The following is a 72,089-nucleotide window of genomic DNA, read 5'->3' on the forward strand; positions in this document are numbered from 1 at the left end:
GTGTTTTGTTTCCATAAATGGACACAGTGTATGTTAGGCTTTCAGACTGTGTTTGCCATTATTTATTTCGAAACTTGTGTTTAGAAGTTACTATTCATATTTGCAAAAAATAATACAATGAAAAATGGTGAGGTTGGTGGTGTTGTTATTTGCTGCATGCTGATAGATATCTTTAGGTTTTTAATATGTGAAGCCTCCAAAAAGATGGAGGAGTCAGGAAGGAATTGGAAATACTTAATACTGTTGTAGTACAAAAGCGTCAGTAAAATCTGATGTCTTTGCAGGCAATCTTTAATTTGAAGATGTGGCTTCAAAGATCAAGTTTATTGTATGTGATGTGTTTTCTGAAGATTTTTATTTGGGTGGATTTACAGTTAGTTGTCCCAATCACTATAGCCTTAGATATCAGAAAGGAGATTAGCCTAACACTGGTGCCAGATTCTGCCTCCAGAACTCTTATAAATCACTTGAAAGAGAACAATAACAACAGTTGTAAATTTTGTACTCAATCTATTATTTTGGTAGCAAACTCTGGAAGTCTAAAATAAAAAATGGGTTTGTTCCACACTATGCATAAGGATGTTTTCAGTACTCCGTGATCCAAGAGGTGAGCCAGCAGTTTCTAGCATCTCAAAAGCTTCTGTTGCATTAGTAGGGGCAAAGGAGCTGGAATCAGCTTCCAACCCAGCTGTTTATTTCTGAAAAAGTAGTTGACATCTGGTATAAATAGTTCAGCCTCTCAAGTGAATCTAATACTTGTTGCTCAAAGTAGAGAATCAAATCCAGAAGTCTTTAATAATTTTAGTGGGTTTTTTGCAGAACAATTAATCTGTTACCCAATTATTAACATAATCATTTTTAATGGTTTACTATTATTCAAGAACACTTTATTCACTTTCATTCTGTGTTTCTAAGTACTAAAACTCCAAATGAATTTTACTTTCATGCGCTGTCCTGGTATGCAATCAAAGAAAACATACTGATATAAATATTATTTGGCAACATCTAAGCTGAGACTGATTGCTTGGAGAAAAATGAATGGTTTTTTTTTTCTCCCATCTCTGCCTTCTGAATTCTTTGAGCTTCTCTTTTGATTTTGCCTTCCTGTTTTTTCATATCTTTTGTTAATTTTACATGTTGCTTGACATTCCGCATTTATTATTTTAGCAATAACTCAACGTTTATGCCATTATAATACCCCAAATTCTGAATATCCCATAATTTATCCTCATTATATATTCATTGTACTAGACCTCCTGGCCTAGGAAACTCTTACAGAGCTACCACAAATCACCCTATGTTAGCAGGCTACATTTTTCACTGAAGACGATAATGATCATATTGGCTGAGAAAGGAGTTCTAGGATTGAGTCACATACCATGCTTCAGCTGCTTTTCGGTGAACAATTTCCCTTTTTCCTTCCTCTGTCCCACTTAATGTTTCAACCAGCAATCTGAGTGTTTGAGCATCTAGCGTGGATTGGTGGCTTTTTTTATGTGATTTTTGAGCACTCAAGATACTTTCAAACCAGTACTATAGTCTTGCTACAGCTTTTATAACTCTTGAGGGAAAATGAGAACAATAATTTTGGTGGTCCTTAGTTATGTAGGTTCATCTTGCAGACTGCAGCTGAATCTGTGTTAAAGGACCCTTGGATACAACCCTGAGCAGCATTTGTTGGGAAGACAAAGACTCTGCCGTTGCGGCCTTGGTCTCTGCTTCAACAGCAGTGAGGCAAAGCGTGCCAGCTGAACGGTTGTCTGCAAAGAGCTTGAAAATCCCTCCTAGCATAAACATCTCATTTGTGTATCCAGCTGGACAGAGCCTGGGTTAACCAGGTTGTGCACCACCTGGAAGGGTTCTGCAGACTGGGGGGGTGGCTGATGGCTTTGCAGGAGAAAAGAGAGCTTCCTCTCTTTGCCTTCAGCACAGCCCTGGCTCTATGATTTCCAAGTCATTTGGAGTAGTTAGGAAACCCAGAACAGCTGTGCTTTGCTGAGCTCTCCTCCTGCTTCATCATCTTCAGATTATTGGATAGCAAGGTACGCTGTGAGGATGGAGCAGATTAAAAAAAAGCACTAAAGGGAAGATGCGATGTTTGCAGTACAGAAAATCGTTATACGTTGCTGCTGTTGTAAACTGTCTGGTGAGTCTATAGTGGTACCCAGACAGTGGTTTTCTTTGGTGTTTTCACTATACTTTTTCTTTCCATTCTTGAGTTCTCTAGGATTTATTTATAACTTTCAATTTTTCTTTTTTTAAAACCTGTATTCCTTTATAGACTATTTTATGTCCTTTTGGCTTCCTCCTCTGCTCCCCACCCCAGGAATCTTCTTTCAAGTTCTGACTCTTAACTTCTTACAGTTTTACCTTCTGCTATAAGAATTCTACTTGGTTCTTCTCAGTCTTCCTTATCTTTCTCTTTTTCCTATCTTCCTCACTTGTGTATCAAATTGGAAATATCACAAAGCATGCTGATTCCTGGAAGCGTTGTGTCTCTTTGAAAATAACATCATAATTGAAATCAATTTCATGCAAAACCACACAATGACAGAATAAGTGCTATTTAGCTCCTTTTACTGTGATGTTCCTGGGATTTGGAGTGATTGGTTAATGGTGAGCAGTTGATACCTTGTACTCAATGATAAAGAGCCAAGACTAAACAAGAAAGAGTTCAACTATAGTGTGCAAAGTGATTCTGAAATTGTTGTACTTTGTATTAACACAAGACGTCAAAATCACTCTGTCTTATTTTTCCCCTGCTCCCTCAATGGATTAGTCAATTGGTAGTTTAAACAAAATAACTGCAAAAAAACCCCCAACATAATTAAGCCTTTTTTTCTTTAATTAGATCATGCCTTTTCTATCTTGGAGAGAACCCAGTGTCCATGACAGTACTATAAAGTCATTTAATGTCAGTGTGATGGGTATTCCTTGATTATTATTTTTTAGAGCAGTTGAAGCTGTGGAAGAATGAGAGCATGGCCAAATGCTGTTAACCAGGCAATATTTCCCGTAAAAACTATCATGACTGTAATTCCAGTCTATGCTTTCAGACCCTTCCACAACATGACACCAGCACAGATGGCAATGCAACAACACAATAAATCCCATAGAAAGCTTGTTGCCATTGGAATAGGTGAGGATCGTGGATCAGTACAGAAGGGTTGTCCTTATGTGCAAATGCCTCAGTCCGCAACAGAAGCTCAAATCTGTGAAACTTATTTATCCGTTCATCTTGAGTCGTTCCTAATGCCAGCTGACCACAACTCTTGCTCAACCTTGAGGGAAACAAACCATGCATACTAAATCTCTCCTGATTATTCTGATGTACAAGCACCATAGGCCCCGATCTACAAATAATATTTTTAGATGCTTAATTCATATTGATTTAAGTAGGGCTGTGTATCTAAGCAACCTTGACATCAAAAACATTCCCTTCTGCTGTTTGTTTATTGCAAATAAAATGACTAGTGTCTTATACTTCCAAGTGAGGCTGTACAAAGTAAAACGAGTCTCTGCTATTTTCATTCCTACATCTTATAGAAGAAGCATATACAATTCTATAATTTTTTTCTTCAATCTTTTTTGAGGAATAACTTTGGGTTCAATCACATTATATACCATAATGCTACTTTTATTTCCAAAGGATATGTGATGGGGCCTTGCTTTCCTGGAAATGGCTGAATGTCTGCTTGCTGATGGGAAGTAGTGAATTAATTTCTTGCTTTGCTTCTGCATGCAGCTTTTGCTTTCCGTATTAAACTGTCTTTATCTTTGCCCAAGAGTTTTCTTGCTTATACTATTCTAATTCTTTCCCCCCTCCCACTGCAGGGCAGTGAACGAGCGGCTGGGTGGTGCTGAGCTGCCTATAGGGGTTAAACCATAATGCCTGTGTAGAAAATTTGTCTAATGTGAAGACTTTCAGAATCTCATAAATGTAAGTTGGTAGTTAGTGATTTTGAAACTGTACTGAAACCTGGCTTATTTTTTCCCTTCTATTTTTAAAACCTTACTGTAGAGTGCCCAGCACGTTCAACCATGAAGATACCTGCATTTTTTTATATTGTCGTCCAATGCACTTCAAACTTTTTTGTTTAGCAAAAACCATTTATCGGTATGTTCCAAAACATGCTGAGTGACTCAATATGGCATAATGCATTTCTCCTTAAAGTGTCAGCTCAATTTCAGAAAGAAAATAAACTTTAGAATGTGGAGGCATAAAATCAGGAAAGGTCCATGGGATGTTTAGATGGAGCATCACTAATGGTCAGGAGAACAGGAAGCGAAGATAACTGCAGATGGAAAAAACACACAACAGTAGAAGGGAAAATGAGGAATGTCTAGTTTTAACCTTTAGAAAAAGCTGAACTGAATTCCAAGGTTGAAATAGAATCTGAAACCATGTAATGGGGTTTTATACTGAATGTTTGTCAGAACTCTAATGACTTTTGCTTTTCAGCAATCTGCTTCGTGACAATAAGAAGTATCCTTCTGTTCTCCTGTGCCCTGACAACATCACAGGTAATGCTGTGGCGTATGAAGTCTCAGGCATATAGTTGATTCCACTTCATTTATATATGTGGTCAGACCTTTTATAATAATAAAAGTATTTTGTTTCAATTTTGATTCTCTTTCTTGAGTTTAAAAAAATAACAAAAGAAAAAAAATAATTTGTTTTCTGTTAGAAGTATGGGAATGAACAAGCAAAGTACAAATGTTAAACAAGATCAGAAAAGCTGTAGTGAGATTGAAGTTACTGCAAAAAGCTTTGTTGTTTTACTGTTTCCTTTTCTGTGCACAGACATTTATATATATGGTGGCAGTAGTAATCTAGGGAAGGAACAGAGGTAAGAAAGGGAGAAAACAATGGTGTGGAGATGGAGGTTAGAAGAACTGCCAGTGAATGATAGAAACACTCCTAACATATTAAATAAAAGATCAGCTTAACGTTGCTGTTGCCCCGGGAGCCCCATAATCATGGAGTGGATTTGACGTGGAAGAGGATTGCATTTGTTCTTGGAGCTGTCGTTCCTGCTGGGATCAGTGCTGAAAGGATTTTTCTCAACTTAAAATGCTTATTCTGTCTCAGAGAATTCCTGTGTTTACCTTCCAGATGGGTTGGAAGGTGCTTTCAGGTTGGCTGGAATGGGATGGAGAAACACAATCCATGTTCCATGGAAATGCAGTTATGGATGTCACTAGGAGATATTTGCCTGTTTCAGGTGGCTTCTGTGGTTACATAGGAGGAAAAAGCAAACATTTTAGTTTGTAGTTCAAAAAGGAAAAGGTGCTTTCTTACAGTGTTGGCAATAACTTTCAAACAGCTGTCTACCTGTGCTGTGTAAAGCATTTGTATTTCAAACACAGCAGTGGTTGAAAGAAGATAAACGTTCATGAGCTCAAAAAATTGTGATAAGTTTTGATGCACGAAGTTACTACATGTTTCATGCAAGGAAAGAAAATTGGACACACTTGGCTGTGACGAGGCTCAGCAAGACTTTCAAACACAAAATATCAACTGCCAGATGTGCTTTATCTGTATTACATGGGAGAAGAATATAAATGAGGTCAAACACCTGTGTGCGTAAACTGGCATTTCAGATAACATTTTTTTGCACTTGGTATGTTTGTAGCATTTAGGTTTGTCACTTAGGAAACTGCATGACACTTCTAACGTGTTGTTAAAAAATGACTTAGAGCTAGAGATTTTTGATTAATTATGCTACTTGTAAAAATATTCCAAATTGTGTGTCCTGGAAAAAAAGTATAGGAGTTGTAGGACTTGACAGGTGAAACATGAGTTCTATTTCATGAATGTTGATGACAGCAGTAACTGAATCTTTGATACAATACACACATGCCTGCTCATCCTCAGGAGAAGCTATATAATTTCTAACCCCCAAGCAAATGAACCATTATTTCTGGTTCATAGGAAGGTGTACTGTGGATTGTTTTGTGATTGATTAAAGAAAATAAAAGTAGAAAGCATCACAGTAACTACTCTTTCAAAAACCCAACTCCTATCATAGTGAGAATATTTCCATATTTTTCTTTAGGTAACAATTTAATTTATGAAGTATTAAAATTTTAAGCATACTGTTGACATAAAAAATTAAGAATTCACATAAGTTATAATGAAATGAGAAGAGTAGAGGCAGAGGAGAAAAAACTAAAACCTGCCACAGGGAAGTAGCTTTTACTATTTTTACTGATATCGGTAACACTTGGCGAATCTCCAGCACTATTCTAAGACTTCAACTTGTGCCAATCTGTTTGCTGGCATAAGTAAAACAATTTTTATTCCAGAAACTCCATTCTCAATATTTTCAGCAAACTCAATGTTGGAAAGCTCCTTCTGAAACGGTTGAAATTTTAGCTCTGTATTTCTACTAGGAAAAGTGACAAACCTTAGTGAATAAGAAATTAAAATTTAGAAATTGAATATTTTGAAACTATTTTAATAATAGAAGGTAGAAAGGAAAATGGATGTTCGAGTTAAAAAAAAAATGCAACAGGTAACATAAAAGGGATCATTGTAAAGGGATTGTTACCAAAGAGATCTTGCAGGATTTGTGTTTCTGATTTCTAAGATTTTTGTTGTTGTTCTCTGAAATAATCTCATATTTCAAACCACCTTTAACCCTCAGCAGTACAGTAAGACTACTATCAGCTCCTGTTGCAAGGATGGGCTGGAAAAAAAGCCAGTGCTTGTTTCAGTGTTACTTCTGTGCTACCTTTTGTTAGAGACGCAATAGGCAAATTCAGTCTATTTGGGATGGTGAGAAAGGAGGGATGTTCTCATTAAGGGAAGAGTGAATTGAGGACTGGGCTGTTCGCTCATCTGAAAGCTTTGGCTGGAATGCAGCTTCTTCCTGTCTTGAAGCTTCTGGTAAAAATATTTTGTTCTTTATTGATGGGAGACAAATGTGTGCAGATTTTTTGGCAATATTTTACATGTATATGGGTAGACAAATATAATACTGGGAAATGTATATATAATAAAAATAATATACTCCTTGGTTGCAAAGCATAAGATGAAATGGCATGTCAATACCTCAACTGATAGAGCTTTTCCCTCATTTAAACACTTGCTATATAGCAATAATTCACTTTTTTGAAAGGCACATTGGTTGTGTTTTGAATTTTTGAGCTAAGGGCATGAATGAGAAAAAAGATTTCAAAATGGTGGCAAGGTCCTACCATTAAACTGTAGGCCAGGCAGAACTGAACTGGTAACTTCAACAAGGAGGAATGTTAATCTACAGATGTGAGGCCTCATGAAACCCAGTAATACTATGGTTCTACTAATAAAAGCAATTGCTCTCGGTTTAACTGTGATAACATCTTAAAAGAAAATCTCTTCTTGCAGAAAATACTTTAAAATTGCACCTGGGGACATAGACAGTGTTTACGAGTACAAAATACCAGAAACCAGTAGAGAGCTCTTGGAGGCTGCTCTAGGTCAGGATCCGGATGATATTGCCCCTTAAAGTCACCCGGGCTGTGCAAGGGGATGCAGCGCACCTCTAGGCTGAACTTTGACAAAGTAGTTCCCTATTCAGTCTGCAATAACATAAATCAGTTCCACTACTGAAAAAGTAAGCACCTATGTCCTCCTAAATGCAGCTGTTAATTCTCAAGATGAGAATGTTTTTGTTAATGTACAACACTATGGATTTTTACCCCCTGTCTCATTTGTGCAGGTCTGGCGTTTTCCATTTGTCCCTGTTATTTCTTCTTTTGATGAAACTTGTTTTACTGAGATAAAGTAAAATAAAAAATTGATACTGGTTTACATGGGTACGTGGATTTTTTTCTTCCTCCTTATTAAAAAAAAAAATCCCATAGGATATGTGTTTACTGGTTTTATTTCTTATATCCTCTTTCAAAGTGGGCTGTTAAATTTCAGAGATTAGAAATAATTCACATTTTGTTTTCTTGCAAATATAAAGGATTCCTCAGAACAGATTGTTGCATCCAGTTTATACGGCTTATTACAGGTCTCCTCTAACAGCATAGCAGAGGTAGGTCTGGACTCACTATATTGAAACAGTTCAGGGCTGGATTTTCACTTGGAGATCAGTCGCATTTACAGACATTTGATCAAGTAGCAGACAGGTCCTATGAATGAACTGGGACTGGTCCCTGGGTTGGCAGTATTTGCTCTGATGTCACTGAAAATATGGTATTCCCAACATAGATCTATTTGTACATCGCGTTAAAGCTGCAAAAGATCAATTTTCTACTCCTTGGGTCTAGATAATGCCTTTTAAAGTAGGTTCTGGAAAATTACTTTTTTTCCTTGAAAACCTTTGAATTATGTAGGCACGTTGGTGGGTATTAAATTAATTGTGATCACTTAAGAGAAAGACATTGCCATCGTTGATGATAATTTAATGAGGGTATTTGCTCAATACGACGTGGTGAATGTGAGAGTGAAAAAGTACATCTTATTCTGTAAATTCACCTTGTGGCATCATTCAGGCTACTTTGCTAACTTGGAAAAAAAAAAGGGAATTAAAGGGGATGGCAGAAAAAGACCAAAAAAAGATGATTTACTGTAATAATAAAATTGATAATAACACTAGGCAGAGATGATTTAGTTTTACAAAGCAAAAAGGACATGAAGATATGATTTCATATTGACCAATGTTGTGAAATGTATTCACAAAGGTTGAAGACATTTCCTGATCTAACACAGTGGTGCTTTTCCACGGGTATGTTCTTGGCTCTTCATTGCTACCAGTCTTTCTTGGTCAGCACTGGTTCCAGAGTACTTTGGCAAATCACGTACAAGAATTTCTTAATTGGATGTTGTGCTCAAAACAGCTCTTAGTGAGAAAGGGAAAGATGAGGGTTGGATGTTATAACAAGTCATCTGTACACGCAGCTAAATGAGAGTAAACATTAAATTGAGTACTGTTGTATTCTGGTAGATCTTGCATGTGCTCTTAAAACATAAGTGTATTCTGAATGAAACAATTGTGCTAGTCTTATCTTGTAGTTTCTACTCAAGCAAAACTATCGCTTTTAGAAAATAGTTCCCCAATCAAAGACTACAGAAGCTTCTTATCTGCTCCATCATAGATGAAAACATGCATGACTAGATGAAATTTCAGGAGCACTGACTTCCAAAATACGTCTTTTATACGGTACAGTTTCATTTTGACATAAAATGAGTATGGTTGTATTGTGGCAGGATCTACATGAAATGTGCATTCACCAACTCTTTGGGAAAGATATTGTGAATAAAGTTTGATATGTGAAACCATGAATGTACACAAGTGCAACATCACACATAACAGGGTTCAGTTGTCCCACACAGGTGAGAAAAACAAAGCCAAACCACAGTTATCCTTTCCTGAGTAACTCATATAACAGTTGAAAATGTCATATAGTAAATAGAAATTCTGAATTGTCAGTATAAGGTTTGCTTTTCTTGCTTATCAGGAAAGGTAATGAAGAATTTTCTTGTTCTAGAGGACTTCTTGACAGAAACTAAGAAATTAAATTTATGACATGCCTTTCAAAATACCTGCAAAGTATTCATAGCGTCGTACCAACCTGATGCAAAATTCAGGTAACTTGAAAACCTTTCCATTAATTATACTTAGTTCTGCTTTCAATTTTTTTTTTTTTGACTGACGTGTTTTTTCCAGTCTGAAGCAAATTCAGGAGAAAAAGGTGTAATTAAGAAACAGTCCCTTGAATTTACCTGCACTGAAAATCAGCATGAGGTCTCAGCTTGCACAGGAATGTAATTCTAGTCTTCTACACCTCAACCAAAGATGAACATGAACTATCAAGTGTTCATTTAGGCCATACAGAGAGAAAGGAAAAGCCCATCAGATTTGGTACTGAAGGTATTTTTCACAATAGCAGAACCCTTGGCTGATTCTACAAATTTTGCGTGAATTGTGCCTTGCTTTTCAGACAAGGTCTCACGGTGGGATTTTTCTGTCCTCAGCTTAAGCTCAATACAGCAGCAGCACACAAGAATTTAGTGCCACAAGTTTATATGGGCTTTTCTGTTCCTTTCCTTTAACAAAATAAAAATACGAGAGCATTCAAAAGGTAGGATAAAGTGGAACACCAAGGCTTGCAACAAGATCATAGTTAAAAACTGAAAAAACTGCCCTTCTTATCATTGATAAACAGTCTTTGTTATTTTTGTATGATTGATGTTGATCACATCATTACTGAACATGTTTCAAAGCTAACTATAAATTGTAATTTATCATAGAAAAATTTTAATTGAAATATTGTATAAATAACTGATGGTTAGTCATTCAGAGGAGCTTTAATTGCATACCTTAAACTGTAAGGAAAAAACTTCAAGCTGAAAGATAAATATTGATACAAGTCTTTATATTAGAAGCACAGGCAAAATAATCCTGGAGCAACATGGATTACTTCATAAGCATAAATTACATCTGTTACAGCAAAGGTATTAACTTGCGTGTAACTTCAGAGAATTCATTGCTCAAAAGTGATTAGATTGATTCTTAACTGTTTGCAGAGTTCTTCAAATTGGCCCCTGTCAATGATAATCTAAGAAGTTAGTATTTATTTCCTTGTTATGTTTCCAAAGATGAATTGAGACAATATGTTACTCTTCCTCTCTAGCTATCAATAGATAACTTTTAACTGGTGGAAAAAAAAGGAATAATAGTTTTGCAGAAAAAAAAAATCTGTGCACGCTTTTCACAGAACAATTGGAATGAATGCAAATGGATAGGCTATTTATTAATGATCTATCAGAGACAGCAATTGTTCTTATTTTTCTTACATAATTTGTTTTGTATGTACAGCCCTGATGTTAGAGAAGGCAACTTTCTTGAGGTTAGTGACAGAGTACTACAAATGTTTAAAATAAATTTTCTCTTTTGTCGTTAAATAATAATCTACTTTACTTAGAATTTTATTAAATTATGATGAAAGCTTTAGATGGATATATCTGCTATGCTGAGTTAGTCAAATACAGTAGAGATCATATCTCCAATATAAGTAGGAACCCTGAGCACAGGACACTAGATTCATCAGATAAAATTGATCAACAATGCTTATATTAATAAGCTTCTGAATATAAATTAACGAGAAAATAATTCATTGTCAGCAAGCCTTCTGTCATTGTAATGTGTTGGATAAATGTACATGTGATCAATTCTATTTAATTTTTTTCTTCTGTTTTTTACTAAAAAAAATGAAACCAAATCAACTCAAACTATCTATGGTTTATTACACTCAATATTTAAAATTTCAGGACAGTCTAAGCAATATGATTAATTCAGCTATATTTCTTTTATTTTAAAGACTAAAAATGAAGAGGAGTTCCAGATGTTGGTTAAGAGTGCATCAAGTTCATGTATCCATGTGTTTATATTGGTTTTCTCTCTCATTCAGGAATGGAGAGAAAGGCTGGTTGCCCTCTAACTGTCTCTGCTACTTACCCTAGCTGCTGATGTTCTTCTACCAGTATTTTTAGACATGTCATTATTCAAAACCTTGGAAAATTTTGACCAATAGGGACAAAAAGCTCCCCTGTAGCAACAAAAAGAGAACACTTTGACAAAAAAATATTTTCTTGACAGGATAACATGTTTCTTAGTACTGAATATATAAACATTATTAAAACTAGACAGAAAGATGGTGTTCATCATAGTCTGGGTCATGATTTCTCAGGGCAGTTCAAAAGGACAATATTAATGGGTATATTAATAATAACTGTCACTTAATAAATATGTTCTTGATGTAGGCATTTTACTTATTCTTTTATACAGTAATCATTTTGCAGTACTTATGCTAACAGTAATTAATATTCCACAAAGAATGCTGTCATAGAAAAGTAATCTTCAGACTCGCACAAACAAGCAGTGCCTACAGACTTGTGAATGTGCTTTTGGCTTTCATTTTGAAAGATTACTTGAATTATGTTTCTGATAGTCTGAAGCTTTTGACCGATACACCGTGTTAGACCTCTAAGGGCTGATAAGATGGATCAAACTTCTTGTGAAAGCAGTTGTGGTGGAGAGTGGGTTTTATTTCTCATGTTATATCCATAGCATGTGAAATCTTTCTAATTCGTGATGTGAAAAGGAATTTCAAAAGCTGACACAATCACTCAGAGATTTCAAGTGTGACACTTGCTGCCTGTAATTCCACTGCTTCTCCTGATACCTGATAGGGATCACTGTTGATACTGGGCCCTACATTTTAAGGGATTTGGGAGTTGGAATAAATAATAAAAAGTTATGGAGAAATTAATTTTCTGCATCAAATGTTTGTGATACTTGGGAAAGGAGCATATTAGTTGACACTATATGATTCTTGTTTTTTATATGCAAATAAAACCAAATTAGTCAAACTTAGAATTATCATCCTGTAGCTTTTCTATAACATCTTGCCAACTACAGGCAGTACTTCATGGGCATTTGGCAAAAAATATTTGTTTTACTACACACCGATTTGTTTATTTTTTTTAACTACTACACACAGCTGATTTTTGAAAGTGAAGATCTAGAGGGACATTAAGTCCACAAAACTTAGTGATTATGTGTATGCAAGTGTGAATGCCTCAAAGTATTAAAAAAAATATTTGTGATCCACTTTCTACAAGTATTCCATCTAATTAGTTCATTGGCAAAAGTGTTAATCAAATTTGGTTTTGGACCTAATGCTGTTGTTCACCACAGAAAGTCAATTTTGAATCTGTAAAGGCAGGAATGCCTGTTGGAAATGTTTTGATTGTGATGACTTACCAAGCCAAAAAAAACCCCAAATACACCATAAAAAGCTGAATGTCTATTCATTGCTGATGATATTCTGAATAATCTATACCAGTTAGAAGGGGGGGGAAGTAGTCACTGCATACAAAAGATCTATTAACTTGAAAACAAATTGAGATGAAGGATGTTGCCTAACAGACAAACTCTATAAAATTGTACCCTGGTTACAGACAAGTCATTGGAGATGAAGCTTGAAAAATCCATATTATATCATTTCTTTATTATCCAAAATTGAACATAGAAGGAAGATCTTGTGATTAGGGCAATGGACCAGAAAATAGGCAATTCTAAGTTTAATCGCTGGTTCTGCCTTGCCCTCCATGTATGATATAGACAAAATTACTCCTCTCCTGGTTCTCAGCTACATAAAATCACAATTTATAAGTTTTACATCTTTCGTGAGCATAAGGTGCAACCAACTGATTTGAAATGTAAGTTTTGACTAAGTAATAATCGTAAGTAAATTTGATTGTCAATGAAAGTAACTATGCATGAAACAGTATTTCCCTTTTTTTTGTATCATGACTGTCCCTCTGGATGGCAAAACAAAGGTCTACCCTGCTTTGGTAACTGATGTGATGATTTTTTTCAGAAGGAAATTATTTACTGATACTCTTTTAAAACCATGAAAATGTCTACCTGTGTACTTAGGTTATTATGGGGAGTACATCTTATACAGGAAGTCAAAGAATATTGTTAGACCAATTAAAATCTTCAAAGTTAATAAGACAACAAAAATGTATTGTGGTTAGTCCAGTTACAATGATGCTAACATTCCCTGTCCAAATTATCTAATTAACACAAAACAAACCTCCTTAGCAATACAGATATAAATTGTTACTGACAAGCTTATTAATATGTACCCCTCTTTGTCTGGTGTCATGTTCGCGCTTCTTCTGACTCGCCAGGTGGTCAGGTTGCTAATAACTGCCTCCTCCAAGAAGGCAGCCTGGAGAGTTGTAGTGAGTTGTCAGCATCCCCAGTTCTTTGCTAAATGTCTTGTAGTCTTGATGGAAAGAGGATATAGTTGTGTTTTGCAGTCTTTGTTGGGAGTGACTGGCCTTACTTGTATTGGACTTGTCAAGTGTGGCACGTATAATTTGAACGCATGTAAATTATAATGGTTTTTCCAAGTGCTCAGTCTAAAGCAGGATTGTTTCAACAATGTATTTTCAAATTTGTAGTTTCTTAGTGTATGCATTTTATATTATTCATTCCAATTTATGTAAGTCTCATGAGTAGAAATCAATGCCGGGACCTGAATCAAAATCTTACCCCTTTCAGCCTTTTCCACTGTAATCTTCTTCTGGATTTGGATTTAAGAATTTCATATTTGTAATGCAGAGTTTCTAGTGTGCCCCCTCAGAGGCTAGCAGAGGTTGGGTCCAAAAGGATAGCTATTTCTGTAAATAAGATCATGTGTAGGTATAGATTTTTTTAACCTACCCATTCAAATCTACTGAGCTCGTGTTTTCTTTATTGTGCCCAGAAATCAATTAAAAAGCATATGTATCTATTAGCCCTTACACATTATCGTTTCTGCGGTTCATTCTTCAAAGGCCAAATAAATAATCAGTAATGTGGAAAGCAGACCAGAATGAATGAGATACTTCACTAAAGAACTGTATGCGAGGTACTTAAGACAGATGTACTAAAGCTAGGCAACATTGTTTCTTCACTTCAGTAGATTGTTTTATATTTATTTTAAAGGAAAAATCTATACAACTTCAACTTTTTTGTGCAACGTCTCGAACACTCAAGTTTAAGAGGATATTGACATTGATTGCTACCTTGCATGCATAAAACTTGTGACTACTATTAACCAATGGATACTTTATTAGTTTTGCAAGACTGCAAACTGGAATGTTTTTCAAATAAAGTTTCATCTTTTGAATGTCCATTTTCTATGCGACTGCACAGAAAGAGCTGGGATCTGGATTCCTAAAAAGATGGCCATTCTATAAACCATGTTTTTACTAACAATTGCCTATTGTAAAAGATAAACGTAACACTAACATAAATACTCTGATTTAAAACAGAGAGTGGGACCTTCAAATTAATAAAACTCACCCAGAGAGCAAAAAAATATTAAAAATTTACAATGCACTTCAATGTTATAGGCAATGATGCAATAGTTGCTGAGAGTAGCGGCCTGCCAGGAGCGCTAATGGCACCACGTCAGATGCCTGTTTACCAGATGCTTTAACCCAGAAAGCCAAGCTCGTCGCTTCTGTTGCGTAGGGAATGTCAGGATACACAAATGGTTGTACTGGAAAGGGAGCTTTCACAGAAGGCTCAGGAGCTGGGATGGAGTCAGCTCAGCTCCTCCTCGCTGCAGAACCAGTTTAGTTGTTTGGTTTTTTTGGGTTTTTTTGTCTGCCCTTCTAGAAAGCATCTTATGATGTAATTTGATATACTTCAGGCATTTGTGTGCTATGAAACAAGCATTTTTTCATACCGCATCCCCTACTGTACAGTAGCGTGAAATCACAGCAAATTCAATCCTATAAAACTATTCCTTTTTTCATTACTGTGTCTGTCAGTGGTTCTCTTTGTCACTCGTTATTTATAACAGCTCCAAACTTTTGTTCTGCTTCTCATCCTGTATGTATATACAGTTCCTTTGTGACAGAAGTACTGACTGGAAGACAATTAAAAGGTTGGATGTGGATAAGCACCTCAAAGTTCAGAATCTGGAACAAAAAGTTTTTGTCTATTTTAATGGGTTTTTTTTAAATGCTAAGTAAGTGTTCAAGGTATTTGGTGATGTAGGTTTGCAAAGAAGCATACTTCCAGGTTTTTATTCTTGTGATTTGAAATTTATGTTGGTGGAGTGCTTGGATTTCCTTCTTAAACGTAAAGGTCAGGTCATTAGGTGAAAGAAGTGAAGGACTGCATTTTTTTTTTTTTCCTCAGTATTTGTGGTAATAGATCCAGTGTATATATCCCATTTTGTGAGTTCCTAGTTCCTCACAACAAACATCTTTTTTTTTTAAATGTATTTAGGCAATTATAATGCAGCTTTCTACTTTATGGAGTTGTTTCTAAGTATCATTTCAAAACAATTAAGTGACAAATGAGAAAATATTGAGATAATTCTCCACAGAAATGTTCAAAAGGAAATGAAGTAAATGAAGGATAAGGTCAAGAAAGTAGAGACAGTCTCAAGAATAAGCAGAGATCAACTGGATGTGCTAAGGAGCAGTTTGTGGAAGGCAGGTAAAGGATCATGGGCTACAGGTGTGGAGCTTGCACCGGTGGTTAAACACAGATGGAAATCTGGCTGTTGCAAAGCTGCGGTCGGTCTGGCTTTCATTCTGTTAATCACAAGACCTGAACCATAGCTTACTGCCTAGCACGCTGAAACCCCTCCTAAATGCTTTTTTGTGAAACATTGCTCTATGAAAAATAACTGAAAATAAAACTGTGATTTATTGCAGACTTAGATTTAAAATTTAGAAATACTAGCTGCTGATACCTCTGTCCAGACCGTGGTGCTTTCTGTGCCGAGAGGCCATCTGTAACCCCCAAGCCTCAGGTGATTTATGCTGCTTCTGTCAAGAAGCAGACAGGGGAATTACAAGTGAAGGAGAACGGGCCTGCTTTTCTTTCACTGACTGATAATTTGTATGGAGGAGTCGCGTTGAGGTACAAAAAACCCGCAATAACCACTCCACGAGAGCTTCCAATAAACTGTTTTGTAAATGATTGTTTTCTCATGAGAAGTTGCCGAAGTTTAGTGAGGTAAATGTACTTCTCTGAGAGTTGGGTTGCTTTTTTTTTTGAGAGAGAAAAGGCTGACCCCTAAATTCACAGATTCAATGAAAATATAAAGTAGAAAAAGTGTTGGAATAGGGATAATATAATTTTTTTAGAAGATGTAATTTTTCATTAAGAATGATTTCAAATTTTCATAATAAGCTAAAAAACCTCTGGTTTTTTACTTGACTTTTTTTTTTTTGCTATGTGCTCTAGACAACGAATTAGACTGTTACGATTTAAATTATCTTAAAGGATCACAGTTGGGGCTATTATTTGTCAGACTCTGTACAATAGGTAATTAGATAATGAATATTGCCAAATAAGCTATGATAACATTTGCTAATAGTGTGGGGCACTATGAATTGGCTTTTGTCAATTGTAAGAAAATTACATATAAAAATATATTTTGTAGATACACAATTTTCCCAACCATTACATACAATCAATAGGCTCTAAGGAAGGATGGGGATGTGAGAGAAACTATATTTCTTGTGGTTGCATTAAATTTTCATGTGTGTTGCTATAACAGGTACGAGGTTTTGAGCTTGCTAGTGGCAACTGTTTGAATCTTTCTGAAATTTGTGGTTTCGCAGTTTACCTAAAAGCACAGATTTCATACGTTTCTGGAAATGTGTCACAAAGCAACCTCTGTTCTGGGATAAGAAATAACAGTTCTCCTGTTATTACTATGCATTTACTCAGGCTTGTACTTCCATGCTTTTTATTTCTCATCTGGATCAGGAAAATTATTTACTGAAGCTCATCTAACATTTTGTTAGAGCTGTCGTAGAATCGTCATCTGGTAATCAACCTTTGGCTTTCTCTCTGTAGAAAGTAGGGACACATATAAAGCCAGTTATCTCGCATTACAGAAGGCTGACAAAACAGAAGCACTGTTTAAAAATGAAGTAACTTCTTTAGAGTGAGTGTCTGCAACCACTTTCCAGATGACACAATGCGTGATAAGCCACAACTGTGGTATTAAGCAATAAATTGACATAGGCTGGTGGATAAAAATATAAAGTAATCACAGTTACAATTAAGCCTGATGTTGCTGGTGATTGTATTAAACTTGGCTGTGTCTAATCCATTGGTGAAAGAAAAAGAAATTTAAACATGTTCTACAAAATGACTGCATTTGCAGATGTATCCTTATTTTTCTTCCCCAGAATTCTATCCATATGTATTACAGACCTATATAATTTTTTCCATACTCTTATGATACCAGAAACAACATTTGTTTCCCTCTGAGGACCACTTTTCTGATGTAAGGCCAATTTCTTTATTTGCCTAATCTGTTCCTGTACCAATTTGTTTATTTCATGTCAGTGATTCAGATCGTAGGAACAGTCAGATAACAAACATTAGTATATTTGGCAACCTGTGCTGAATGTGAGGATGATTTCAGTCTCATTCCTGAGAGAACCTATCACCTCTGTGAGCACAGCTGTCAGCCTTAACTGTAGATACCAGAGATCAGGATTAAAAAAATCAAGGAGAATAAAAAAAGCATTCTCAAATCCAAAGGTGCCTCTTCAGGCATCAGTACAGCAACATAGGAAAGGTTACAGATATTTTTTAGAACAAATATATGAACAATTAACAAGAGAAGCGTGGCAAACTCTCAGGACACAATTATCCAGGATGACTAACATGATGAAGCTATATAAAACTTAACAATTTCTGTCTGTACACTTTGTTTGTTTCAACAGTAGGTAAACAACTTAGAATACGAGGTATGACAGAATTTTTCTTTTGAAGGAAAAGGAAGACACAGAGATGCTGCAACATTAACATACTGAAAGAGATTTTCTTTCTTCATTGAATCTAAATAGCCACAGAATATCTGCTTATCAGCAGTATAAAGCAATAAAAACTTATGACGGGGCCTTAGAAATTTAAACTGGCTATAATCTGTTGAAGTAATTCATTTAGACACGCTACCATGTGTTTTGGTACAACAGCAAAGGAATTTTTCAATGATACTACAAATGAATAATTGGGCACCTTCTTGTGAAAGTGTGTTCTGGTTTGACCAGTTTCTCATGAATTCTATTCAATGAATTTTGTTTCTGGACTCCAGAGGTTTGCAGGATTTTGAAGTGTGCTCATTGTTTAATCAACATGTAGCACCCTCGCTGTTCATGTGTCAAAACTCATGTTTAGAAAATATGTGGAAACTCCCATTTTCCTTAAGCATAGGTTTTCATCTGGAACAATTCTGTAAGTCGTGATAATTTAACCACTAATATATTAAAAAAACCCCAGTTTTCAAGAAAGACTGGGTTTATTTGATGGAAGACATTTTTGTGTTCCTTTGAAGGACAATGTCTGTGAAGAGTATAAAACAGAAAAGCTGCAATGCCTTCAGAAGAATTTACAGAACTGCATTGTTGATTTCTGTATGGATATACCTTATACACTTAACGAATTACGTATTGTACTACTTTGTTTTTAGAAACAACCTTGGCATCAGTTAAAATCTGGTAATAAATGACTGGGTGAAATTCCCATTAAAGTTAATGGAAAGCAGCATTCAGCTTTCAAGTTCAGCTTTGGACTGACTTAAAACAAAAGCTAAAAATCATGCAACTGACCTGTTTTATTCTTCTCGCTGCCTAGATTTTTCCCATATGGTATTAAAGGAAGCATCATATTGTAAAATTTTAGAACTATTATTATATACAATTTATCAGAAGAGAGCTACCATATTCTAATATTTTCATCCTCATCATTTTTATGCTGTTGTTATATCTTGAGGGACACATGCTAAAAGAAATGAAATTGGGATATAGGGTTTGCAAAGATTTCTTCTTTTGTTTTATAATGTCTAAATAACTTCTGACAAGTACTTTTTTCTTTTTTCCTTTTTTTTTCCTCCCCCCCCCCCCTTTTTTTTTTTTGGTGGGGATATTTATTTGTTCAAGTCTTCTTTTGAAATTGGGTTTCCCACTGACTTGATGTCTTGGTTGAACATTGCAAAATGAATTTTTCAAATGGAAATGAGTGTGTGCGTGAACTTAGTTTCTGAACTGACTCTGCTAGAGTCAACAGAAGAAACATTCTTTGATTTACTAGATTAGGTTTCCAGGGCTAAATTCACAAAACGAGTAAGCAGTAGCTCTCTGAATGCTGCAGGGTGGCTGCTGGGGGCACCACGCCAACGTGGGCTGCAGCGGTGGGCACCGACCTCTTCCTCTTAGCAGTCTGTCCCTCTCTTGACGCTGCCTCCCTCGCCCTGGTGAATTGCCTAGGTTTCTTCTCCAACCTCTAAATGAAAATCAAGTGCATATAAATGAAAGTAATTTTCTTAACAGTACACTGAAAAAAAATTACAATCAGGAAATCAAAGAGCAGAAATGGAATGAATGGAGTGAATGAATGGAATGAAAAATCATCTCTCATTTAGCCAGAAGTTTTGTTGATGAAAAAGGTGCAGAATCATCTACTTAAGGCTGGAAAATGATTTCCATCTTCACTTCAGGTTCTCATCTCAAATTCTCTCTAAAGCAAATAACCTGTCCCTTTCTTACAGAACATACTGATAAAGTCCTTACTTGGATTGTGAGAAGCACAGGTAAAAATAAAAAAAAATCTTTCTTTTGCTCTTGGAGACTTGACTAAGATGTAGACATCTGAAAAATGTCACACTTTAACTCTAGGCTGTGAAATACTGTAGGTATTTTTGCCTTTCCTGATGCAGTTGTGTACCCCTTCTGGCTCAGTAAATTAATGACTGCTAATTCTGAAGTGCTAAGGCATTCGTCAATGCCAATTGTACTTGAAGACCTTTTCAGAGCTCCCTCCTATAATACTTCCATCTTTTCTCTTTTAACATAGTAATTTAATCTCACGGAACTAACACTAATTTAAATATTTAAACATATGTGGCTGTTTTATTTATCTGGATTATGTTTTAGGCTTAAAAAACAAAATAATTCTTAGAAAAATTCATTAACTAACTCAAAATTCAACAATAATTTTCACTTCATTTTCACATTTTGTAGTACACAGCCCATTCCTAGTGGTGCTACTGCTGGTTTTGGGTTCCTTACCTAGGCTATGAAGTTATGTATTTTGTAATTAAACAAACAAAAAACCCCCCCCCCCCCGAGTAATATCTTCCTATTATTTTCTGTAATTTTGTATAATAGCATTTTAAAATATATATCTCATTGAAACTAGTAACATTACTAGATGGTTAGTAAAGAGAAGAATATGGGGCTGGCAAGCACTTGAACACTACAAGTACGTATGAAAGTCAGGGTGATAGTTTTGGGTATTATATTAGGTCATTACTGTATGTTGTCTGGCTTTCATTTAAAGTGAAAAAAACACATTTCTTATACTCTTCTATTATTCTTGAGCTGAATATACTCTTCTTTATGTCTTTAAGGACAGAAGTGCAAAATTCAGTTCCACTAAACAAGAACATGAATGAAAATGCCATTTCAACATGAAATTTTGATAGCATGTGAATCCTTCAGGAATCACATGTGAAATCTTAATTCTGAATTTTTAAGTGTCCGATTGAGTTCAGCTACAGAATCAAGTTGTAATGCTGTAGAATAATCTCCAGGCTGTCCTCGATTTAATTTTGATATCATGTTTTAAGAATATACCCCGAAGGATATTCTGGACCAGTATTTTTCCATATATTTTCTGGATTTATGATGAGGGGTTTTTACCCTGTCTGATCTAAAACTGAACATAATGTGTACAGCTCAGATTTATTATTAAGACAGAACTAAATAGAATATTTCAGCTGGGACTGATCTTCTAGTCTAACTTCCTGACCAGTTCAGGGCTGACCATAAGTTAAAGCATGTTAATTAGAGGTGTTGTCCAAATGCCTCTTAAGCACTGACAGGCTTGGGGCATCGACCACCTCTCCAGGAAGCCTGTTCCAGGGTCTGACCACCCTGTTGGTAAAGAAATGCGTCTTAATGTCCAGTCTGAACCTCCCCTGGTGCAGCTGTGAACCATTCCCACGTGTCCTGCCATGGGTACTAGGGAGAAGAGCTCAGCACCTCCCTCTCCATGTCCCCTCCTCGGGAAGCTGTAGAGAGCCGTGAGGTCGCCTCCTTGTCTAGTTTGGAGAAAAACCCAAAGTCCTCAGCTGCTTCTCATAGGACATGGCTTCCAACCCTTTCACCAGCAAAAAAACCTATGAATATCAAATTTTATTTTGAGATAAGTTTCACACAGAGACAGTAGGTTGTGTGGAGCTCCCTTTGTCCACAGCTACAGGGAGCTTCCAGCTGCCTGTAGAACCATAACAGGGTGCAGACTAGGGCTATATGTGTTTCCTTACCTTTAGGTCAATGTCCTTGTAGAAAGTTGCAGCACTCTTGAACTGAATGGTAGATGAAGGAGAGGACAGTTGCATGCCATGATCTGGTCATGTCCCTGCCTGAGGATGTGGCTATCAAAGAACAGAGCAGCCACCCATTTCTGTGGGGCAGCCCCTGCCTCTCTGCCTTCCAGCCTCATGTCAAGGCTGTCAAACCTATGTCTCCCTGACTGGAGGCACCTGCCCTGGCCCAACCATGTCACCAGCTCACCTGCACTGTGGGCCACCACCAGTGTTTTCCCCACTGTGACCTGGATGCTATTGCAGTAACCGACAGATACAGTCAACTTGCATGATGCCAGGACATGCCACTCGGCAGCTAGTGGGCTCACGATGAGCAGTCAGGGACTGCATCCTCAGTGTGCAAACTCTGACCTTCTACCAAAATAGTAGATAATTTACAATTATCAGATTATAATTTTCCAGGCAGTGGACCTGTTAGCTGTGCCATCTTCAGCTGGGAGAAAGTAAGATCCTCGAAGGTTTACTAGTCCTGTATATTTTGGACTTAATCCGAGAAAGTTGTCTAACTCATCTGCTGCCTTCAGTAGCCATATTGCCCTCGAGGAAGGCAGGTGTTTTCTAGACATCAGTAAAGCTGCTGGGATGAGAACCAGACTGAGCAGCTCTGAACAGTTCATTACCCATTTCTGTGTGTGAAAGAAGGTGCTGAAATGCTGTAATCCTCTAGCATTTTACACCTTCTTTGCGTTCAGTCTTTGCAGGGATAAGTGGTTACACAGGGTGCAAAGCACCTACAACTCAAGCCCGCGGTGTTTCCAGATGCGACGAGCAGCACCGGCATCTGAGACCTCACGAGAAGTCCTGCCTGCATTTTTAGACACTAGGAGTTCGTACGCTTCAGCTAAGCTCCAGATAAGCACGTTGACTTTGCGAGACTCTTCTGAATCTAGCACAAGTTCTGAACTATTTAAAGCTTTTGTTCACTTATTTCTTGTTTCCTCTTTTTACCCAGACATAGATTAAAATAGAATATTGGATGAAAGGAAAGCATCTACATTTGCATACAGGCAACAGTTTCGTATTGCTGATGTGAAATATCTGGTAATTGAAAGGAAGGAATCAGCTTTATGAAGTTCAATGCGTTTGCTTTGTTTCAGCTTTCCATCTTTATTTGCAATAATGTTCTTACTTGCATTGTATGAATGTGTCTAGATACAGAAAGCATTCTGCTGGCCTTCAGCTAATCAGAATGAAATCATTAGAGTATGTAGGAATTTTCTTTCTAGTTTAAAGATGGGTAATACTTCATCACCTCACGTTCTTGCTTTGATTCACAGAACAACCTCTTAAGCTATTTATTAGCTACATAAGCATCTAGTTCCCTAGAGCTACAATAAAAAAGTCACAACAGGCAATTCTGTTTCTGAAATTTTGTGCCCGATTTCACCGCTCATGTAACTGACCTTTCCCTGTTTTTCTTGAAGCATTCCTACCTGCTGCAAGGCTGACTTGGTGCTTTTTTCCCCCATATGTTCCCCATTTTTAGCACGTTTAGATGTTTTATCCCTCGGGCCTTTACTTTGAAATGTAGAAACTGTAATGTTTGGACTGCCTCTCTTATCTTTACAGTCCCGTCTGTTTTTCCTGCATCGATAGATTTTCATACTATATAAAAGAGTTTTCATGGAGATCTTAATACACTTGATCACATCCATGAGGTCAGTAATGATCTTTGACAACATGCTAAGAGAAAAATGTTAAAATAACAAACATTAGAAATAATTAAGTGTACTTATGCCATCTCATGAAAGTTAGAGGATAAAATAGGGAAAAAAAAAAAAAAAAGAGAGAGACTTTTATGCAAAATTTAAAGTATAATTAAGCATATTTTTAAAAAAAACAACAAAATCCACACTAAGAAATTTGACTCCTGAGCTAAAATAAATATTTAGAGTATCTTATATTCAGGTTGCTTATTGTTACACAGAGAAATCGTATGGCTCCCATCAAATCTCTTATCTGCAGGGAAGAAAAAACTGTAAAAACACTAACTTAACCTTATTAATATGAAACTCTCCAGTTTTAAGGAGGAAAAGGAGTAGTGCTGCCTCCTGCTTTGTTTTATGAGAAAAAAATAAATTGCCTCATGAATGCAGATTCTCACCATTTTAAAGACTATTCTGCTACACCTTTATTATAAAACTGGGAAGGCGTTGGAGAAGATTGATAAGGATTTACTGTTTCTTTTTGGGTCCTGCATGGGGTTGGGCGGGATTAGTAAGGTTTTGTCAGCTCTCATCCTTGCTTCTGTTTCTGTAGTACAGGATAGTAAATGCTCTTATTTCTGTCTTCTCAAATACTGGATAAAGTAACTCTATCTGAAGTATTAGAGATGGATTCAGAGTAGCGTAGTCTGCTTTTTCATTTTGTTTTATTGAATAGACTCTTGTCTTTCCTCTAGTTAAACACAACGCTGACATGGAAGCCACACGGCCTTGCTGTACATCACCTTACTTCAAATATTTTGGAGGCATTTCACCTTTTAGTAGAACATTTCTTTCTTTGATTTTTCTATGGGTAGAGAGGGTTTCTTCTCTTGCTGAGAAGTTCATCTCCTTCAACTTCCAATGACTGAAAACAACTAAAACTAGATAGATTTTATGTCAAACATTGTTACAAATATGCAAGTTATTTTTGGTGACGGTAATTACCTACTTGTAAATATTGTGCAAGAGTATGATAGATTCTCTATCACTTGAAATTTTTCTACTCTTTCAGTCTCAATAAGGTTTTAAAGTATTTGCTTTAACAATTAATTCACACTTGATGCAAGAGATACTAGGTGAATTCTTGTTACATAGGGACTTGGAATAGATATTACAAACTCTTTCCCTTGTTTTCAAATCTGTTGGCAGTCTGATGTAGAGTCTGATATAAAATTACTCTTCACTGAGTACAATTTCATTTTGGAGCTATGTGTAAAATAATAAATATATATACATCTGTGTCAAGAAGACGTGAAGCTACATCATGGGCAGAATTAATATTCTGTTGCTATTTCTCAATGGTACTTGCCATGGTCTTATTTTAAGTAAAAAGTTCGTATTTGGGAGGTGTACTAAAATCTGCTGTGGCAGGGTTTTTAGTAATTTCATTTATCCCTAACAGTCCTTCTGTATATTCCCTAACAGATACTTCGCTACATGATTAACCCTTGGGTTTTTAATGATGACAGCTATCTTAATCGTTTTCTCTCTGTTATTCTTTGCCACTTGTTTTACCATTGGTCGAGCTGGTTGTTAGTACATTATCCCTGGCCCATGGCACCAAACCTTTCAAATACCAGTTATTCAGGCGTGTGCTCTGCCAGTGGTCTTGCTCTGCTGTTACATCCATTGTGCGTTCTTCCACTTACCTTGTAAACAGGTCGGGGTTTTTTGTTGCTAGGTGTCATATCTATAACTGCACCTATTCATGGAAAAAAAAGCAGCTACAAGGCTGTGTGAAATTGATACACATCGCTGAAAGAAATGTATTTTGATATGTGTTGTCATGGTTTTACTTTCCATGCCAATTGCACATCAAGCTTCAAAGGAAAGGAATGTGTTTGGTTTTGTTCTCTCTTCAGTCTGTTCCTTGCCAGAATTTTTATATTTATTCTGATGAGATTCTATAGTTCAACGTATTGCTAAATTGTACATGTAATATTATTGGGGAGTGCTAGGACAGCACCTTGAAGTGGGGGGGGGGGGGGGGGAAATGAGGCTTATGAGCACATCACACCTGTAATTGATATATGTCTATTTCTCTCTTCACTAATCTGGTTAGGCATGTGGGGAAAAGACCATCAGAAGATTCTGTAAACTGATTTCTGATGTCTGAAAAAGGTTTATTTGATTTTCTTGCAGGAAAGCCAGTTGAGAGATTTATGGTATTAAAGCATTCAGTTGAAGACTGAGTGTGCTCAGCAAAATGTCTGACTTCATGCATTATTTTAGGCATGTCATTCTCTCTAAACAGATTTTCTTGTCTGAAAGAGGTTCAGGTTAGGAGCAATTGTATTCTGTATTTGTATATGTACTGGAACAAAAGAAGTTAACTGTTATTGAAATGCCACCAGCAAGCCTTATTTCTACAATATACTGAGCCAATATTTTTCTCCCAGGATTCATGTTTAATTAAAAAAACTCCAGAGAATACATTTAGTTGGGAACTTCAAAATAAAGAATCCATATAATTTCTGAAAGGTCTCCTGCAAAATAGTAATGCTGTGCTGTCTCTGAACTAATAGATGTCAAATGAGGGGAAAAACCAAAGCAATTACTAAATGTTAGATATCGTCTGAGGAAGTTAAGATTTTAATTAGAATATTTAATCAAGAAAAACTTTAGAATAACAATAGAGTGAATTTTATATATCTTTTTTCTGATGTAAAATCTGAATACTGTATCCCCTATCTTTCCTAACTGTTATTTATTATTTTCTAATGACATTGAAAATCCCATTTTTCAAAATTACAGAATTCAGGGCTGTAATTGTGGAGAAAATATTTGCCATTGGACAAGCAACAGAAAGGAGATGAAGCAATACAGTACCTGATTTGGGAATGCAGAGAAATTAGGTTTTGTACATGTGATTATTTTTTTAAAACAGAAAAAAACCCCTAAACTGAAGTCTATAGTGAAATGTTTAGCTTTCACGTATGAGGGTAAAATTAAATATGACTCATATAATTGAACAGCATCAATATTAATAGTTTGAGGAAGGAATCAGCAGCAAAGAATTGCCATGCAATTGAGCAAAATGAATGAATGTATGTGAGAACATCTGAAAAAGCCATATATCTCCGAGGTGTGTGTGTTACGCCATGAAATGCTAATGATGTTGAACTAATATGTTATTTTCAGAAGCATTTCTCTCTATCTTTCATAGCAAATAACTGAAAATGACTTTTCCAGGTCACACTTACTATATTTCTCTGTCCTGAGATGAAGATTGACTATTATTGGCATCACTCGTAGCATTGACCAAAAGTACTACAGTAGCATTATAGTTGTTTGTCTGTCATTGCAGACCTTCATCATCACCCATTAAAAATCTGCTCCGATAGTCGTTGCTATCACAGCATATTCCATTCTTCACCCTACCACGTGAAACTTCCTGAATGTAATGTTTATGCTAAAATAACTGCCACAAATACAGATACAATAGGCTATAGTACGATATTTTTAATTTTTCAATAATGTTATTTATGCTTCACATGGATGCTAGTAGAAAGTAATGGAGCATCCTTCCTGTGGCTGTGCAGCAGCAGCCATCTTGTGTTTATTCTGCATTAGTCTGTAGAAGTCTCACTTTTTTGAGTGACGTTATTGTGACACAAATGAGAGATATCTTACAGTACAACATATTTTTTTTCTAGGTTTAAATTCCCTATATTTTTAAGCCTCTGCCTACATCATCTCTCCATTATGTAATTTCTTATGGAAAACTTGCTTCACTATGCCAGAAATTACTGTCAAACTTCTCCAGAACGTATTTTCAGGGGGCAGTGGGGTATGCCTGCATAAAAGAAATCATCCTGTGCTCAGTGACAACCCAGGATCCTTTATGATCACAGTCATTGACACGTTGGTTGGAGTAACTTTCTTAATGAACTATTGGTGGAACAAGTGTGGTGAGCAATTCATTATGAATTAATGAAGGAAGAATAAAAATGCAGTAAAAAAAAATACACTGAAATAGAAACTATTGCAAATAAAATATCAGAACAAAAATCTAATAACATTTTACGGTAATTCAGCAACTGTTAGTTGGGTTACTGCTGCCCCTGGGTAAACTGACATTTTCATATGCACTAATTAGCAAAGAGGTCAAATAAAATTTGAAATAAAATAGTTGATTTGTGGCATTATGCTTCTATGGAGAAACTAATCTCAAATAAGCTCTGGAATAACTGTCAAAGTAAAACACTAGGTATACCCGTTCTGCTTGCCAGGACTGGCTATTATCTACATCTAATTAACTGCAAACGAAATGGAGAAAAATACATTTGTAGATTTTTTAAATTATTTTTATCTTTTAATGAAGGTTGAAAAGTAGCTGTATACTGAAGTATGAGATGATGTTGCCCTGCGTACATACGCGCACACACTTGCTTTTGGATATAATCGAACGCTGGAGCGTGTAACAGCCATGCGGAGGCTGCCCTGGTGAAGGAGCAAAGAGCCCAACGTCTCTTCCACTGGCTGGGTGAGCCTGCAACACTGCGTGCTTGGGCTGGCACCACCAGCGAGCTCTTTTTGCTAATTGGTGCATATAGAAATACCCAGTTACACAGGAGCAGTGCTGACTTGAATAGAGACAGCTGAACTACCAGAAGAAATTATATACTGTATTTCCAAACCAACCGTAACTGCAATTCTTGTTTTAATCACAGAATTTCCCAGTTAAAATTTCCAGCTGCGCTACAATCATAATTTTATCTCCATGAAGAACAGAAGAATAAATGACTAAATATTTAAGCAATAGCATCATCCATGCTCTCACAACCAGTGTCTGCAACACAAGTGCTTATAGGATTATAGGTATTGCTATCTAAAAAAGCAAAATTATTCTGTGTCTTGTATTAATGAAAAGCCAAAAGATTGTCTGAATTCTAATAATATGTCTCAGTTGCCTGGTTTCTTTAGCTCAAATCGCTTCTTGATGAGTTACTGTGCTCCTTTTGTACTGCCGGAACAGCGCAGAAGTAACGACAAAGAGATTTTTGTTCCTTGCTCCTCTTAGAGACCTACTTTTTCCTGGCCAGGAATGTGACCAGAAGGATCTTAAATCTCTCTCTCTGAATATCCTTATCACAGGAGCATACTTGTAGATGACTGTGGTATTGCAAGCACACGTGTAAACAGTTCCACTCAGCTAAAATAAACAGGTGCAAGTGTGTCTGGGTGAGAACGCTTATCATCCAGTCTATCATGCAAGCAGACTGCGGTATCTAACTAAATATGGTTCACGCCTGAACAAGAGCAAAAAAAGCCACCAAACATCCCTCTCCCCCCCCTTCTAAATGTAACAGTAAATCTGAATTAAAAATATTTTAGTGTTTCTATCATGAACTTGCTCAAGATCATGCGTGTTTATACACTTAAGTAGTGCTAAATCACTGCAACAGAGCTAAATCCTAAGGCAGCTGTTAAGATCAGCAAAGTTGCTACTCAGTAACTTACAAATTTCTCTGGAATTAGTTTTGAAAGCTACCATTTGTATCTCCTCAAAATACTTTAAAAAAGGACACGTTTGAAACGTTCACTTAAAGATTTGGTTTAGTTTCCAGTGAAATAAAATCATATGGCCATAATAGCATCAGTTACATTTCTTTGCAAATTAACCTATATATAAAGTTGGTATTTACAAATTAAGTGCTTTTTGTTTAGTGTTTTTCACTACTTAATTATCTCCATTCATTTTGTATAGATGGATTTGCTTGTCAGTGCATAATGATGCATTTTTATATATTCATACATCATGCATTATTATAGCGCGCTGCTCCAAAATGTAAAGGTTTCATGAGGATGAACTTGGCAGGATGGTTTTCTGCATAAAAGTTAAAATAGAGCAAATTTAATTCTAATAAAGTCAGAAAGGGAGGTATTTGTCAATAAGAGCTAGTAAAAGGTTTTATGTAAAGAGGTGGAGAAAATGAATTTTAGACATACACAATTTTTAAAAGCTTATGTTGGCATTTTTTATTTTATTCTCCATGAAGAATTAATCTCAGGCAAAATCAGTAATAATATCAAACTATCATCTGATACTTCTGAAATGCCCTAAAACAAACCAAATGACCTTTTTTTTTTTCCCCCTCTTTCTTTCCCTGAAATGAAGGCAATGCTTAGCTTCCTGTTCAAGGATCTATGAAAACTAAACCAAGTTTAGTTCCAATCAGGCTTTGGAACAGGCTGCCCAGAGAGGTGGTGGCATCACCATCCCTGGTGGTGTTCAAAAAACGTGTAGACATGGCACTTCAGGACATGGTTTCGTAGATATGGTGGTGTTGGGTTGATGGTTGGACTTGATGATTGAGAGGTCTTTTCCCACCTTAAGATTCCATGATTTGTTCAGTTTCTTCCCTTGTGAAGTTAGGTGGCGCTTTCTTAATAGGTTGCAAGTGTGGGTTATTGAGCAGCGTGGAGGCAATGAAACATGATAAATGCAATTAATTTCTGGATTATTAATGCCATGTGTTTATGGCACACACCCTTATTACTTTGTTTTGTTTCAAATTATATGTATATCATAACATATACGTGCACATAATTTTTTGGTAGGCAAAATAGAATATAAGATCTGTTGTGATCTATACTATGTGTAGCACTGACGAGGTAGCTGTTTTTCACTGCTTTCTTTGGACTGTTTTACTTCTCTCTGAAATCAGGGAAAAAATTTCTCAGTGTTAAGAGTTGAAGCATAACTGTACATTGAAATTTCTGAGGTATTCGAAAAGTTCTTCAGGCCCCATCTATTTTACTTCTGTTCAAATGTACGATGAGCAGGAATGAATCCTTAAATACTGTGCTGTGCCACGTGCACTGGAAAGAGGTGGCCTTATTGTCCTTCGGTTTTTGTTCTTACTCTCAGCTCCTGTTGCTTTCTTTTAAGATCCTTAATTCTTTATAAAGGATACACAAGGCATTCATATGTTACTCATGCCCTTGTTTTGGCTTGCTATTTTGAGAAATGTCTAAAAAGCGGAAAAGTTTTAAGTAATTTATTTTTTGTATCTAAAAGAAGAGATGGTAATTATTTTATATATTATATAGAGGGCAAAGTCTTTGCTTTGCTGAAATCTACGGAGAAATTACCACCGGAGCCAAGATTTCCTCAGATAATCTTAATGATAATTGCTCTGAACGCTTTAACAACTATTCTTTTCTATATTGACCCACATTTGTTTGCCAGTTAAAACATGAACAAATCAGTCATCTTTACAGGGAGATGCTTTTAATTACACCTTCAAGACTGTTTTTTGGTTTGGTTTTTTTGTTTGTTTTAAATCAAATTAGTAGTTCCAAATAAATTTTTGACAGCTGAGTTGTATTTCTGTTTCCCAATATTACACTCACAGAGCTGCAGTCAGCTTTCAAAATACATAATTTCCAGGTAAAAATTTTGTGATAAAGGTACTTACATTGGTACACTCATCTCATTTTTAGCAAGTCAATTAAAGGGAAAATTCAGCTCAGAAAGTCCTAATGTTACAGTCAAGTGTTACAGTTGGCATAAGACACATTGAAATAGTGAACTGTGGGTTAGTTTCTGTGGCGGGCCTCCGATATCTCATGAGTATGCTGAAAACAGGATCTGGTTTTGAACAGAGGCAGTATTTGGCTAACTGCACTGTCACCAGCCCTCATTATTTGTTTAAAGACCCTTTCAACTTGCCTGACGTCGCAATTCTTGCATCAGCCGGTGGTTACGACCCCTGGCAGGTAGGAACGCAGGAAGGCTGCTCGTGCTGACACCGGGCTGAAGCTGCCAGCATCATCGCAGTGAGTAACAAACTGTCAGCTCCTAAAGTACGGAAGATTAACTAATTGTTGGAGTTTAGGGATTGTATACTTACTGCAAAAAAAAAAAAAAAAAAAAAAAAAAAAGTCAAAGTTGGCTGCTGGAGTATTGTGTCTGGCTGTTAATTAGTTATTGCCCTGGAGGCAAGCTCGTTTACTGAAATATGAGTTTGCCAGTTCTATGAAGTGTATTTTCACCAGTGTGCATTATGTGATGAAATGATGCCTCAAACTATCAAGAGAAACAGAAAAACCGTTATTTTAAAAAAAATGTAATCTAGGCTGTGCAATGAGCAGGACTCTGAGGTGGGGAGGTTCAGTGTCTTGCAAATGAAGATTTGGCGAAGGTAAATTTTTGGGAAGCACATAAAAACTTCACTTGACAATCCCTCTGGGATGTTGTTTTTGCCAGCACTTTGGTCCTTTCAAGTGTCCTGTATTTGCTATGTTTACTGAAAATTATCAGTGTAAAAAAAGAAAAAGATTTGCTTACTGATTCTTTTAATTAAAAATATTATAGAATATTTATGGCAATTAGTGGATGGGGAATATGTTTTAGGAGGAACAAGCTGGTAATAGCGGGGTCATTGACTTAACTTTTCTTTCCTAGAGTTATCTGAAATACGTTGTAAATCATACTGCAAATTTGTACACATATGTAAATAAACTGCAGCTGTAAACTCTTCAGATTTTAGTCAATCATTGATAAACTACCACCTAACAGAACTCATACTAAAGATTTAAATAAGGTAGTGTCATGAATATATGCAATTAAAATCTAAGTGGCTTTTATAGAAATTGAATCTAATTTTTATGCTTCCTTATATGACATTGGAGAGCTGATTAAAAAACGTAAGCATTGATTTCACACTGAAAGTTATAATAGATAATAAAGTGAGAGTATGTGCAAAGATTACATTAATTTTCAGTAGTTGCCACTGAAATAATTTTGGAAGCTAGAAATTGTTGTAAATACGGTTTTGATATCCATAGACGGAAAAGTTGGTGTACATTAGGAAAGGAAAAATACCCAACAATCTGGTTAACATGGCTAGAGGACTGTGTTGTTTTCATGTGGTAATGAAAATCAGCTTTAACGCAGCTACAGAAGACACGTTGTTTCCAAAAGTACACGTTAATGTAGTTTAACCTTTGTGCTTCTGTAAGCTGAGCATACAAAAAGGTTTGTTTTTTCTATGTGTTTGACACTAGTTACTCAGTCCTCTGATCCTTGGAGACAAGCATGTGTATTTATTGAGGTGAAATGTAATAGTGTAAGACAAATTGCATGTGTCAGCTAGTTTGAACTTGTTGAATGCGCTTTAAATTTTAGGAATCGTATAGAAAATCACTTTTGCTAATCACAGGCGGAGTTAAATCATCTGGGGAGGGGGGTGATTTGAGGATGGCAGACACTTCACAACTCCAATACTAGCGCTTCCTCTTTATGGGGAGGGGACCAAGCTCACTTTATGGTGAGCTGTGCGCATGTTTTCAATGCAGAGGCTTAAAAATGAAAAAAATAGGAAAGAAAGAATCAATTCCTTATGGTCTAGTCCGAGTACGTACAACAGTGTATTTTCTCTTATACCAAAAGAGGAGTTGTTCTGAGAAAATGGGGGAAGAATGCCCAATTACCCAACCTGAAAGCCTTCCTTGAGCATAGTGCAGGATGGGTGAGGACTGAGTGCAGTCTGAGAGCAAGGACAATTTAATTGCACGTGTATGGCACTTAGCACGCGTGTGGAGGATTTTCTCAAGTAGAAAGCTGTGAAACCAGCTCTGCTCTCGCTCAGCTGAGCAGAGAGGACCAGACTGTTCAGCCTACTGCAAGTGACAGCAACATTCAATGGGCCTTGTTGAACCCTTGTTACAGTTTTCAATTAATAAGAACATGTACGTAAGACTACTATTAAATACAAACGTACAAGCAATAACTTGGGCAGAAAAAGGAAATAAAACAGAGGTCTGTATGACTCTATGCTTAACTCAAACCATCGAATACCATGTTCTATAAAGCAATGTTTAGTCCTAACTTATGATCAAACATAAAGTCTTGAAAACTGATAAATGGTTCTCTTATTGAAGAATGTAATTGACACTTTGAAAAATTACCCCTTACCTAAATGCCTGGTGTTTTTAACTTGAGTTTCAAGACAGCTTTTCATTGTTTGTGTCACAGCTTACCACCAAATCTGTTTCAATCAGTAACCCAACTTCAAATCTGAGAATCACACACCTAAAAGAAAAGACGGTAACTTACATTTGTTTTAAAAATATCTTTTGGTAACTTTTGTCTATTAATTCGAAAGTACAGTATTGCCTACGGGCTTGGCTACCCATTTAATGGTACCTAGATAAAATACTGAAGTTTGTATGCCTAGATAGTAATTACTCCTTGTCTGAAAACACGTAACTACAGAAGGGTTAAATTACATCCTTTGCTGTAGAGTGAGGATGTAAAAATGTAACTAAAAATAAACCCGGTTTCAGCTTGTGAGGACAGGAGCAGCAGCAGAGTGGGTTAGTCAATCCAAAAATAGTCTCCTTATATCTACAAATTAACAGAAAAGGCATGCTTCCTTTTTAAGGTTTTCAAAGCAAAATGCGGAGAGACTTATCCATAACAGCAGCAATTTTTCTCCAAAAGATTTGACTGTGAGAGGATTGTATGAAAAGTAAAAAGCTACTTTTCAATATGTAGATATTTCTAAAATAGGCGCAGGAGATGTTTCCTTTTGCTAGAATTTTATTGACGGTCTGTTTTCTGATGGCATTTGTATTGCAGATAACCTCCTGCTGTGCTAGGGAAATTGCGTGTAAATTGTGTTACATTTCAGAATTAGGAGCATATTTATACAAGCAGTATCTCTGGGTACAAAAATTATTTTACAATATTTTCATCTGTAAGCTATTGCTACTTTCAGTTATGTAGGATGTTTCTGCTGTTACTGTGCAGTGACACATTAGGCTAGGCATGTAAAGTAATGCACTGTGACTGATACAAGCTGATGTTACACTTCACAGCACAATGCTTCATAATGTGTTATGTCAATGAGAGCATTTAAAAAAAAACGTAATTCTCCAGAAAGAACTAATAAAAGAATCTAAGAATAACCTTCCCTCTCCCTTCCTCCTGTCTCCCTCAAAAAAACAAAAACCACTGAGAGCAGAAAGTAATTTGTATTTGATGTACAAAAGTAACTTTTGGAGGATCCATAGCAGTAAGTCATTGTATAACATACCTAGAACTGAATTAAGAAGGGGAAATAATTCTTATTTTAAGTCTCTTTTTCTCTTTACAGAGTGAAAATTATTTCACAGTTGTGATTTTTACTGGTTTTCAAAGCCATATATTTTTAGAGGAGTGAGGGTGGAGTATTTTAATATTCCTAAAGTCTATACAATTTTATAAGCGTTTTCAGCTTATAAGGCGATATACTACTTAAGTTCCAAACAGAAATACTGGTTTTACTGAATTTTCTTAGGTTTCACTTCATTGTATATTCCTTTTACTTCTTTTGATTTTGAACTTTTTATGTCTGTTTTTGAAGGTATACTTTTTATTTTGTTTTAAACCTATACTTTCCTTGATTTCCCAAATGTTACTGTAGGCTTTTTGCAATTTTTTTTTTCTATGAGCTCTCCTACAATTGGGAAATCTTTCCATCTTCTTCTAAAACTCAGTCCTAATACAGCAGATCATTTAATCTGACTCCTGATATTAGTAATACTAGTTGAGTGTTTAGGCACCATTTGCTGCTGGTAATTTTCTACCCTGACAGTTGTTAGGAGTTTTGCCATCTGTGGTCAGGGCGAGAGGGAGCGTGTCCCGTACACACAGAATGGATACTCAGTGGGTATTTTGGGCTTCTCTGTGCTGGTGCACCCCAGGTTTTTAATGTGCATCGTTTCAGTACCTGGACTCCGCATATGTGTTAAATTGGATGGTATCCAGGCCTGGAAATCTCTAGCTTTAACAATGTATTATAACAAAAAGCAAGTTCTCTTTTAAAGGTACCTTTTACTGCAACATGTCCCACAATAGTCTCTCGTAGGCAGCTTGACTCCAAGAAGAAACTGAAGCCGTTCCTGTGAAGTGAGAGCCAGACCTGACTAAGGTTGGTGCTCCCTTGCATGGTGAGGAACACTGAAGTCGGAGGTGGCTCCAGCCTGCCACGCTACGGTGTGCTCAGGGAAATACACCGCTGTCTTCACGAATGGAAAGCAAATGGACGTCATCGACTTCTGCCTGAAGGAGGCAGAGAGTTTAAAGGGGTGGAAGGAGCCCAAGCCCTTGTTACTCCAGCCCAGTGCTCCACTCCCAGCAAACTCAGAGGAACATCGGTCACCCAGGAGGAGTTTCTCATCTGGATAGGCAACTTTATGTTCTCTCAGGACAGATGCTAACTGTAAGAGGCAAATTCAAGAGCATCATTGAAATTAGCAGGTAATGAGAATTGCTGTTAGGTTTAGACCATTAGGTGTTAGAATGAAGATCTTACTAACAAATATGCTTGTGGGGGAAAAAAGAAAATATCCAACAAGGAAAGCAAATTTCTTAAACTGGTCAACCTTCTTTTGGCCTGAAGGTTAGAAAACATTCTTGATAAATCAATGTTATACCATCTTTCACAAATGAAACAAAAGGAAGTTCAGAAATTAGTGAAACTTTAGCATTTAGAATAATAAGATGGAGGAATTAAAAATGGGGAAGAGTTTGCCTTTATTAATCCAAGAGTGCTCCTTTGCAGACCAGTCTTTTTGATTCCAGGAGAAAATAGATGTTACTCTTCCATACTAGAACCAGATTGATATTTTGTTAAAACCATTATTTTATTCCTCAAAAGATTGCTTGTCCGTAGATCATTTTGACACTAACAAAAGGGTTTAACTGGGCTGCCTCTTTATCAGTGCATCTCAGCTATCCAAGGATTATTCGCTCAACCCAGGTCATCTTCCAGGACAAATTGCTCTTAATCTCAGCCTCCATAAAATATTTCTGATCTACTTATAGTTGCAGGTGTGACTTTCATATGAGAACTAAACAGCTGAAGAATGAGGAACACCTTCTCATTTTGCTGGGCATCAAAGGCTCCATCCTCATTATACTCTAAGTAAGGTAGGAGAGTAAAATAAGCTACTAATCTGTATAATTAGCAATTCTGGATAATAAGGTCTTCTACTGAATTGTCTGTACTGGCTTTGTGCCTGGTTATAACAGCTTAAATTTCACAAATGATTATAAAATTGCTGTGAGAGATGTCAAAACACAGAAGGCCGTCTAAAACCAAGCTGCTGATAAGAGAGAAGCTCCTTCTGAGTTTTAGAAGTGAAGAGCATAATGCCTGCAGCAAAGCCCTCAACCTCCTTGGCCATCCCAAGGAGGAGGAAAGAGAACACCTAAATGTAACTTTTTCCTTTGCCAGGTTAGACAGATCGTAAACCCCACCTTTGGTATTTGAGAGTCAATACGCACTGGATTACACTTTCCCATCCCGTCGGTGGGATAACCCCTCACATTCCCCCTCAGGTCTGCAGAGTGTATCACTGCCTTCAGGGACAGAGGGTTCCCTTCCTGCTGGCTCCAGGAGCCGTTCCAACCCTTGATGCTGGGCAAAAGGGTAAAGAAGAGTAAAAAAAAAAAAACCATAAAAAAAAAATAAGAGTAAAGGCTCTTTCATGTTTTAAAGATACGAACACTTTTAAGATACAAATGATAACGGCACAACAATTTTAAGATACGAATAAAGATATAAGCAGTTTTATAAATGAAGGGTTTTAAATACAAATAAGTTGATCATAGAGAGCTAGGTCAGTATTCTCAGAAAGGACCTGCATCCTGTGCTGGGGAGCTGGGGCATCCAACGATCTCTTTCATGACATCACCAAGCACCATCTGAAAATCACTGAGGTTCTTTTTTCCACTGTGCACTGGGCTTTTCCAGAGTCTTGCTTCTGCTTTACATACTAAATTTATGCATGGCAAACTTCTGTATAATCACTTATTCTTGTAAACTTGTACAGATCTCTTCCATAGTATTAATCCCTGATTTATTTTTCAGCTTCTGTTGTTCTAGTCTGAACAAGTTCATTTTTTTCAGTCTTTTCTTGTAAAAATATACTTTTCATTTCTCAAGTCACTCTAAATAGCATTTCCAGCACCAGTCCCAAATTTATATTCCTGCTTCTTGAATGTGATTGATTACAACCGAGGTCCAACTGAGAAACAGAAATTTAGTAAATAGCTCTGTGTTTCTACATATCAACAGGATGTAGATAACTTGCCTAATAAATCATGGTGTTTACTCTATTTCTCAGCCACAACTTATTGATTGTTCATAATCATTCTGTGTTTGGCTAATATAAAATGAACTTCAGTCTGCCACACTGTTTTCAACAAGGAGGGACCTTTGAAGATAAAGCAGAAGTTTCCTATGGGAGTGATACCTCACTTTTCATGGCAGCAGTTCATACATTTCTAGAAACCCAGGTAGTAAAGTCATTCAGGCATCTTCTGTAACATATTTTTTGCAATATGCTGATCGTACTGATCAGATGTGATTGTTAGTATAACCTGTTATTGTGGACGTGATGTACTGCTGGACAGCTACTCCATGTAGTTAAGGATTAAATTATCACACTATAATAATAGTTATTTCCTGATAATCTGAAAGGGAAAAGTAATGGTAAGGATAAGAAAGCTTGTCATTTATGAACTGAAAAGGTCGCTCTGTTTCCTCAGAGTAGAACTGGATTTTCCTTTCCAGTACTGAATCACCCCTTTTAACTATCAAGAAGAAAGAAGTAGTAGTTTTCCTTAATGTGTAAATTTCTTTTAGTGTGTTTATGTGTGCCTGGCTTTTTTTGGTATTGTTTTTTCCCAGAGTAATGTCAGACTGTGGAGTCCCACAACATTACTTGAAACAATAAATTACAAGACAAATATCAGAGACAACATATATGTCATATCAAGGAAACAAAATATGATAGATAAGCTCAAGTGTGAAAAAACATATAGGCTTTATCTCCTGCTGGGAGACACTACCCAGAGGTTATGCTGACTGCTCAGAAAGCATATCATGAACAAATTTCCATGTCTCTCAAATTTAGTATAAACTCTTTTCTTTAGCACCAGGTCCCCTAACCTCTGTTGCTCCTGTTGTCAGCACTCCTCAGGAAGTTCCCGTTACTTCGTTTGCAAAGAAAAGAAACTCTCTTTCCTTGCCTTCGCTTGCTTTACTTGGAGAGAGAGAAGCGAAGCAATGCGACGGGAGCTGCGGATCCGCAGGTGGTAGGGTCCTGCCGTGTCCTGCAGGGCTCTGCTGCCTGTGCCCTCTGCGCAGCCGCTCCGGCTGCTGAGATTCTCTGGTGGGAGAAAGCCCAATCTCCACTTTTCTCTGCATGCTCGCTTCTGCTCTTTACTTCTGAACTTCCCCTGAAAATACTCTCTTTTTTAATTTCTGTCAGGAAAATAGAGATAGCTAACGCTGGCTGGACTTGTACTTTGACACCTGGTATATTTTGCTATAGTATCAGCAATAAACAGTTCAGGTTAAGTTTGGTTATGGAAAAAATAAAGGTTAGTTTTAGATTTTCTCCATGTCAATCTGGCCCTTTCCTTTTTCCTGCAGCAGTAAAAGCTGATGTAGAAATAACAATAGGGATGATTTGTTTTGTTTAGACTTACAATACCTTAGCTTGGCACTTTTTAGACAAAAGAGAGGATGGCAAAACTGTGTGAAAACCTCACACCTTAAATGTACTCTTATATTTGAATAATAATAGTAATAATTTACCATTATTGTACTGCTGTTATGTTTAGAAGGACTGCACAGAGACTATGCTGTCAGGTTCAGGTTTTACCTTTTTTTGGGGGGGGGGAGGTACACTGTAAATATCTATATATATGTTAACCTTTTAAACCAGTGAAACAAACCAGGCAGATTCAGAGCACAGTTTATTGTTTTAGGTATGGGCTTTACATTTGATGAATCACTATTTCTCTCTGGGAATAAAGGGAGTAAGAGTCTGGTAAGAGTCCCAGGCACAGGTTCGACATCTAAGCCCAAGCTCAGAGAGATCCCAAGCGGTGAGCACTGTGAACACATCGATGCAACAAATGGGTGTCAGTGCACAGACTCCATTCACTATGGAAGGGGCTTTAGCTAAGTTCCTAAATAATTGTTGCAGTTAGATATCTGAATTAAAGTGGAATTAATCCAGGTCCACTGAAATAAATTCTTCAGTTCTTGATCCACAATTTCAAAAGACAAATGACAAGAAATAAGTGCTGTCTCCTTTCTTTTACTGCATGCACTAATGAGATTACAATATTACCTATGCATTACTGCAATGCGTGTGCTTCAGAAAAAGCAAGAGAAAAAATGAAATACAATTTCATTTTTGAATATGGGCCATCAAACCCACTGTTGCTGTGGGCTGGCCACTATGGCGGGGTCTCGCACTCTGCCCGACCGCAGCTGGAGGGCTGCTGGGAACGGACACGCGCTCTGTTACAAGCGCCAGCTCTGGTGGTTACACGCTGTAGTACAGAACGGTTCTTAGGCAAGTGCTTTTGTACAGAATGTTTCACAGGAATTGTGGTTATTACTGGAAGGTAACATTAAAACCAACATGAGAACTGACTAAAGGTTACAGCATTTGGCGTTACACATCTTCTGCAGTTAGCATGTAGTCCTCTTGGGGTGAGGGTGATGGAGGTAGGAGCAAGTGTTGTAACATGAGATGTGACATCACCTGATTTATTCATGTGCTTGAACAGCGGGTTATGTTGTCGCTTGATTCATCATTTTAAAAGGAAATAACTATAACTGAATTTTAGCCATAGCCATAAAAAAAAGAGAGTGTCAGCTTGGAATGGATGAAACAGCTTGATAGTATTTGAGTTCCTATCACAAAATCACTTATTTGCCTTTTTTTTTTTTTTTTTTTTTTTGCATATGGATGGACATAATAAAAGGTAGTGATGTGAAAAGAACTGAAGATCTCAATTTTCTTTTCCCTGGAAGGAGGAGAGAACAGAAGATATCTGTTGAGGAGACACAGAGTATGTAGAAAGAATTTTAAGACATCATTATAATTTTCTCACAGCTGGAAGAGGCATGCCCCACCTGGAAGCTACTTCATCATCATAGCTGATTTTTATATTAAAAAAATAAAATATTTAAGATTATTAAAACCTGCAGTGTTTTAGGATTTATTTTGGGGAGACCACAGAGAGACTGTAGAAAAGCAAGTGTACTCTACCTTGACAACTGAGAGTACTTTCCTGTTTTTGGGTCATTGAAGTAGAAAGCATCTATACTTCCACGCATTGAAGAATGACAGTGGGACCTAGTGCTCTTCATTTTGAGATGATAAGGCGTTCAGCATTTAGCCCCAGTGCCAGGTAGTATTAAGTGCTCAGGTGTCATACCTAGATCGAACAGAAAGCATTAACGTACATATTAATGTATGCTTTTAATTAAAATTTGAATTGTTTTAAACTATTGTTCACCTAAATGAATTTCTATAGGTATGTTTTCAGTAAAACAATTTATATGGGCTGTAATATTTAATCAACCTGTGGTGGGTTGACCCTGGCTGAGGGCCAGGTGCCCACCAGAGCCGCTCTATCACTCCCCTCTTTCATTAGACAGGGGAGAAAAGGTACAACAAAAAAAAAAACCTTACGGGTCGAGATAAGGACAGGGAGAGATCATTCTCTAATTATCATCACGAGCAAAACAGACCGAACTTAGAGAGGAAATTCATCTTATTTATTACTAAGCAAAACAGAGTAGAGGAATGAGAAATAAAATCAAATCTTAAAACACCTCCCCCCACCCCTCCCATCTTCCCGGGCTCAACTTCACTCCCGGCTTCAACCTCCGCCCCCCCCAGCGGCACAGGGGGACAGGGAATGGGGGTTACGGTCAGTTCATCACACGTTGTTTCTGCTGCTTCTTCATCCTCAGGGGGAGGACTCATTGTTCCCCTGCTCCAGCGTGGGGTCCCTCTTACGGGAGACAGTCCTTCACGACCTTCTCCAACGTGAGTCTCCTCCACAGGGTGCAGACCTTCAGGAGCAAACTGCTCCAGCGTGGGTCCCCCACGGGGTCACAAGTCCTGCCAGCAAACCTGCTCTGGCGTGGGCTCCTCTCTCCACGGATCCACAGGTCCTGCCAGGAGCTTGCTCCAGCCTGGGCTTCCCACAGGGCCACAGCCTCCTTCAGGTGCCTCCACCTGGTCCGGTGTGGGGTCCTCCATGGGGTGCAGGTGGAATCGCTACACCCCCTCATCCTCCCTCCATGGGCTGCAGGGGGACAGCCTGCTTCACCATGGTCTTCACCACGGGCTGCAGGGGAATCTTGCTCCAGAGCCTGGAGCACTTCCTCCCCCTCCTTCTTCACTGACCTTGGTGTCTGCAGAGTTTCTTACATCTTCTCACTCCTCTCTCTGGCTGCAAAAAGCTCTCTCTAACTGTTTTTTTTTCCCTTCTTAAATATGTTATCACAGAGGAGCTGATTGGCTTGGCCTTGGCCAGCGGCGGGTCCGTCTTGGAGCTGGCTGGCATTGGCTCTGTCAGACACAGGGGAAGCTTCTAGCAGCTTCTCACAGAAGCCACCCCTGTAGCCCCCCCGCTACAAAAAAATTGCCACACAAAACCAACACAAACCTAATCCATTATTTCCAGACAATATTTCTCTGGTAGGGAAACTCATATTTTATCAATATGCTTCTGTTGGAGACCTTTGTTTTTTGAGAGTTATTTGAAAGCCAAAATAATGCCTGTTGAAGATTTTTGTTTGTTTAACAGTAAAATCACTTTTTTTTAAGGAAGGGGAGATACCTGTTATTGTGTCTTGTATTATGGAAAATGGGACTGCATTCAGAGTTTATTCATAGTTAGTCTGTAACAAACAACAGCTTTAGTTAGAATAATATCTTTGCCAGCTAATTATTTTTTGGTTCCTTACATTTAATTTCAAAATGTTGAGTTGTTTTGCTAGACTATGACCCTGTACTGGGAGTAGGATACACTGAAAGGAAGTGGTATTTATGCAAGATTAAGAGTCTCTGTTTCTTAGGGAAATTATTCCTACTTGAAAAAAAAATAGGGCACTTTGAAAAAAATACTTGAAAAGGGATAGAGACAGTAGAAACTGTTGGGGGAAGAGGAACAGAGGCTAGTAATATAAATTTTCTGGCACTAATGTAGCCTGGAATAATTTGCTTAAATAGGTAACTAATCAGGTTCTATTTTTAATGAAAAACTAATGTTTAGATTTTTGCTGGGGGGCTTCAGGAAAGTATTTTCTTAAGGACGTATGGATGTCAGCAATGAATTGAAAGGATAAAGGAAGAGGCTGTCTATCTAACTATGACTATGCATGATGTGGAAAACTAAAGACTAATGCCAGCAGAGAGAGACGTGACAACTCGCCACCGCTACCACGACCCCTCCAGCATCTTCCGATCTCAGAGCTCATCTCTGGTCTTTGTTGAAAGCAGCAATGCGTAAGTTCAAAGAGGTCTTCTAGTTGGTGAGGGTGTTGTAACACATGAAGGAAGGCTGGTGAAAGCCTAAGTTCAGTGCAGGCAAGGCTTGGGAAGTTGCTTTAGGCTATGCAGCGGCAGCAGCAGCAGCAGCGGGCCAGAAAGCCTCAAGTGTGTTGTTACAGGAAGGTCAAGGAGGTAGCTTGATCTTGAAAGGAAAGAGATGAAAAATATCTGTGGTGGAAGGAATGGAGAAATGTTTTCTTAGGTATTGAATGTAGAGAGCATTGCCAGTCTGTTTTCAACTTAAAAATATGCTGAAGGAACATTGTATTTTTAATCTATATATGTTACCACTTGAATTTGTACCTATAGAGCCTCAACGGGGAGCTGGAACTTGGTGCTTGCCAAGCCAGGAGCTTCCGCTTGAGCTTACAACACGTACAGCAAGGCTTCAGAAAGGACTCCTCTATGCAGCCAGAGCGAGAGAGCTCACGATATGGGAGAAGGGAGACAGATGTCTCTTGCACTTTGCACTCTTTCCTCTTGCTTTGCCAGTTCCAGAATTAGCTCTGGCACGGACGCAAGGGCAGAGTGAAATCTGTCCCGAGCCTCTCCACGCACTGATGCTGGGAACAGCCCTGCCCTCCTGCAGCAGTCCATAGCTACTCCAGACCTCCTGTTAGCCATTCAGCACCTTTGTACATATTTTTGGGGAAGAAGGAAGCACAACATTCTGCTTCCTCACCTGGCTTCTAGAATTTCTTATTTCAATTCTGAGTGTGCCATAACTGTAATAATCAAAGACTTTCATGGAAGGATCAATTATATGACTACTCTGTATTTCACCCTCTTCATCTTGATATAACTGAAATACATCTTAGTAAAAATGCTAGCTTTGATTAGACCAGATAAAGTATTGGATTGGGCCATTTTGGTACAGCCACGTGCTTCTGCTCAAATGTTTTAACATATTAGCTAGCTTTCCTTTAGTTTAGTTAGTTGTTTTCAATAGACACTCGTTAAGTCCTGATAATTTGAAAATCTTTCAGACTTTGAACTTAGATTGAAAGCATACTGCTACTTTCCAGTCAAAATTGCTATGAACTTGGTGGTTAACCTGTGTCACAAAAAAAAAAAAAAAAAAAAAAAAAAAAAAAATAGTGGATACTCTTATGCAGTCCTATATCATCAAAGTATTTTAAATCACATAGTTCCAACTGCAAGTACAGCCTCAGAGTTTGTTTTTTTTATGGAGCTGCATATTATAACTGTACAAGAAAATCAGTACAGTTCCCAGCCCCTACATCACTCACCTGAGAATGAAAAATGTCTCAGCAGGAGCTCCTAACTACGTAAATGGGCGGAACAGAAGTATTTTATTCCACTCTACCCTTTTGTGGGAGAGTAGAAGGCAAGAATGAGTCGTATTGAAAACATAAAGGTAAAGGAAAAAGTATACTATACTGGTGAAATAGCATGGATAGTGCTATCAAATGTAACACAAAATAGGAGTAAAGAAGTGGATATTTTTTATGCCTGACAAGTCTAGCATCCTGTTGCACAGTAAGTGTGTTGAATTAATATCTGTGATCTTTGCTATGGTGCTACTATGTAGAACCAACAAAAGGATATATAAAAGAACAACTTCTGAATCTCTTGATGAAGCAGTTTAAGTACAGGAGTTGTATGTACTCAGAAGAATCCATTGTCCCAGAACTATACTGACCCAACCCAAAGTCTCCCATGCTTGGTTTAGAAAAACAAACCAAACCCTGAATTTGTAGAGCACCTGACAGATGAGCATCCAATATAGCTTACAAAAATTATTTTCCCCTTGTTACTCTGAGGAAAACAGTCTAAAGTTAAAAAAAACCCTGATGCTTCAAATACCCACAACTTCTTATCAACGTGGTGTTCTACTGTCGCCAGAAATAGCAATGAAGCGCTTTCCATTCTGCATCGTTAGCACACAGCACGGTTGTTGGTTAGGAAGCAAATAAAATGAACTAAAAAACCTGACATCAGTAGTCTTATGACAATGAAAGCATAGAAGCTGTTGGACGTTCATTTTAACAGAAATTGGGAAATAAATTTATTATGAAAATAATATTACCATCTTGTCAATCACATCAATTCCATAATTGAGTCTTACTTAACAGATGTTTTACTGAAATTTGCATAGTGTTGCTGAGGTTGCTTGAAGCTTTTCCTACAGCATATGTTGGTGTAGGTTTTTTTAGGTCAGCGATTACCGTACACGCAGATGAATTCAGAAAAAAAAAAAAAGAAAGAATATTTCTACTCCTTTTTACTCAATTTTGCGGATGTTAAAGGGCAAAATGAAAAAGGTGAGTTTATCTCCTAAAAATCTGTCTCACTGTTTCCGTCATATTAAGTTATGCAAAGCTTCTAGAATTATTCAGCAGAAGACCTTTCCTTAACTAATTATTAACCAAACCCAAATTTACAAACTTCATAAGCCCAGCTTGTCAGTCACAAACATGTCTGTTAGAGTCTTGACAGACTTAACACCTCTAGAGTTTGCAGTCTTCGGTAACTAATTTTTATCTGAGAGCCTTGGATTTGTAACCCTTCATGTCTGAACTAATAAAATAGGATAAAATCAGGTCAATACTTGGATGAAGGATCTGCTATCTCACAGGCTGATCTAGGTAACAGCAGATAAACACTTACTCCTCATTTAGGTCTGAATCATTGTCACTGCTCTGCAACCAGATTTACTGTCTTTTGCTAAGGCATCCAACATAAAGATCCAGCCAATTTGCTGCTAGAAAAAAGAATTTAGACATAGACATATCAGTCTCAGTCCTGACAAAATTCTAGCCTGGGTATTAAATTCTTCTTGCCTAATCCTTTCCTTGTTGTTAACTGAGTGGAGAATTTTTTTATTCTGAGAGAAGCTAGCTCATTTCACTGCCATTGACCTCTGAATCCTAAAAGAGCAAAGATATTTATTTTGAACATGAGAATTATCTCAAAGTGAGATAACTCTCTTTAAATGTATCATTCATATGCAGATCTCAAAGTACCTCACAGGGTAGGAAAGACTGATTATCCACACGTTGCAAGTGGGAACAAGGCATTACAAGCATCAGATCATCACCCTAGGAGAAATGCCAGAAGAGAAGATATGCCATCAAAGTCTGTCTGATCACTATCCTTCACTGAAGTAAGAGATTCAGCATACTGATCAATCAGTGAGATGTTCAGCCCCTAAAACAATATTTGGAGGAAGATGTGGAGCAAAGCCGTAAGTAAATGAAACGAAAATGCAGGGATGGCAAAATTCAGCAAACAAAAGTTAGAATATGGCAAAGAGGTTAGAGTTTAAAATATGGTTACAGAGATGTAAAATGCAGGCAAATTATAATCATCCAATGAATAATACCAATTGCTTTTTTTGAGCTGATGAAATGACTAGCATCTTCAGACTAGCCTTAGTTAGTATCTGGTGTTCATAATCACAGATAAGTAAGTAGAGGTATAGCTACTGTAATTATTTTAAGTACTCTTTTAGAGAAAATATGTATTTATACTGAAGACTTACTAGTATAATCAGGTTATGAAAGACGTGCTACATGATTTTCATCACCTTTTGCAAACTGGAATCTCTAAAATCCTACAAGAGTGTATTATACGTCAAGGATCTAGTCCGATCAGTTTTGTCGGAAATGTGTTGTCACAGTAGAAAAGCACGGGTCTAGTTCATATAGTAGCCAGCTAATAAAAACAAACCAACCAAAAAACTCTCACCTGTTGTAGGAAATGATTTTCATAAGCAGGAAATATTCTCCCGTAAGCAATACCCATATTAAAATATTTAATTACCTAGATGCAACGCTATATCCACAAATCTTTGTTTGAAGATTTTAACCTTGCAACATGCTATGATTTATCCCCTGGTGCACTGATAAGCAAGAAATATCAAATCACAAAAATTTCACAGTATTTGAATGAATTCCTAGTGTACACACTATTTTATTTCTGTGTAGATCAGAGATTGTTGGACTCATATGACTGTTTGTTTTTGTGTTGTTTTGTGAATCCAAAGAATTTTAAGAAATATTTCAACACATCATACACATCATAATGTATTGAGTCCATATAACAGTCAATCAAACAAGTTGTTTTGCAAATCAGTTTACAATGATTCTGGTTTTGTAGTCACATTATTCAACATGGGACAATGTCAGTTGTGTTTTAAAAGTGGGTTCATGATTTTTAACTGTAAACTTTAAACAGTTGGAAAATAACTGAAATTATCTGAGGAAAAGAAAAGTTGTTTTTAATTGCCAATTTATGCTTCTTATGTTAAGATACGTTCTGAAAAATGTGTTTTAAAACTCGCTTTAAATATATTTCCATTAAGCAGAAAGGAAAACATAGTGTATTCTAAGTGAAGTCAACGAGAGCGGTGACATTTAATGATGGGTTTTAAAGGAGGGTAGACAAGTTTTCAGCCAGTGTTTCCAAATACATAAGTAGTTCTAGCAGTTGAAAGCAGAGCATTTAAATCCTTTTGACATTCTTAATTGGATGTTCCCTCGCTCTCTCGCCCATCTTGCTATTTGCCTTTATTTCTCTCAGTTTTTCAGAATATTAAAAATGTTCATAACCTTACAAAAATAATGCACTTAATTAACACATACGAGGCCAAATTGTGTGCACAGCACAGAACCATTAGAGTCAGTGGAATTATACCTGGTGATATTTTGCCCCCCACATTTATCAGACAAGGCAAATAAACAGATGCGTACACTTCTTTAAAATCTTATTTTTGCCGGAGGTTAGATATGTGAAGAATCAAACTGACAGTCATGGAGGTTTTGGTACAGAATGGGAGTAGCATGAGCTCTGCAACCGTGTCTATGTGTGTTTATATGTGTGTGCGTGTGTATGTATATGCATGCCAGTATATATCAAAAATATTTCAGGCCAATTTTTTTATCCTAGAATCTAGATTCTAGAGAAGGTATTTCACATTATATGAATCTTCTGCATGTTTTGGCTGATGTTTTTATATCACATTTGTTGGGATGTGATGTGGGATGTGCTCAGGGTACAATAGTGTAAGACCACCAAGCAGCTACCACAGAGCTTTCAATCACCAAAAAATCTGCATGTGAGGGTGGAAGGGAATTACGGTCTTTACTGTGTTGAAAAAAAAATATTTTAAAAAAAGATTAATTATGAGAGGAAGAGAAACCAAAAATGCCCACATGACTATGCTAGTGTGTATTTGTACATTTTCACTGTGTGTCATGTAGTTCTATGCTTTGTTTTCCAAGGAAGCAAACCATTAATTTAAGCACAACAAAAATGAACGCTGTGGGAGCATTCTTAAGCCCTGAAGCTGAGAGGTATGCAATGCAATGTGACTGTTTTAGTACAAAGTTTAATCTACCGCAATTGTAGGTATTGCAGGCTTAAAGAAAAAGACAAACAGGTGGGGTTTCTGAAATTTTTATCTTTTGCAATCATTTCTACTTTTCATATTCTTCTGAAAAATTGTTACTAAGCGGATCTTTTTTCACCTTGTCTTGGGCTCGTACTTCTGAAGCCAATATCACTGACCTTTTAAATAATGTATGTAACTCTTTGCCCCTATTGCTTATGATGTTTGAAACATTTCTGTTGTGTTGATAGTTTAGCATGGAAGTGGCCAATCTAAGCAAACTCTACATTTTCATGATTTTAGTTTATATTTTATTTTGTTTTTCCCCACCCCCTCAGTTATATAACTGCATTGCGGGTTGTGGAGTTTTGTTTTTTTCCCAAACCACTCGCTTCAAAACATTTTATCTGTTTAGCACAGTACATCCCAAGCTATTGAACAGATCAGCAAAGACAAAATGTGGCAGCCATAGCCTCAGGTAACTCACAAATGGGCTGCATTTTCACAACTGAGAGAGTGAAGGAGAAAGCACAACTTGCTCTGCTTAGCAGTAACTGAGTTAATTATTTGCTGACAATGATAGGCCATGATAATTGCCACATTTCACAGGATTCCACAGAGATTCATAGGTTACCAGGTTTCAAATGTGATTAACCAAGCTAAAAGAAATAAAATCAGGATGTTCATGAACAGTAGATTGCTGGAAACAGTATGGCAGGAGCCGTATCAATACAAGTTTGTCCTCTTCGTACACCTCCTGTAGGCACCTGTTCCTGACCTGACCCAGAGCTGCGCATTGGCCGCGGTGTGATTTTGTGGCTGTGCACGGTGAGTCCCAGACATAGCTGCGGCACTTTACAATGTGCTGTGAAAGTGATGCACAGCTGGCAGTCGAAACCCCACACGTGTATAACACGGCTGACTTGCTGAGTGGGACTTCTTTATGGCTGTTGCTCTGGCTGACGTGCTGACCACCTGCAAATCCTGGACCAATCAAGGGCAAAAGTCCCTTTTTATTCCCCTCAAAGGAGAAGAGATGCTGAAAGGAAGAGAAGCTCAGCTATCAAAGATAGGATATGTTAGGAACCAAGAATCAGCTATAGGCAGAGGGCAACAGCTACCAAGAGCTGTGAGAAGCAAGGTTTTCAGGGTAAAATGAGCAGGCGGTGTATATAAGTAGGGCAGCTTCGGGACAGCAGGTGATGCAGTAAGTTATTGATCCTGTGGAGAGTGAGGCAGCTACAGCTGTGATGCACAAAGTTGAGCTGCCTTTGGCAGGCACAGAACAGAAACTAAACTACTTAGGAGAGCACTAGAATAGGTCTGAGGGGCAAGCAGGGACACCATTAGTGAAAGGGGAAGGAAAGACGGTGAACTGCTACCCAGAATGGTGCACAGTCTGATCCAAAATCTGACTGAGGAGAGAGTAAGGATATTACTGCAGAGACAGAAGCCAAACCAGGTGAAAAGATAAATCCACTGTTTAAAAAAACCCCACAACCCAAACAACCCCAAACCTTACATTTCTATTAACATAATTTTCTAATGGGTGTTGCGCCCTCAGGTAAAAAGTTCTAGTTTAGAAATAGAAATTTTTCATGTTTACTATCCACAGTTAAGTATTTCAAAACTTCCACGAGGGGATTACATTACACCCATGGCCTTGCAGACCATTTACCCCACTGACCATTTTGTCTCACTTTCCCTTTGGTAGCAGATTAGAAAGGAAATAGGCATTCACTGCTTTGCCACATAGTGGGATACTACGGCAGGATCTTGGAGTTGATTCTTTTGATACAAGAAATATACCCTTCTCTGTTTCTTTCTACATCAGAGCTGTGAAAAAAAGAAGCGTTACAATTATGCACATAAATGCTTCTTAGATGTGAAACTTTTGTGACAGTGTTTTTAGCCCCAAGAAAGTCATGGTTATTTTGGGGATTCTTGCAATTTCTGTAGCATAGATGCAGGAGAAGAAATGGATGGGCTAGTGGCTTTAAAGACCTTTACCCGTGCCACAGCAGTCTGATGTTCTCGGGCAATTATTCGAAATAAGGAAAATGGAATTTTCTAAGGAACTGCTGATTATGAGTGAAACAGGTTAAAAAAAATTTACGTGCAAAGTATGTTTTGCGTCTTGGGTATAAATACCTTTGCGTAAAAATGCCTTTTTGGTATTTTTGTTTGGTTCTTTTTTTAGAACACAAGCAAATTGGAGGAAGTTAGTTAAATGTGATTTCAGTTCCTAACTAAGCTAAAAAAATATCTTCACAATCCTCCATCACTCCCCAGTGACTTAGAAAAGGGTCCTGCAAAATGACCTTTGCTTCAACGTGTCTGTTCAGGACAAAAGTGATTTTTTTTCCAGAGCTCCTGAATGCTGATAATGACCAGATGAACAAGAATAAGATAATTATTCAGATTGTAGGATTTGGGGAGAGATGATAGGCAAGGAGATGAGGGCAGATAGGGACAAGGCTTATACACTGTTAGTCACAATCTTTGTTGTTAGTGGATAAGGGTTTTAAGCTAGGAAGGGGCGTGCATAGCGTGGGTTATAGCCCTTAAGGTGAAAGTTGCTTTCTGAATTTGAGTGTACAGATGTTCACTCTTCTTTCATGCCCATAGCAGAAAAGAAACAGGTTTTTAATTTTGACTGTGCTGTTGAGAGAACACTTGACAGCCCTCTCCTTATAAGCGTTTGTGAGTAATTTAATTATTACTTCTTGCTGTGCGATACCTCAGAGCCTAGGGGGAGAAAGGGGCTCAGCAACTAGTTCAGCTTCTCACAGCTTTCTCTAAGGTTTGCATCCTGTGCCCTTTGGTTATCTCTCATTATTGGCACACTCAAATTACTTTTTTAAACTGATTTGTTAAAGATAAGTTAGCAGTCTTGTTTGGGTTTTTTCCCCAACAGTGTTTCTATGATTTTCTGGACCATTTTAGGAGGCAAACAGTTATGATGATTACAACTGCAACCATGCTATGATCTGCATATTTTTAATGGTGCTCTCAGGTAATTTCTACTGGTTTATTACTTTTGTTATTTTGTTTACTATTAGTGCTGTTTCTTGCTACAGCTTACAATGTTTTCATTAGAATGAAAATGTTCATCCATAATTTAGTACTCTTTTTTTTAGCATAAGACATGCTGTGTTAGCTCAGATGTTAAACACAGCCCTTACAGTAGGCAACCAGTATCTCCCAAATGTACTATGTGCTAACCTGTCTAGTGTAGAAAGATATTTGGAATTGGACACCTTTTCCCAAGAAAATTCCTCCTTTAACTAAAGGAAGATGTTCCCATTTTTGCCTGTGATCAGCTATTTTGGGCTTATCCAGAAACAAACAAATTTAGTAGGCTAGAGGGGAAACAGAAGTTGAAATAATCCATCAGCCTCCCTAGGCTCACTCTGGATATTGTGTCATAGGTAATGCCTTTCTTTGTACACTTCCCTTTTGTTAACTCCTCAGTACATCTTTGGTGATATTAAGAGTGATATTAGCTAATAGAAACACAGTCATATAACCAGGCATGAGGATAAACACATATCTGTAAAGTTAGATTTGTGTTGACTTGTCCCCCATACAGCCTGTACGGACACTGAATGCACCGTCGTGCTGGACTGACGGTGCTGCGCTCCCAGCTATTTCCTCACTGCTCACTCTTCTTGAGTATCTGAAGGATGGTGGGGATTGCACTTGGTTTGGCAAAGAAGAATCTGCCAAACTGAGTTTCCACACTTGGACACGTACATGTTCTAGGATCAAGGATCTGTTCAACCCTTTTAGAATTCAAAACATTTCAGGAATAACTTGATGGCAAGAACTGCCATATTCAGTGCTCTTGTTTAACTAGTATATGCTTTGGAGCCACTTTTTTGGTCTTGGTTTGGGTCATATTGCTTGGTCTCAATTTGTGTTTTAAGCAAAAAGTCAACATTCAAATACTCAGTTTAGAGGATGCTGGAAGATTCTTTGCATACTTGCAGACACCTCAAACACACACCCAATTGCTCCCCAACCAGCAGCTGTACATTAATTTCTGGTAGCATTCATAAGCCTTACAGAACTTGAAGCTTTGTAAACCTCAACCTTTTTTTTTAAAAATTATTTCTATATAGGAGGTAGTGGGATCATCTGACTCGCGCATGCCATACATCCTTGCAAATAGCACATACTAACTGCAGGTTCTCTGTGTGCACAGCTGTTCAATATCTCAGTTCCCTACAACACACTCAAATTTGATGGTTAACCAATATCCAAATTCTCAGGTGCTCGACTGTTGCAAGCTGTAGTAAGACATCTGTAGCCATCTGTACGAGGTGTGGAACCACCTCCAAAAATTTATCAAGTGAAAGAGACTGAACATGCTGCTGGAGCAAGCCCAAAGCTATTACAGAAGGGTTCTTGCTGTGAGGGCTCCTCTGTAAATGCAGGCACCATTTTGTTCGCTTTTCTCACATTAACATGTGAGGAATTTTGGTGCCACATTCAAATCCCCTTTTTTCCTGAGTGTTTTTGTGCCAATATTCTTTGGTACTGTATTTGAAACCTTTTCTTGCAAAAAACCTCCAAAACCAGACAAAACCCCCCCAACCAACACCACCCCACCCCCCACCCCCGCCCATCTGGTGCTTAAGTTGTGACATCCCTCTGGAAATCATAGAATCATAGAATGGTTTGGGTTGGAAGGGACCTCAAATATCATCTAGTTCCAACCCCACTGCCATGGGCAGGGACACCTTCCACTAGACCAGGTTGCCCAAAGCCTCATCCAACCTGGTCTTAAACACTTCCAGGGATGGGGCATCCACAACCTCTCTGGGCAACCTGTGCCAGTGCCTCACCACTCTAACAGTAAAGAATTTCTTTCTAACATCTAATCTAAATCGACCCTCCTTCAGCTTGAACCCATTACCCCTTGTCCTGTCACTACACTCCCTGATAAACAGTCCCTCACCATGTTTCCTGTAGGCCCCAATCAACTATCATGTTGCAGCTATTTTATATAGCCTTATAAAAAAAATTATACAATTTATATACAAGATTGCAGAAAGGCTAAAAGCTATATGCTTCCCTTAGGGTGCACAATCAAGTCTTTTTCTACATAATTGAGAGTGGTTAAACAGCTGAGAGTCACAAAAGAACAGGAAGAATATTAAGAATTGGAGGAATTTATTTTGCACCAATTTTTAAGAATAAGTCCATATAATTTTCTTAAAATTTATTGCTGAGTACAAGAATGGAGAAAGGCAACCATATAGGGACAGGGAAATTAATAGTGAAATGTGATTCTGGATGTGGGAAAATTCAGAAGCTTCGTGTGTTATGTGTGAGGGGGTTAATTTGTGTTACATACTTTTCAACTGTGAACACATAACCTTAAATCCCAAAAGATAATGATGTTCTTCCTTTGTGTTAATCACAGGCAGAGCGAAGCTTGCCCACCAATGTTGAGAGGATTTCACTGTCTGAAGAAATTACCTCATGAAGGAGGCTGGCATGGAGATGAATGCAGACTGTGACAGGATCTGCATTATCTTCAGTATCTGTCACACCAATGGGCAAATAAATAGAAGCCAACACTATTTCTTTAATATTTCACAAATTTTTAAATTTGTGGTTTTCTTTATTTGGAGGCAAATGGAATGGTACATCACATATCTTTGAAAATAGGGTCAAGTTGCACATAATGAACATTTTTTCTTCACTAGTGTTTTTCTTATTTGCTGTTTCTTCCTGGAATATTATTTACAGATAATTTTTATCCTCTCCAGGATTGTGATTTTGAAAATTCTGCAATTCAAGACACACTGCTTTCCTAAAATGCAATCTGTGAGTGGGTATCACAATACTTCAGCTCTGCTTACCACCAGGAGATCTATAGTGTTTTAAACACCACTGTGTATCATTTTTATGCCAAGCAGTTATCAAGAAGAAATGAAATTGGGAGAACTATCATGTGATAGATAAGCTTTGTTTGTTAGAAACAGCCTGGTCATTCAAGAGTTAGTCTACAGTGTGATTCCTATCTTGTGTAATGCTGCAGCATGCTATTAAAAACAGCAGATGTTCACTCTAGGGATGGTTGCACTTCATTTGTGAACAAAGTGATTCCCATGTGTATCATAACAAGGTATATTCTCTGTCATACCTTGAAACTCAAGCAAATCCAACCAATGTAAAATTGACTTGAATAATTGAAACAGAATTTGACCTACGTGTTCTCATTGTTAAGCTTTATAAAGCATTTATGATCCATGCAAATGAAGACAGCTCATGTATACTAATGCAATGCTATTATTCTAATTATCTTTGCATATGGCATAGTAAATATTGATACTATTAATAAAGTTAAAGCAAGATGGAATTGAATATTCATAATTTAGTTCACAGTACATTACAGATGTTTTATGCTGAGAATTAATGCTGTGTGAAGTTATATATAACTTTGATAGGCTTTAATTTGACTGCTTATGTTATCTACCATATGTCTATTCTGTCCTTGATTATAACCTTCTGGCAAAAAAAAAATTTGTCATCTATGAGGTTTTCAATAAGAAAAAAAAAATCAAGAACTATAAATGAAAGGTCCGATTTTGAACAGCTACCACATTAATCTTAAAGGTGTTTTGCTTGGTTCATCACTAGAATAAAAAATGCCATTTGTGTGACTCCCCCTACCCGCCCCCTCACTATAGTTGATTGGTTTAGTATGGGTTCAGCATTGCTTTTGATTCTTCATATCCTCCTCCTCCTCTGTATTTTGGATGTTCCAAATTTCTAGAATTTCAACTGAAAAATCTTGTGTAGGCTCCCAAACCTTTGCTTGAACTCCAGTCCTTGTGAATCTGGGGTATTGTCTCTTGAATCCTGCTAGCATCTGAGATTTTTTTTTCTAAATCTGAATATAGAACTGCCTTCTTTCAAGTTTCTCTTTACTGCCTCATTTCTCTTGAATTATTGTCATTCCCAGGCTTGCATTTAGACTTTTGGTCTATTTGTCTCTCATCCTTACTCTGATAATTAGCTCTCTCTTGTCTTCTGCAGTTCAACTTCAGCAATTTGTCATTGCTTTCTCCAGTGCTTCTCTTTTTCTGACCTAGTGGAAAAAAAAAAAAAATCTAAAGTTTAAAAATACTTTGAGAAAGAGGATTCACTTATCTTAAAACTAAGTAATTCCACTCCCTTTTCTCCACTGTTAATTTTGCTTGGAACACAGGCAGGAAAGTCCAAGAATGCTCCATGGGTCCCGTTTCTTTTGTTTCTATGCGTGGCTCCATGCAGTTTTTGCAGGGCTAGCGTTCTTTTTTTTTTTTTTTTCCCCCTTGAAGAAGCAGTTTTATATAGAAAAACAGTGTCTTAGCACAATCTGTTCTCTAGAGATAAGTGGCCTGAGTTTTTTTTCTTTTTGGTGTTTGTTTTCTTCCTGCACTAGACATGCTTGGAAGCTTGTATATTAATACAACTGCAATGGACTTTCAGGTCTTTTAAGCTCCTGTATAATTCATTATGCTTTCAAGAGCAACTACTAGCTGGTTCATGTATTGTAAATATATAAATTTCATTATATGCACTTAAAATTCTCTCTATATATGAATATAAACTAAGCCAATGAAGGAACTGCTATTTGATTGCTAGTCCTTTTCATTCTTCAGGCAGAGGTGCTCTGCCACCAAATGATAAATGGAAAGGGATTAAAATAGAAATTAAGAATTAAAAATAATCTTCAGGGAAGCCCTCAAGTACACCTTAAATGACATTGATTAAGGGATATTTCAGCAGATGCTTAGCTTGAGATAAATAAATTAGTAAGTCTAACTCAGCATGGTATAAAGTTCACAGATATATGCTCAGAGTACATGTAACTAAAGTTTATCTCTAAGTGTTCTTCAGTTTTGCCCATCGGGCCCCCAGGATCATATTTTCTGGATGCCTGGTTGCATTATCTGTGCCTGGCACACAAGTACTGACCTGAAAGTCTTGCTTAAGTGACCATCTAAGAATCCTTTTTTAAAACCAGTCACAAACATGGACAGGATTCTTTTCTCTAGAGCAACATAAATTATTCTGCCTTAATTACAAAATCTTAATTTTTAAACAGTTTTCTGCATCATTTAGAAATAATGCACAGATCTTAATTCACAGACAACCTTTAATCATTAGGCACAAAGGTATTTTGAATGGAATGAGGCAAGAGTGAGGACATAGGAGGAAGAGAGTAATCATTTTCTTAAAGACAATAATTTTAAAAGCCTATCTTTCTAATTCATCCAGTAGAACCATCAATCCTTTTATTTAATGAATTAAGGCCTACCATTTGCTTAAGAAAAAATTCACTAGTATTCTCCCACTCCACCTAGCACTAGCTAGAACTTTAAAAAAACCCACATCAAACCCCAAAACCCAACAACCAACTTTCAAAATTAACATTAACATCAGAGCAGCATTCAGTTTAGAAAAATCTATAATTAAATTGTCAAGCACATAATATAGACATTAAAATAACATTGATATCCCAGCATTCTCAAAAATGTTCCTTGAATTATCAGGAGTGATGGTGTTATGAGACAGTAAATCCATTTTTCTGGTAAGCATTTACTCTTGACCTCCACGGTGCTGCAGCTGAACTAATAGAACACACACATTCATGAGGCAGCTCCAGTGCCCAGGATGCTGATTATAGGTAATCCATGTATAATGGACAGCATCTCTAAACATCTTCAGATCACTAGTTGCTCTGCTACAGCTCTACTCAAATTTTCTTGAAAGCAAAATGTTTGCAGATCTCATGCTTCATTTGAATTGTTGTAGTTAATCGTTTGTCTCTAATTAGAATCTGATTTTCTTGTTCTAGTCACAGTCTTATCTGTTCAGGGACTGTGGTAGTCCACTGAATTTGTAATAGACTTTGATTTCAAATAAAACTTTTGGGATAATTTTTCATTTTGTATTCTGAGATGAATCCATGTTTCCTATGTTTTTTGGTTCTAAGGAACAAGATTCTCCTCCAGCTAAATTCACTTGCCATAAACCAAATCAACTATAAAGATCATTTGATATGAAGTCCTTAAAACCAAACATTTTTTTCAGCAAAAAAGATGCTTTCTTTTGCAACAAACACGTTTATGATAGGGTTCTAGGTTGTGAATCCCCAGTGGAGAAATAAAACACTTTTTCTCTGTGTTTCCTTTGGCTAGATGAACCAGGCCTTGATCTCTCCTCCGACAGCTGCTGGCTACAGCCAAATATTGTAGTCTGCTTGCTTTTCCTTTCTTTTCCACATATGGGGGGGGGGGGGGGGGGGGGGGGGGCGGGGAGCTGTGTGCACATTACTGACGCTACTCACACTACCTCACTGCCTGCCAGCTGCTAATATAAAATGGTATTGCTCTCTAGGGACACTTGTTTTACATGTGTTTTTCCAAAGATCGGTATAAATTCTTCCCCTGTCGAGTCTAACAGTTGTTCTGTGCAGCCCTGGTTTAGCTTTACCTCCGTGATTCTGCCCGTCACGCGTACACATCTTTCAAAGTGGGCACCACAAAGACCTCCAAGCACGAACTCTCAATCGTTGGAGTTCATTCACCGCTGTTTCTCATAAGATTGCAGAACAGTTCTCCCTCCGTACCCTCAATTTCCATATAAAAGCTGATCAGCCCTGCTGCAGAATACACAAACGGCAGGAGCAGCCCTTCTGCTGTTCAGCCACGGTTCCCTGTAAAGCCCCATTTACAGCGAGATTATTCTCCTTCCCCCTGTGGAAACACAACATGCACTCGTGAGATTACAATAATGCAACACTAAATTAGATTCAACAATGAAAACAGCTGGAACATTCTTTCCATTCTAGTACCTTTCACTTCCCACCTTTTAAGTTAAGATGTAATTTTTCTCTGGCCTTCTCCATGTATCTATGTATACATATGCTTGCTGTGCACACACAGTAAGGCAAGGGAGATTTGCAAACACACAGATCCCAGTCTAACTAGGGCCTAGAGTAAAAAAAAAATAAATCAAATTTCTGATTTCATAGTGGCTATCTGATCATTATGAATCCTTTAAAGGGGACTATTTAGATGATTTGCAAGTATTTCATTTAAAGAAACCTGTATTTTTATCAAAGTCATTTTGCAGATCTATTAAATATGTACACTGGCACCATTTAAGTCTGAAACAGTCATCAGACAATTGTAGTAAAAACTTGCATTTCTATTTAACCAGAAGTATATCCATTGCTAAATAAAACAATCATGGAGAGGTCGACAGATGATAGGTATACAAATTAAAGCTTTCTTGAATTTTTCATCATGGTTTCTCTATAGAAAAAAAAAAAAGATCTTATCTGGTCCTTCATATACTCCCAAGCAAATAGTTTTATGCAAATTAAAGTTGTGACATCAATGAAAAAAAAAAGAGTACTATCCACAAATATTAAGAAATAATAATTAAGTCAGGTGACTGACTTAAACTGAATTTAACAAAAAAACCCCCAAACCCACCAAAATTACCTTTACATTTCTTATTAGTCCACTAAACAGATGTACTCATTAAGTTCTAAGGAATCATAGTTCTTGAAGTGGGCTTAGCTGCACTACGGTTGGTTTTACTGTGTAACTACATGTCTCCAATCATGTTCAATGACTAAGAGACCAAATACATGTGTTGATCCAGCAATGCTAGAAAGGAAGAATCCTAGTATGAGATTTACTATTGTTTATTCTGCTTTGAAAATTAGGTTTAATGAAGTTTAACACATCCATTTTAAACTGAAAATTTTCATCTGGAGAAAATAAACTGGTATTTTTCAGGGTTTGGATGTCTCAATTTAAGTGTCATGCTTCGCTTTTGGATTTATTCTGTTTTGAATCAACAGGTGTTTAATTATTTGGTGCAAAGAAACTTACAGTGGAGAAACACAGGAGAGTGGAGACAAAAAGTCCTGTTTCAAACAAGGAAAACAGACTTGAGAATCTGTTTTTTCTGCTTCTCACTCAAAGGCTTTGGGCTACAAGTTATTCTGTGATGGCTTATTTAAAGGCCTTTCTGCTCTATTTCATTTTCTAGACTACTGTGCATGCAATAAAAACTGGGGTGGGGTGGGGGGGTTGGGGGGGGAAGCAGAAGCATAAATTTAAATGTTACAGAAAAAGCTAATCTGAGGAAAATTCAACATATATATAAATATATATGTTTGTCCAGTCTGTTGGGATTTACTCATGACTGCCTTTATAGCCAAGAAATGGCAGAAGAGAAATGCTGTAGCTAGCATTTGAAAAAATTCACACACTTCCAAAAAGATCCATGTGAAAAAAAGTGAAGATTGAAACTGTTAAACATTAATTGGATTACCCATTGGAAAAATTATAATCAGATTACCAAGTGTTTAAATTTCAGTGAATCAGTTTTCCCTCTTTGGAGTGATAGGAGGGAAAGTTCACCTTGAAAACTGGAGAATTTTACAGCTCTTCCTTGTTGATAAGGGAGCAGAGAGAACCAATGTGACAGCTTAGTCTAACAGAAGCAAACTAGTTTATTCCCCCCTGTAACAGCTAGCAGGATGTAATGCAGTGTCTATTGATGAAGAGAATCACTTTATCATGGTTCTTACATACTTAGCTTAATAGGCAGCATGCGTTAGATATCAAATCTTCTCTGTGTCGTAATACACTAAAAAAGGGAATTAAAATGGAACTTACTGTTCCCTCTTGCCTTATAAATATTTATCAGCCAACAAAATGATCCACAAGTGCTTTCCAGGGTTTCTTCATCCATCAAATATCATGACAATACATTCAGCCCTTTATCACAATATGCATAACTAACATAGTTTCTTCTTCACACAAAATGAAATCTCCAGTTCTTACTCCCATTTTTATTGAAACAATAATCTTGACAATCCACATCAGCCACAAGAATATAATTCCTTTCAGTAATGATTCTTTAGCACAATTCAGTGTCAGTGACCCTGGCTAAGTTGTGGAGAGAAGAGAACCACTTGATTCCCCCCCCCCCCCTTTTTATCTTTCCAGATAGAATACTGTATGACAAAGCTCTGGAAGGACCTGGGGGAGCAATTATCACCACATTTCTTGCACTTCTTTCACCCCTGTTCCTCTCACAGTGTTCTGCCTGCTTATTTTGTTATTTAATAAGCTTTCTGGACAAGAAGCATGTATTTTTCCTGGACTGGAAAACACTTTAATACTGTAGGTACTATTGCAACATACAATTACCATAATGAATAATGGAATCTTATTTAATAACAGTAATCCACAGAGGCTTGTGAACCCATGGAGCTACAGTTAGAGCATTTTTCCAAATACATGAAATCAAATAAGGTGCAATTTGTCTCAGCAAAAGTGATTCATTATTATCCAAATTGTGCAGTTGTGAATTTTACTTGGTTTTAATCTCAGAAGATCGTAGTGCCTGTCTGTTCTGACTCCACCCGCCCCCCCCCCGCCCCCCCCCCCCCCCCCCCAGCATTTTGATGTTGATTCTAAAGAGCTTTTTCAACTATAAATTGGATACCATTTTTAGAGAGGGGAAAAGAACGAATTCAGACTTTGTTTGATGACGTTATTTTTGTAGGAAAACCTTTTCCTTTCTTACAGATGTTGCATAAAACATGAATGCATTCTTTTCACTTCTGGTGTCTTATCTTCAAAAGCACTTTAGAAATAAATCTCTCCTTTATTTTATTATGTATTAAAATGTTTGATTTGCTCAAAAATATTCTCTTTTATGCAGGCTAGTGTGTACACTGATGAAACTTATTTTCTTTACTCCTGTGGGGAGTTTTAGAATAATTCAATTGCAAAATGTAAATGAGGTCACCTTCTCTGAAGGGCTTTATAGGGAAGGAAGAAAATTCATGGCGTCACTGGAACACTATAAGTTTGACTGGCTTTGGGCCTAGGAACTGATACTTCTATCCAATGCCTTCAAATAGATTTTCTGGTAATAGCTTCATTATGACTCAATCCTAAAAGTGAAGCTATTATATGCTACTGTTAAATTTAAATGTGGTTTACTTGCTTATTGTGGCATTGCCCAAATGATGAGACCAACCTGATTAGATAAAACCACGGCAAAATTTGCTGGGAATTTTGAAGCTATCGTATAATTTTATGGACTATTTATAGCCTAAACCTCAAATAGATTCCCACTTTACTAGAGGTTTCTTTCACATTTCACAGCTGGATGGAATATAAGTATTCATCTAAAATGTGTTCATTTCCAGATACTCCATACCGAAGATACCCTACAGAGGAATGCCATTTAGCTCATCAAGCTCAGAGAGAGACGATTTGTTCCAGAGAGGCCCTAGTTCTGCAGATTATTTTGCTTTGTATGCGCAGAGTACAACTCTGTGTTGGGGTTTTCTTGATGTCAAATGCTACTGCTACAATTTGGCAGGCTGTTGCAGGTGGGTAGGTATTTATGTGGATCCAAAATGTATCACATGATGCAACAATGTTGCCCTCAGAGCAACACACACATACAGGACTAATTCTTGCTACAATTATCACTATCATGGAAATAATTCCTTTGAATAGCTCTCCTCCATGTTCCTTGTGGTTCGTACTATACTTCTACGAGTTTCAAATCAGTATTTTTGGCATATAGTTTATACACAGAACATTCTAAAATTCAATAACTTATTCAGTTCACAAATCACGAGAATTACACAGTTATTCCAACCTACATGTTTGCTACCAAGGTGTGTCAGATTTTTTTTCCACAAACAGTATTTTTTCTCTGTCAATATCTTTAATTTCTTTCTCTTCACGAATCTCAATATTTCCTATGGTTTATTCTTAATGTCAACAATAATAGCTATAGATTTTCTCATCATTCAATTTACCACAGTCTACACACTAACAATTCACACTCAATTTCCTCTTTGAAGGTCTCGATTTCCTTTTCAAAGTAGTACACTTACTAACGTATGTATTTATGAGCACATTCATCTGCTTGGCCTCACAGTGGGAATATTGGGAAGAATCACCCAATAGCTCAGGTTTCTCACTGGTTCTCACCCATTTCATCTTCTTCATGAAAGGAGTCAATAACATTTCCTAGGAAATCAAGCAGAGACCCTTGTTTATAGGATAGACTAAATTCAGACTATAAGATTCCTTACAAGCAAGAATTTTAGGACCTTACCAGTGAATTTGTTCCATTTTCCACAAAATTAAAAAAGTCCTGGATTGCACATGCTTTTCCTATGGCTGCTTGTACATCTCCTCTATGATGTTGACTACTTGAAAAAGATGTCAAAAAAAGTCTGCCTCCACTGGGCTAGAAGAATCTTGTTTTGTCTAAGTGGCATAATGAGATTTTTATTTTTTATTTTTTTTTTATGTGAAAGGTAGGAGGAATTACAACCAAAGACAGAGGGAATAAAGCATAAATCTAAGTATTTCCATCTTAACTAGTTGAAATAAGCTTTTAGTTCACCTTACTTATAAACTTTTAAACTTTTTTTTTTTTTGTTTTGGTTTTTGTTTTGTTTTCTTTTTAATGCAATTTGGCTCTAATGCTGAAGTGCCTAATCCTTTGCATGGATATGTGTTAAAACTCCTAGGTTTTGCACTCAGAGTTCTGTGTTTTACCCTGGAGCCAGCTGCCTTCTAAAGTTAAATTTGGCAATCCTTGCTTTCTGTCCCCAAAGTCCCTGTTGGGATCTAATCCACAGTACTTGACAACAAGATAAAAGCATGAAATCTGTCTTCTAAAATCCACACCACATTACCAGTGCATGTAACCTCATTTCATCTTGTTGTATATGACTATAGCTCTCACAGCCAGGGAGTTCTAACTAATAGGTAATAAGCTAAATAAGCTGATTTCTTTGTGAAGTCAAGAGTACTTAAACCCCACTTGAAATTACAGTAATTTTAAGAGTAAAGTTAGGTGTTGTGAAATGTTAGTGTTACTTTCCTCATGAGCATGTTTCATAGAAATTCTGACTCCTGTATTTCTGAGGAAAAAGCATATTTTCCTAAATATTTCTTACTTTTACCAGTCTTCACAAATTGCTCATAAATTCTATCTGTGAAAAAAATAAAATTATTTGACCTATACAGGTAGATTCAGTTAATAAATAAATAAATAAATAAGTTTAAAAAAAACCCCAAACAAACCACCCAATAAAATAAACCAAGTAATAATAAAGAATGAAGAAGTAAGAAGAGAAGTAATATGATTCTGAAACATTTGGGATTAGTGAAATCATTTACTCAGGCTGCCAGCAGTCTAGCTGAGCCCAGAAAAATGGTTAATATCTATCCATTCAAATTTTTGAGTGCAACATTTATCCTTTCAGTTCTTTTGCTATGTGGTGGAGAGCTGGCTGTTTCCTTCAATGGACCAACACAAAAGAGAGGGCATTCCAAACAACAGGTTATCTGAACTTGATTGCTTTTCTCATTACGAAGTTAAAGCCAGCTGCATTTGTGTTGTCATTTCCCAGACAAAGCCATCAGTGTTATGAACCTGTTATGAACCTGTTAGGACACAGTGAGCGTCCTAACAGCCCCTAGGCTGATGTGTAAAGCAGAGAGATGAAAAAGTCTCAATTTTAGATGGAAGTTTCCACTTTTGTAGTGTATCTATTCCTGTGGATTATTCAAGAATCAAAATTTTCACATATACCTTATTTTGAAAATTGTTTGGAAGCTATTTGAGGACAGAAAAGGACAGATATGAAAAAAGAGCAGAATAGTCATTACTGGGAATGATTTTATAAACCATTGCTTGTTATCAGGTTGAATGATCATACTATTTATTATGTGTCCTTATAAAATGTGCTTGAATAAATCTTTTCTAAACTAAAAAGCAATTCATGAATGAAACAGAAAAAAAAAAAAAGACAATTTTTTTTGTACTTAAGCCTTTCCCCCCAAATTAATTGCATTTATAAAGCAATAAAATATCAGAGGATTTTAGGAAAATAACAAAAGAAAGAATAGAAGGGATAAGTGGTACCAAGCTTAATAGAATTCACAGTAGAGTGCACAATAAATTAGTTAGAGTAACCCCTTCCTCACTAGCAATTATTTTTCAAAATTTGTGTGGGTTACTGAATTTACCCAACTATAGAAAGTGAGAAAAAGGATGATAAACTGACCTACCTAAATATCTAGACTGAGAGGGAGTGGGAAAGAAGTCACTCACAGAGTAGTTACTAGTAGCTCACTGACAAATGGTTAACTATCCTAAATAAGGACAGAATATAACTTACAAATATTTCTACTGTATTGAGGAAGAAGGGGTGTCAAACCTTTGAAGACTAGATTAAAATTTAAATTTTGTAGCATTTTGGGGTTTTTTAATATATCAGCAATATCTCCCCTGACCCTGTGCCAAGCCAAAACTGAAACTCAAAAAAACCCCCAAACAAAACAAAAAACAAAAAACCAAAACCAAAACAAACCTAAGTTTAGGAAGGAAAAATAAATTCTCTGATAAAAGTAGTGTTGTTAGAAAAAAATATCAGGGGAGTGGAGGATGGGGAAGCAAATTTGAGATTAACACCCCCACCATACGCCGCCAAAGTTGCCTGTCAAAAACTGAATGAATCGACAAGTGATTGGTTAATAAGAACATCTGCAGAACTACCAGCCCACTTGGCACTAGTTAACTGTCAGCTGGTCCAGAAATACCACTATTTCTGGCATCATGTTCCTAAAAAAAAAAAAAAAAATCTAGAAAAACTGGGGAGAGTCCAAGAAAGAGTTAGATGGGATAAAAGACATCTAGAAAATGTGGCACAACGGAAGACTTGGATATTCCCTATTGTGGAAAGCGGGAACATATAGTTGGCTGAATTTCTAATAAAATAAAACCAACATAGTTTCATAAACTGAAAAGAAATCTAACAGGAGATACTGAAATAGATCAGCTCAGAGATTGTAGAGACCCTTTCATTGTAAGTGCTTAAAAAGAAAAGGTAAACTTTTGTTCTTAAATCTGTTACAAATGGTCCATGGAGATATCATTCTGCTTCACAGCTGGGGAACTTTCCATTCTCCCTTCCAGTTCTACTTTTTAATTGGTTTTTTAATTATATAATTATTATTGTTGTTGTTGTTGTCATTATTTTATAAAACCATTTGTACCTCCCAGAATTAAGACTTTAATCTGGGACCTCTAGATTTCATTACAGTGTAATTTAACATAAAACTCTTTTTTGATTCAGTGAATTGGGAGAGAAATTAGTTTAACACCTCGTGCTTCTGGAAGCCAAATAAGCGAGAACATAAGAGATAATGAGACCCAGTTCTTATGCAAGAACCTAGAAAGAAATGAGGTAACATCTATCTTGTACTAATAAAGCTTAGAGATTCCAAGCAACTACTCTGGAAAATTGAATTTTCTAGACTTTTCACAGCCATGCATATATTTCAGAAAGTTTCAACATTAACATATTTAATAAGTGACAGGACAATTTGCATTTATTTAAATAAGCAGGCAATTAACAAATAAAGCTATTTCACATCTGATTTTTTAGACTAAAACCCCGGCTGTAAGCTAAGTAAAGAATAATATTAATAAAATTTTAGCTTTTAATTTAAATCCTGTCTTTACAAAGGTAAAAAACTGTTTCCTGGAGGTCAAACATTTCTTGATACTGCGAGATTTAGTTCTGTTCAGTATTCTACAAACCAGAGGAACGCGTATGAAAGAAGTGAATCTACTGCTTTGGATTAATAGGATCTGATTGTGGCTTTTTTGAAGGTCAGTAGCTTTTGAACCTATGGGCGACAGCAGTAACATATACACAAACTAAATCAAATTCAGAAGCTAGTTTCTAGCCAAATTTAGAATGGCTTGACACAGCTTGAATTGCTTAATAGGGGTGAACATTTACTTTGTTCCAGAAGAAAGTGCCTTTGAATGATGAAAGCTGTTCATAAAACAGATGTGTCATGGGATGTCAAAAGGAATACTTACAATCTATCGAGCCTTTTCCTTTCTTAGCCTGTTGAGAGCTAGTCCATGAGTCAGATCCACAGGAATTCAAGTTGGACACTTTTAAAATACTTTGGGCATGAGCTGGGAGGAAACTAGCAAGTCAGTGAATGAAAAAGCAGCTTTTATGTGGTATCTGCCAGCAATAAAGTCAGAAAACTGTAACACCTATGGCCTAGAGATCAAATATAGAAAAATATCAAGCTTTGCTCTACTCCGCATGTCCTCTGTAACTGTTGTAGAAGAGAGGTTATTGATATGACATACAAATGAATGAGCTTCTCTTAGGTTACTCTCTATGTAATACCTGACAGATAGAAGGCAGTGATGCCAAAAGCTCTACAGAGTGATCTATGTAGATCATATGAAATGAAATTAAAGACATACTTTCATTCCACAAAACACTTCAATGCTTCAGTAAATAAAAATGATAAAATATTTGGACTTTTTTTTCAGTGTAAAACAACCTTTATTTTTACATTCTGAGTATTTCTCTTTGACTTTTTATGTGGGCATGTTTGATTTCATACATGTTGCATACTTTATGATCATTTTATCTGTCATCTGCCAAATGTTTTCAAAGACTCATTTGTGAGTTCATAGCCTACAACCTACCGGTTCCTTTGCTATTCATATCAGTTAGGATGTGTCTTTTCAAAAGTGCAATTAGACAAGACTAGACTAGACTAGACTAGACTAGACTAGAATAGAAGTATTATATTTCAGTTGGAAGGGACCTATAATGATCATCTAGTCCAACTGCCTGACCAGTTCAGGGCTGACCATAAGTTAAAGCATGTTATTAGAGGTGTCCAAATGCCTCTTAAACACCGACAGGCTTGGGGCATCGACCAACTCTCCAGGAAGTCTGTTCCAGTGTGTCAAACACCTGTCGGTAAAGAAATGCGTCTTAATGTCCAGTCTGAACCTCCCCTGGTGCAGCTGTGAACCATTCCCACGTGTCCTGTCATGGGTACCACTTGCCCTCCTCAGGAAGCTGTAGAGAGCCATGAGGTTGCCCCTCAGCCTCCTTTTCTCCAAACTCAACAAGCCCAAAGTCCTCAGCCACTCCTCACAGGACATTCCTTCCAGCCCTGTCACCAGCTTTGTTGCCCTCCTCAGGACACCTTCAAGGACCTTCAAAACCTTCTTAAATTGCGGGCCCGGAACTGCACACACAGTACTCCAGGTGATGCTGCCCCAAGGCTGAACACAGTGGGACAATCACCTCTCTTCACTGGCTGGTCACGCTGTGTTTGATGTACCCCAGGATGCGGGTTGCCCTCTTGGCTGCCGGGGCACACTGCTGCTCATGTGGAGCTGCTGTTGACCAGCACCCCCAGATCCCTTTCTGCAGGGCTGCTCTCCAGCCACTCCTCTCCTGATCTATATTTGTGGCTGGCATTACTCCATCCCAGGGGCAGAATCCAGCATATGTCCTTGCTAAATTTCTTCCAGTTGATAATTGTCCAATGCTCCAATCTAAAGCTGTTAACTGCATGGTAACTTTAGTATTTCTCAAAACAAAATGGCTACTAGTTTATACAGTTTTATAGAATGCATTATATCTAAAAAAGTTCTTAACTCTAAATATTAGCTAGGGATTCCTACCTAAATTTTAAAACAGCTTGAAACTGGAGATGTAGAGAAAGAGAAAAAGGAAGCAGGGGCGGAAGAAACAACAAGAAAAAAAGAGTAAGGTCTGAAATTGTTTCTAATATCACTTTTTTTTCTTATTTTTCCTCTGGCTTTTTCATGTCACAACTCAATTAGCAACAAATGTTTTATGTAGAGAAAAAGCTGTTATCTTTGCATGCTCTTTTTAAAACCAGAATATATGCACATACACATTCATCTACTGCTGCTTTCTTTCATCTCCAAAGATTTGTTTTTTCTTCCATTTTCAAAGTTTCATAAAATGTTCTGATGCACCACAGCGGCTAAACTACCCAGCTCTACAAAACTGATTAGAAATCCATATTGCCTTGGAGAACTTGCAACATGCTTGCTGATATTAAAACTTCCTTTTTAAAAGTAAGATGTCTAGGTAAATGGCAATCCTCTGCACTGTTTTGGCTGAGTGGAAACATTTATGAAACACGAAAAAGTTTAAGGAAAATAACAAATCTATCTCTTAACTCCTGTGATTAATAGCTCTTAAAAAAAAAGTGTTTAAATTTATGACTACAGAATACTTTGAAATTATACCTTGAATTCAAAATATAAACAAATTTCTCATTTTACAAGCAGAATAAATAAATAGATTAGCTGATATTGCTATGAGGATGAGAATGTAGTAGTCACTTTGTGTATATTTGCACTCTGTAGCAAACACCAAAGGAAAACTTTATTTTCCTTATAATGTCAGAAGCCCTAAATGAATTTCAGAAGTAAATAAATGCAACTCTGCCAAACTTAATTCATACTCAAAAATCTTCTAAGTCAGGTGTGGAGTTAAAAGATTCTGAATTCAATGCATTCAGAGCTCCCTAATAAAGAAAGTGGAGTATGAGATATTTTTTTTTTCCATGCAGCGCAATGAAATACGTGAGCAGTTACCTGAACTAAACACGCAGCGGCACTGGTAAAAGGGTTGCACTACTCTGTTTCCTTGGAGCAGCGAGACCAGCTAGTCCTGTAGGAAGAAACACTTATATATTTATGCACCATATTCCATTTCATTTGACCTTTCTATGCCTGAAAATCCACTGGGATGAGTTCAGGTTATTAAAAATATAATGATAACAGTCATACCAGAAACAATCTAATAATTCCTATTTTCTGTTCAGTATATAATGAAACTGAAAATAGCTTTTGATTCAGTAGATATCTGAATGTGGCTCATATTTAGATGTTCATATAATATTTGAATCATGCTACATGATTCCACAGTATTTGATCATGCTACAAGAAAATTATTTTTAGCATACTGTAGCTCTAGCTAAACAATAAAAAAAGAAAAAATAAGCATATTTCTTGCAAAGTATCTTGCTTGCTTGATATTTTAATGTCTTATTAGCAGAACATTCATAGGTAGTGTGCCTATTATCATTCAATAGTTTTTGAATAGACTGCCTTATTTAACAGAGAACTGCAAGATAAATTAACTACTCTTTTTTTTTTTTTTTTTTTTTTTTTCTTTAAATGCACATTTTGGTGTTCCCAGCATTTAATTTTAAGGGACTGTAAAGACATAATATGAACTGCCAAGAAAACATCTTTCAGCTTCCAGCTTAAGTTACTCATGAAGGGCATACGTCTCAGAAGTCTGGGAAGGACTTGTCTCTGTTCCTTTCATCATTACAGAACTTGCTTATATTATAAACATCAAGATCATCTGAAGATAAAATTAGCATAACTAGTGAATAGCATCTGAACCATATGAAAGCAATGAACTAGATGACGCCCTTAGCACTCTGTCAGAAGGTCAGCAAAAGTGCTTGCTAAATCAGTTTACTTTTTATACTCTTTAGTAACTACTGTAATTAAGTAAATTATACTGGTCCATGTGCTGGAGTGGTTGCCTACTGTAAAAAATACAAACAACAACCAAAAAACCCTCACCCTCACACCCCTCAAACCTGCAAGGTATCCTTAAGATGAAGCAAGCTGCTCAGTGCTCAGGCAAACAGAATCTTTGTTTGACAATGTTTTACATTGTTTACTGGGAAAGGATTAACATTAGGTTATCAACATGGCATAAATACCATCATCCTAAAGAGAGCTAGTGCAATAGATCACCAGCATTATATTTTCAAATAACTTCCATGTTATCAATGTAACAGACTTTTGAAAAATGAGTATTGAAAACACTAAATCCACAAACATATTGCAATGACTGGCCATCATTTAAATTTTTGATCTAACAGATAGCAAGACTGTATCGCAGGGCAGTTAAGAGGTCAGAAGACTTACTTAAAAAGAAAATAAGGTGATTTGCTCAAGGCTGTATTTGTCAGGGCTGGCACTGAAAACAAGAAGAAAGCAATTATCGTAGGTCTGTTGGCATCCTTTGTAGAGCTGGTATTAAGGCAGTGGTTACTGTTTTTCTCATCTAGCAGACCTCCAAGTGATAGTCACTTGCTTCTAGTCACTTTGGGACATTAGCTACAGCATTAGAGGTAATCTGAAACATGCAGAGATGTGGAATAGCACATTTCCTTTTATCTCTGTCTATACCTAAGTAACAGAGATAACTGTTCCCCAGCCTTGCTTCTGAACATGGGGCTGTCCTGAAGGACCTGACAGCAAATCTTCTGACTCCATAACCCTTTCTTGCTTGGAAATGCTTAATGACTACATACTCATCTCACTTTTATAGTTTATTTTAAACCTCTGCGTAATACAAAAAGTTATATATATATTTAGAGTTATTGTCATTTAGTCTGTATTATCTTCCACTGTACTTTTTAAACTTCAAATAAGAGAACATCCTTCTGTTTGAAAACTTAAGTGTTTTCTAAGATGACCATTTCAACTGGTAAGGTATGTGTTAGGAAGCATTCTTCTGATCTTAACCAGATAAACTAACAAAAGATGAAAAGACTTTAGTGTAGTTTGTAAGAATATTGTGCAAATCTTACACTGCGAATCTGCATTGATTTTATATTAATTTAGCATCATGTCTTAATTTTATCATAATTATTAACAGGATGGTCTTTCTATGTTTTATAGACATTTACATGCTCTATTTTCTTACATCATAGCAACAATAACATCATATCAACAATACATTTTCTATTAGGTACAAATATAGCTGCCAATAAAGGAAACTTCAGAGTTTGGGAGTGACATTCTGGTTCTGAGAGCGAAGCAGAGAATACAGAGCTAAAAAACCTGGTAAGCTATTGGGGGAAAATGGATCCGGGGTAAACTTCACCTTGTGTTAACCACAGTCTGCTGAATTAGCCAGTGTACTTGTTTATTTCTCCAGACAACCCATGGGCTATGCACATGAAAATACAGTGTATCTATCTCCAATTTTTAGGGCTTATGTTAAATAAAAAAATCAACATGTTCTTAGGTAAAAAAGTGGAAAACAAAAAAATCCCCACAAAACCACAAGCAAAGTCTCAAAAGACAATTGTACTGTTGCAGACATTAAAAACTGATCACAGCTCTCAAAATGCTTTATGGAGAAACTGTTTCAAGACACTGCATCTCACCTAATTATGAGAAAAGGAGAATAAATCTTCTTATATGCTTTTTGTGGTTTTATGTGTTTTACTTATTTTACATGATATTGCAAATGCACATTTCAGGAAATTTTATTTAGCAACTGCAATATTAACTATACAGCAAGCTTCCAACAATAAAGGTACACTTGCCACAGCAACTAGAAGCATTTCAAGACCACCTCAGGAATATTGCTCCAAAACTAAACACTGTTTTTGGTGGAGAGTTTCTGGGGAGTTATTTTGTGGGGGTTTTCTGTTTGGTTGGTTGGTTTTGGTTTTGTTTTTTTAAAATATGGTATCTTAAAAGCTAATCTTCAAACAAGTATAATCTGCACGAAATTAAAGAATCCCAGAAATAAAACTACTGCAACTGCCTCTTTGATTAAGATGTTTCAGGGCAACATCCAAATGATAGTGATGTATCCACTATATCTACTTTCTTCCAGCCTTCATCTCACCAGAACCAAACCATGAAGGAGTCCTATGCCGTGGTGGTGTCCTATCTGAGTAAAGCAATATTGTACGAATCTGTATTGAATAATATGGCACCCATCCATTTCAATTCATAAG

At 37.0% G+C, this 72,089-nt stretch overlaps 2 long non-coding RNA genes across 4 annotated transcripts; both read left to right on the top strand.

Annotated features, from left to right (window-relative positions):
* The first annotated feature begins 31,345 nt into the window (after positions 1–31,345).
* Positions 31,346–36,568, top strand: LOC142601743 (uncharacterized). Of its 3 annotated transcripts, none has more exons than XR_012835331.1 (3): positions 31,346–31,418; positions 35,485–35,886; positions 36,454–36,568. It is a non-coding gene; the product is annotated as an uncharacterized LOC142601743 (long non-coding RNA). The 3 variants fall into 3 exon arrangements; XR_012835329.1 differs by having other exon boundaries at positions 31,401–31,445; XR_012835330.1 differs by lacking the exon at positions 31,346–31,418 and adding an exon at positions 34,452–34,660.
* Positions 36,569–40,416: 3,848 nt separating this feature from the next.
* On the top strand, positions 40,417–57,576 carry LOC142601742 (uncharacterized). Its single transcript, XR_012835328.1, has 4 exons — positions 40,417–40,506; positions 42,748–42,959; positions 51,275–51,373; positions 53,789–57,576. It is a non-coding gene; the product is annotated as an uncharacterized LOC142601742 (long non-coding RNA).
* The last annotated feature ends 14,513 nt before the right edge of the window (positions 57,577–72,089 follow it).

Source organism: Balearica regulorum, chromosome 4 (assembly GCF_011004875.1).
Source record: "Balearica regulorum gibbericeps isolate bBalReg1 chromosome 4, bBalReg1.pri, whole genome shotgun sequence".
Classification (NCBI taxonomy): Eukaryota; Metazoa; Chordata; class Aves; order Gruiformes; family Gruidae; genus Balearica; species Balearica regulorum.